This window comes from Mirounga angustirostris, unplaced genomic scaffold, assembly GCF_029215605.1.
Source record: "Mirounga angustirostris isolate CCGP_5_RB_7025 unplaced genomic scaffold, mMirAng1.0.hap1 SCAF_11, whole genome shotgun sequence".
Taxonomy (NCBI): Eukaryota; Metazoa; Chordata; class Mammalia; order Carnivora; family Phocidae; genus Mirounga; species Mirounga angustirostris.
Genome location: NW_026991719.1, coordinates 65,682,367 through 65,754,455, shown reverse-complemented (window position 1 = coordinate 65,754,455; position 72,089 = coordinate 65,682,367). Strand labels below are relative to the sequence as shown.

At 36.2% G+C, this 72,089-nt stretch overlaps 1 protein-coding gene across 1 annotated transcript; it reads left to right on the top strand.

Annotated features, from left to right (window-relative positions):
- Positions 1–29,008: 29,008 nt before the first annotated feature.
- Positions 29,009–46,191, top strand: HMGN5 (high mobility group nucleosome binding domain 5). The gene is made up of 6 exons (XM_045865228.3): positions 29,009–29,222; positions 31,197–31,226; positions 31,772–31,801; positions 32,311–32,364; positions 34,750–34,890; positions 44,787–46,191. The coding sequence occupies exons 1-6, from the start codon at positions 29,208–29,210 to the stop codon at positions 45,525–45,527; spliced, it is 1,011 nt and encodes a 336-aa protein (XP_045721184.2). The 5' UTR covers positions 29,009–29,207; the 3' UTR covers positions 45,528–46,191.
- The last annotated feature ends 25,898 nt before the right edge of the window (positions 46,192–72,089 follow it).

Here is a 72,089-nt window from a genome sequence, read left to right as displayed (position 1 = left end):
TATATATATGTGGTCAATTCTTTATGACAAAAGAAGCAAGAATACACAATGAGAAAAAAAGTCTCTTCAATAAGTGGTGTTGAAAACTGATGATTACTAGAGGGGAAGTGGGTGGGGGGAATGGGTTCAATAGGTGTTGGGGATTAAGGAGTGCACTTGTTGTGATGAGCACAAGGTGTTGTATGAAAGTGTTGAATCACTAAATTGTACACCTGAAAGTAATACTACAGTGTATGTTAACTAACTGGAATTTAAATTAAAACTAATGAAATAAATAAATAAGTAAAAGCATACACATAAAAAATAAATGGTATTAAGAAAACTGGGCAACTACATGCAAAAGAATGAAACTAGATCACTCTTAACACCAGATGCAAAAAATAACTTGAAATGGATTAATGACTTGAATGTAAGACCTGAAGCCATGAAACTCCTAGAAGAAAACATAGGCAAAAAGCTCCCTCAACATCAGTCTTAGTGACTTTTTTTTTTTTTATCAGACTCCAAAGGCCAGGGCAATAAAAACAAAAATAAACAAAGGGGACCACATCAAACTAAATAGCTTCTGCACGGCAAAGGGAACCATCAACAAAATGAGAACACAACCATCTAAATGGAAGATGATATTGCAAGACATAGATCCAAAAGGGGTTAATATCCAAAATATATAAATAACTCATACAACTCAATTATTTTAAAAAAATGTGATAAAAAATGGGCAGAGTGGGATGCCTGCATGGCTCAGTCAGTTAAGCAGCTGTCTTCGGCTCAGGTCATGATCTCAGGGTCCTGGGATCAAGTCCCACATTGGCTCCCTGTTCCACGGGGAGCTTGCTTCTCCCTCTCCCTGCTGCTCCCCCTGATTGTACTCTCTCACTCACTCATTCTCTCTCTAATAAATAAAATCTTTTTAAAAAATGGGCAGATGAAATGAATAGACATTTTTTTTCCAAATAAAACTCATAGATGTTCAACAGGCAGATGAAAAGATGCTCAATATCACTAATCATCAGGGTAATGCAAATCAAAAGCATAATGAGATATCATCTCACACCTGTCAGAATGGTTATTATCAAGAAGACAAGAAATAATAAGAGTTGGTAAGGATGTGGAGAAAAGGGAACCTTAGTGCACTATTGGTGGGAATGTAAATTAGTGCAATCCTTATGTAAAACAGGATAGAAGTTCCTCAAAAAATTAAAAATAGAAATACCATATGATCCAGCAATTCAACTTCTGAGTATCTATCCTAAGAAATGAACACTAATTCCAAAAGACATATGCACCCCTATGTTTATTGCAGCATTATTTACAATAGCCAAGATATGGAAACAACCTAAGTGTCCATCAGTAAAGAAATGGATAAAGAGGATGTGATATATATATACATCCATACTCTACTCATCCATAAAACACCTGAAATCTGTCATTTGCTACAATCCATGGATTTACCTTGAGGATATTATTCTAAGTGAATAATAAGTCAGATGAAGTTAGACACATACCTCATAATTTCACTTATAAGTGCAATCTAAAAACAAACAAACAAAACCCAGACTCAAAGATATAGACTGCAGAGTGCTGATTGCCAGAGGGGAAGGGGGGTTCAGTGAAGGGGATCAAAAGGTACTAACTTCTAGTTAAAAAATTAGTAAGTCATGAAGATATAATGTACAATACAGGGTATGCAATCAATATTTTATTAACTTTTTATGATGACAGATGGGAATTAGATGTATTGTGGTGATCAATGCACAATGTATACAAATGTTGAGTCAGTATGTGATACACATGAAACTAATAGAATATTGTATGTCAGTTATATTTCATAAAAATAAAAGAAAAATGGAATGCAAAATACAGATGGACTCATTTTTTAATCAAGGTATTTTCATTTTATTTTAGAATTTTCTAGTCTTAAATTCTTTTTTAAAGCATTGTTTTTTAAGATTTATTTATTTATTTATATATTTATTTATTTATTTATTATTTGTCAGAGAGAGAGAGAGCACAAGCAGGGGGAGAAGCAGGCTCCCCGCTGAGCAAGGAGCATGATGTGGGACTTGATCCCAGGACCCTAGGATCATGACCTAAGCCAAAGGCAGATGCTTAACCAACTGAGCCACCCAGGCATCCCTAGTCTTAAATTTCTAAGCACATAGCAGTGATGACCATCTTGGATCATACATTTAAAAGAGTGATTAGTGCAAACTGCTTAAATATATTCACTATAGAATAGATGCCTAAAGATTAAGAATCTTGCTGGAACTGAGATTCACTACATCCAGTTATAGAGAAGCAAATACTTACCTAATTAAATAATAATATTCACAAGATATGTTGAGTTGCAAAATAAGTTCATGTGTCCATAACACCAAACAATATTTTAAAATCTGGAAAGAATTTCCAGTTAGATGTTCTATTGTGATTCTAAGAATCTCTTATGAATTGGAGGCAATTTGTATAGATATTTCCAATATGTATAAAATGTAATATCTCAAGTACTTTTTTATTGACCCGATATAAAAATAATTTTATCCTCCCATGTCTTTGAATTTTTCAGATGTGAAGAGGTAGTAGAGAAAACATCTTTCTCTAATAAAACACAATAAATATTTGCATGGTATATATTTTCCCACACTTTTACTTTTGACACACTCATTGAATGCAGTGAAGTGAGCCTGTTGTTAATGGCATATAATTGGCTCATTTCTTTAACCCACTCTTCCAATATATCTTTTGAAATGTATTTTCCATTTATATTTAACATTCTGGATATGTTAGAGTTTAAGTCTGCCATTTTTTAATTTGTTTTCTGTTTGTTACTTCTGGGTGTCATTCCTCCGTCTCTCTCTCTCTCTTTTTTTAAAGATCTGAGTCATTTATTTGAGAGAGAGAGAGAGAGAGGGAGACCCCAGAGGGAGAAGCAGACTCCTTGCTGAGCAGAGAACCTGATGTGTCAATCTCAGGACCCTGAGATCATAACCTGAGCCAAAGGCAGACACTAAACCAACTGAGCCACCCAGGCGCCCTCTGTCTCTCTTTTTATGGCTTCCTGTTTATTAGTTGAACATTTTTCAGGATTTTAACATGACTTATTTATAGTGTTTTTGAGTATATCTTTGTATAGTTTTCATAGAGGTTCCTCTGGGTATTGCAATATACATATGTGACTTATCACAGTTTACTGATTTCAATTTTTACCATTTTGAAGTGTGAAAACAATATTTTCATTGAGGCACCTTTACTTTCCCCACTTTTTTTTCCAAGTTGCTTACTTTTATTTCAAGTTTTTATTTAAATTCCAGCTAGTTAACATACAGTATAATACTAGTTTCTGTTATAGAATTTAGAGATTCATCACTTACATAAAACACCCACTGCTATCCCAAGTGCCCTCCTTAATACCCATCACCTATTAAAATCCATCCCCCCATTCACCTCCCCTTCAGTAACCCTCAGTTTGTTCTCTATAGTTAAGATTCTGTTTAATGATTTGCCTCTCTCTTGTTTCTCCTGTGATCATCTGTTATGTTTCTTAAATTCCACATGAGTGAAATCATATGGTATTTGCCTTTCTCTGACTGACTTATTTCACTTAGCATAATACTCTTTAGCTCCATCAACATCATTGCAAATGGCAAGATTTCATTTTTTTTAGATTAAATTTTACTTAGCTAATGTTTAGTACAATACTGGTTTCTGTGATTTCATCACTTACATACAACAACCAATGTTCATCACAAGTGCCCTCTTTAATACCCATCATCCATCTACCCCATTGCCCACTCACCTCCCTCCATCAACCCTCAATTATTTCTCTACCATTAAGAGTATCTTATGGATTGTTTCCCCATCTCTTCTTTCCCCATTCTCCTTGTTCATCTGTTTGCCTTTTTAAATTCCACATATGAGTGAGATCATATGGAATTTGTCTATCTCTGGCTGACTTACTTCACTTAGCATAATACACTCTAGCCCCATTCATGTCATTGCAAATGTCAAGATTTCATTCTTTTTGATGGCTGAGTAATATTCCATTGCATATATATACCAACTCTTCTTTATCCATTCATTAGTCAATGGATATTTGGGCTCTCTCCATAGTTTGGCTATTACTGATAATGCTTCTATAAACATTAGCATGTATGTGCACCTTTGAATCTGTATTTTTGTAACGTTTTTGTAAATACCTAGTAGTGCAATTGCTGGGTAGTGGGGGAGTTTTATCTGTAACTTTTTGAGGAACCTCCATACTGTTTTCCAGAGTGGCTGCACCAGATTGCAGTCCCACCAACAGTGCAAGAGGGTCCCCCTTTCTCTGCATCCTCAGCAACACCTGTTGTTTCTTGTATTGTTACTTTTAGCCATTCTGACTGGTGTGAGGTGTTATCTCCTTGTGGTTTTGATTTGTATTTCCCTGATGTTGAGTGATGTTGAGCATCTTTTTATGTGTCTATTAACCATCTGAATGTCTTCTCTTGAAAAGTGTCTATTCATGTCTTCTGCCCATTTCTTAACTGACTTATTTGTTTCTTAGAGGTTGAGTTTGGTAAGTTCTGTATAGATTTTGGATACTAACCCTTTATGAGATATGTCATTTGCAAATAACTTGTTCCATTCTATAGGCTTCTTTTCGTTTTGTTGATTGTTTCCTTCACTGTACAGAAATATTTTATCTTGAAGTCCCAATAGTTCATTTTTGCTTTTGTTTCCCTTGCCTCCAGCAACATGTCAAGTAAGAAGTTGCTATGACTGAAGACAAAGTGGTTTCTCCCAGTGTTCTCTTCTAGGATTTTGATGGTTTCCTGTCTCACATTTAGGTCTTTCATCCATTTTGAGTTTATTTTTGTGTATGATGTAAGAAAGTGTTCCAGTTTCATTCTTCTGCATGTGGCTGTCCAGTTTTCCCAACACCATTTGTTGAAGAGATTGTCTTTTTTTTTCATTGGATAGTCTTTCCTGCTTTGTCAAAGAGTAGTTAACCATATAGTTGTGGGTCCATTTCTGGGTTTTCTATTTTGTTCCATTGATCTATGCATCTGTTTTTGTGCCACTACCAAACTATCTTTATCACTACATCTTTGTAACATACCATGAAATCTGGATTCCTGATGCCTCCAGATTTGTTTTTCTTTTTCAGGATTGCTTTGGCTACATGGGGTCTTTTGTGATTCCATACAAATTTTAGGGTTTCTTGTTCATCAAAATCCTGGTGGTATTTTTTTTTAAAGATTTTATTTATTTATTTGAGAGAGAGAGAATGAGAGAGAGCAAGCACATGAGAGGGGGGAGGGTCAGAGGGAAAAGCAGACACCCTGCCGAGCAGGGATCCCAATGCAGGACTCGATCCAGGGACTCCAGAATCATGACCTGAGCCGAAGGCAGTCGCTCAACCAACTGAGCCACCCAGGCGCCCTCCTGGTGGTATTTTGATAGGGATTGCCTTTAATGTGTAGATTACTTTGGGTAGTATATACATTTTAGCGATGATTTTCTATCAATTGATGAGCATGGGATGCTTTTCCATTTTTTTGTGTCCTCTTCAATTTCTTTCATAAGTTTTCTGTAGTTTTCAGAGTACAGATCTTTTACCTCTTTAGTTAGGGTTATTCCTATGTACCTTAATGGTTTGGGTCCAATTGCAAATGGGATAGATTCCTTCATTTCTTTTTCTGTTGCTTCATTATTGGTGTATAGAAATGCAACAGATTTCTGCACATTGATTTTATATCCTACAACTTTGCTGAATTCATGTATGAGTTCTAGCAAATTTTTGCTAGAGTCGTTCAGGTTTTCTACATAGAGTATCATGTTTTCTACAAATAGTGAAAGTTTGACTTCTTTTTTGCTGATTTGGGGGCCTTTTATTTCTCTTTGTTGTCTGATTGCTGAGGCTACGACTTCCATTACTATGTTAAATAGTAATGGTGAGAGTGGACATTCTTTTTCTGTTTCTGACCTTAGGGGGAAAGCTGTCAGTTTTTCCTCATTGAGGATATTAGCTGTGTGGCTTTCATTTATGGCCTTTACGATGTTGAGATATGTTCTACCTATCCCTACTTTCTTGAGGGTTTTTATCAAGAATGGACACTGTTTGCTCTGGGTAGCATAGACATTTTAACAATATTTATTCCTCCAATCCATGAGCATGGAATATTTTTCTATTTCTTTGTGTCTTCCTCAATTCTTTCATAAGTGTTCTGTAGGTTTTAGAGTACATATCGTTTACCTCTTTGGTTAGATTTATCCCTAGTTATCTTATGGTTTTGGGTGCAGTTGTAAATGGGATCAATTCCTTAATTTCTTTCTTCAGTTACATTGTTAGTGTATAGCAATGCAATAGATTTCTATGCATTGATTTTATATCCTGCCATGCAGCTGACTTCCTGTATGAGTTCTAGCAAATTTGGGCTGCAGTCTTTTGAGTTTTCTACATACAGTGTCATGTCACCTGCCAAGAGTGAGAGTTTGACTTCTTTTACTATGGCTTTTTTTTTTTTACATCCATTTGCATGATAGATGTTTCTGCATCCCCTCACTTTCAACCTGCAAGTGTCTTTAGGTCTATAATGAGTCTCTTATAGGCTACATATAGATCTTGTTTATTTATTCATTCTGATTCTCTATGTCTTTTGATTGAAGCATTTAGTTCTTTTACATTCAGAGTGATTATTGGTAGATATGAAATTATTGTCGTTGTGTTATCTGTAAAGTTGGTATTTCTGGTGATGTTCTCTGGTCCTTTTTATTCTCTGTTGCTTTTGGTCATTTTTCCCCACTCAGAGTCCCTTTTAATGTTTCCTGCATGGCTCCTTTATTTGTCATGAACTCCTTTAATGTTTTGTCTGGTGAGCTCTTTATCTCGCCTTCTATTATGAATGACAGCCTTGCTGGTTAAAGAATTCTTGCCTGCATATTTTTTCCCCAGTCAGCAAGTTGAGTATTTCCTTCCATCATTGTCTTCTGGTCTGCTTCATTTCTGTAGACAGATCTGCTGTGAACCTGACCTGTCTTCCCTTATATATTTTTTTAAGATCTTATTTATTTGTTTATGAGAGAGAGAGAGAGAGAGGGCACAGAAGCAGAGGGAGCAGCAGAGGCAGAGGGAGAAGCAGACTCTCCACTGAGCAGGGAGCCTGATCCAGGACTCGATCCCAGGACCCTGAGATCATAACCTGAGCTGAAGGCAGACATTAACCGACTGAGCTACCCAGGCTTCCCTACACTTGTAGTTTAAAGGCTTTTTTCCCTTGCTGCTTTTAGGATTCTTTCCTTGTCTGTGTATTTTGTGAATTTGAGTATGATGCATCTTGGAGATGGTCAGCTTTTGTGAATTTAATGGGAGTCCTCTGTGCTTCTTGGATATTCATGTCTGTATTCTTCTAGAGTTTAAGGAATTTTTCAGGTATAATTTGTTTGTTTCTTTTTTTTTAAGATTTTATTCATTTATTCATGAGAGATAGAGAGAGAGAAAGGCAGAGGGAGAAGCAGGCTCCCGGCGGAACAGGGAGCCCGATGCGGGACTTGATACCAGGACCCTGGGATCATGACCTGAGCTGAAGGCAGACGCTTAACCGACTGAGCCACCCAGGTGTCCCTATAATTTGTTTTAATAAATTTTCTCCTTTTTCTCTCTCTTCATCTTCTGGGAATTTTATGATATAAATGTTATTATGTTTTAATATGTTAGTGAGTTCTCTACATCTACCTTCCTAGTCCATTACCTTTCTTTCCCTCTTCTTTTCAGGTTCATTATCTTCCATAAGTTTATCTTCTCTATCACTGATTCAGTCCACTGCTTCGTCCTTTCATTATTATGGTCTCCATTTGGGATTGCATCTTGGTTAAAGCATTTTCACTTTTGGCCTGACTAGTTTTTCGTTCTTTTATCTCTGCAATAAGGGACTCTCTAGTGCCTTGTATGTTTTTTTCAAGCCCAGCTAGTATCCTTGTGATTGTTTTAAATTCTTGTTTAGTCATCTTACTTATAGCTACATTGATTAAATCTCTGGCCATAATTTCTTCCTGTTCTTTCTTTTGGAGTGAATTCCACCATCTTGTCATTTTGGAGAGAAAAAAGCAAAATAAAACAATAAATTTGAAAAATTGAAGAAAGAAAAAATTAAATAAAATTAAATGCATAAAGGTATCTAGATCCTAGGTCTGTTTTGGTCTGCTTGTTATGAGAGACTTGATAGAAAAAAAAAAAAAGGTAGAAAGAAAATAAAAGAAAAAGAAGAAAAAAATTGGAAATCTAAAATATATATATATAATAAAATAATTTTAAAAATTGCTCTTTCTGCATCCGAAAAACAAACATAAAAAAAAAAACAAGCAAAAATGAAGATAAAAGCAAACCAAGTCAACAGGATCTAATTGGTATATACTGAGTACTCCACTGAACAATAGTAGAAAACACATTTTTTCCAAGCACCCATTGAACATTCACCAAGATAAACTGTATCAGGGCCATCAGATAAATCTCAAAAAATGTGAAAGGATTGAAGTGATACAGATATGTTCTCTGATCATAATGAAATCAAATTAGAAATAAATAGGAAAAGAGGAAAATTTCAAAATACATGAAAATTAAACAACTCACTTTTTTACATAATCCAGTAGACAACTCTTTAGGGAGATGAAAAAATACATAGAACTAAGTGAAATAAAAATAAGCATATCAAAACATGAAGGATATATTGGGGCGCCTGGGTGGCTCAGTTGTCAAGCGTCTGCCTTCGGCTCAGGTCATGATCTCAGGGTCCTGGGATCGAGCCCTGCATCGGGATCCCTGCTCAGCGGAGAGCCTGCTTCTCCCTCTCCTATGCCCTCTGCTTGTGTTCCCTCTCTCGCTGTGTTTCTCTCTGTCAAATAAATAAATAAAATCTTCAAAAAAAAAAATGAAGGTTATACTTAAAGTAGTGCTGAGAGAAATTCATAATAGTAAATTCTTATAATAAGCAAGACATATTCAGGGTACTAAATGAGAAGAACATGCAGCCAAGAATACTTTATCCGGTAAGGTTGTCATTTAGAAAGGATGGAGAGATGCAGAGCTTCCACGACCAGCAGGAAGTGAAAGAATATGTGACCACTAAGCTGGCCCTGCAAGAAATATTAAGGGGGGGTTCTATAAAACGAGAAAGACCACAAGAGTGATATACAACAGAAATTTAAAGGGGCAATCTATAAAAACAACGTCTTCACAGGCAACATGATGACAATTAATTCATATCTTTCAATAATCACTCTCAACGTGAATGGCCTAAATGCTCCCATAAAACGGCACAGGGTTGCAGATTGGATAAAAAGACAGGACCCATCCATATGCTGCCTACAAGAGACTCATTTGGAACCTAAAGATACATCCAGACTGAAAATGAAGGGATGGAGATCCATCTTCCATGCCAGCGGACCTCAAAAGAAAGCTGGGGTAGCAATTCTTATACCAGACAAATTAGATTTTAAACTAAAGTCTGTAATTAGAGACACAGAAGGACACTATATCATTCTTAAAGGGTCTATCCAACAAGAAGATCTAACAAATGTAAATATCTATGCTCCCAACATGGGAGCAGCCATCTACATAAGCCAACTGTTAACCAAAATAAAGAGTCATATTGATAACAATACATTAATTGTAGGAGACCTTATACTCCACTCTCAACTATGGAGAGATCATCTAAGAAAATCAACAAGGAAACAAGAGCTTTGAATGATACACTGGAACAGATGGACCTCATAGATATTTACAGAACATTCCACCCAAAAACAACAGAACACTCATTCTTCTCAAGTGCACATGGAACTTTCTCCAGAATAGACCACATACTGGGTCACAAATCAGGTCTCAACCAATACCAAAAGATTGAGATTATTCTCTGCATATTCTCAGACCACAATGCTTTAAACCTTGAACTCAATCACAAGAAAAAATTTGGCAGAAATTCAAACACTTGGAAGCTAAAGATCACTCTGCTCAAGAATGTTTGGGTCAACCAGGAAATCAAAGAAGAACTTAAACATTTCATGTAAATCAATGAGAATGAAAACACATCAGTCCAAAACCAATGGGATACTGCAAAGGCAATCCTAAGGGGGAAATACATAGCCATCCAAGCCTCACTCAAAAAAATAGAAAAATCCCAAATTCACCAACTAAATCTACACCTTAAAGAACTAGAGAAAAACCAACAAACGATGCCTAAGCCACGCATTAGAAGAGAAATAATTAAGATTAGAGCAGAGATCAATGAATTAGAAACCATAAACACAGTAGATCAGATCAATGAAACTAGAAGTTGGTTCTTTGAAAGAATTAATAAGATCAATAAACCACTGGCCAGACTTATCCAAAAGAAAAGAGAAAGGATCCAAATTAATAAAACTATGAATGAGAGAGGAGAGATCATGACTAACACCAAGGAAATAGAAACAATTATTAGAAATTATTATCAACAACTATATGCCAATAAACTGAGCAATCTGGGTGAAATGGAGGCCTTCCTGGAAACCTATAAGCTGCCAAGACTGAAAGAGGAAGAAATTGACAACCTGAATAGGCCAATAACCAGTAACGAGATTGAAGCAGTGATCAAAAACCTCCCAAAAAACAAGAGTCCAGGGCCTGATGGATTCCCTGGAGAATTCTACCAAACATTCAAAGAGGAAATAATACCTATTCTTCTGAAGCTGTTTCAAAAAAGAGAAACAGAAGGAAAACTTCCAAACTAATTCTATGAGGCCAGCATTACCTTAATCCCCAAACCAGGCAAAGACCCCATCAAAAAGGAGAATTTCAGACCGATATCCTTGATGAATATGGATTCCAAAATCCTCAACAAAATCCTAGCTAACAGGATCCAACAATACATTAAAAGGATCATCCACCACGACCAAGTGGGATTTATCCCCGGGATGCAAGGGTGGTTCAACATTCACAAATCAATCAATGTGATAGAACACATTAATAAGAGGAGGGAGAAGAACCATATGGTCCTCTCAATTGATGCAGAAAAAGCATTTGACAAAATACAACATCCTTTCCTGTTTAAAACTCTTCAGAGTATAGGGATAGAGGGAACATTCCTCAAGTTCATAAAATCCATCTATGCAAAACCCACAGCGAATATCATCCTCAATGGGGAAAAGCTGAGAGCCTTTCCCTTAAGATCAGGAACACGTCAAGGATGCCCACTCTTGCCACTATTGTTCAACATAGTACTAGAAATCCTAGCAACAGCAATCAGACAACAAAAAGAAATAAAAGGTATTCAAACTGGCGAAGAAGAAGTCAAACTCTCTCTTTTCGCAGACGACATGATACTTTATGTGGAAGACCCAAAAGACTCCACCCCCAAATTACTAGAACTCATACAGCAATTCAGTAATGTGGCAGGATACAAAATCAATGCACAGAAATCAGTTGCTTTCTTATACACTAACAATGCAACTGTAGAAAGAGAAATTAGAGAATCTATTCCATTTACAATAGCACCAAAAGATAGTAAGATTCCTCAGAATAAACCTATCCAAAGAGGTAAAGGATCTATACTCTAGGAACTACAAAACACTCATGAAAGAAATTGAAGAAGACACAAAAAGATGGAAAAATATTCCATGCTCATGGATCAGAAGAATAAACATTGTTAAAATGTCTATGCTACCCAGAGCGATTTATACCTTCAATTCCATCCTAATCAAAATTCCAATGACATTTATCAAAGTGCTGGAACAAAGAACCCTAAAATTTGTATGGAATCAGAAAAGACCCCAAATCGACAAGGAAATGTTAAAAAAGAAAAACAAAGCTGGGGGCATCACGTTGCCCGATTTCAAGCTATATTACAAAGCTGTGATCACCAAGACAGCATGGTACTGGCACAAAAACAGACATATAGACCAATGGAACAGAACAGAGAACCCAGATATGGACCCTCAACTCTATGGTCAAATAATCTTTGACAAAGCAGGAAAAAACATGCAATGGAAAAAAGACAGTCTCTTCAATAAATGGTGCTGGTAAAATTGCACAGCCACATGCAGAAGAATGAAACTCGACCATTCTCTAACACCATACACAAAGATAAACTCAAAGTGGATGAAAGACCTCAATGTGAGACAAGAATCCATCAAAATCCTAGAGGAGAACTTAGGCAGTAATCTCTTTGACCTTGGCCACAGCCACTTCTTTCAAGATACATCTCCAAAAGCTAGTGAAACAAAAGCAAAAATGAACTTTTGGGACTTCATCAAGAGAAAAAGCTTCTGCACAGCAAAGGAAACAGTCAACAAAACAAAGAGGCAACCCACAGAATGGAAGAAGATATTTACAAAGGACACTACAGATAAAGGGCTGGTATCCAAGATCTATAAAGAACTTCTCAAACTCATACCCAAAAAACAAATAATCAAGTCAAAAAGTGGGCAGAAGATATGAAAAGACACTTCTCTGAAGAAGACATACAAATGGCTAACAGACACATGAAAAAAATGTTCAATATCACTAACCATCAGGGAAATTCAAATCAAAACCACAATGAGATACCACCTGACACCATTTAGAATGGCTAAAATTAACAAGGCAGGAAACAACAAGTGTTGGCGAAGATGTGGAGAAAGGGGAACCCTCTTACACTGTTGGTGGAAGTGCAAGTTGGTACAGCCACTTTGGAAAACAGTATGGAGGTTCCTCACAAAGTTAAAAATAGAGCTACCTTATGATTCAGCAATTGCACTACTAGGTATTTACCCCAAAGATTCAGATGTAGTGAAAAGAAAGGGCACTTGTTCATAACAGCAATGTCCACAGTAGCCAAACTATGGAAGGAGCCAAAATGCCCTTCAACAGATGAATGGATAAAGAAGATGTGGTTCATATATACAATGGAATATTATTCAGGCATCAGAAAGGGTGAATACCCACCATGTGCATCGACATAGATGGAACTGGAGGAGATTATGGTGAAATAAGTCAAGCTGAGAAAGATAATTATCATATGGTTTCACTCATATGTGGAACATAAGGAATAGTGCAGAGGACCACAGGGGAAGAGAGGGAAAACTGAATGAGAGAATATCAGAGAGGGAGGCAAACCATGAGAGACTCTGGACTCTGGGAAACAAACTGAGGGTTACAGAAGGGAGGGGGGTGGGGGGATGGGGTAACCTGGGTGATGGGTATTAAGGAGGGCATGAACACTGGGTATTATATGCAACTAATGAATCATTAAACACTACATCAAAAACTAATGATGTACTGTATGGTGGCTAATTGAACATATTAAAAAAAGAAAATAAGAAAGAAAGAAACAAACCCCAACGGATGCTAGATCCTGTTTCTGCTAGAGCTGAAGCTTTGCAAGACCCTATGATCAGTAGATGGTGTGGGTGGGGATTTGTGCTGGTCTTCTGGGGCAGTAGCCTTCTGCTCTGATTCTCAGGTGAAATTGCCCTAGTATAGGTGAGCAGGTAGGTCTCAGGGGGGCAAAGTTTGGTAGACAGGCTCTGTTCTCCATTTGGTGGCGCTGTTTAGTTTACCGATGTGGTTTAAGCTGGTGGGCATAAGGAGAAAATGGCTAAAATGGCTTTTCCCCATTCTCTCTTCTCCCAGTAGAAAATGTGCACCACCCGTCTTCAGGAAGCCCTCAGAAACGCGCAAACAGGAACCCTACCTGTGTCGCTGGTTTCCATCAGATCCCCACCTTTACCCTGTGTCCAAGCTGTCCACCTGCCAAAGGGTGCAGTACTCCTGTGTTTTATCTCAGGCATGACTGGGTTTCAAAACCCCACACTTCAGAGACCCCCGTGGCACTGAACCACACTGATAGAGGTTCTCCCTGCATTGTGTTCAGTGCTGTCTTGTCACAGAAGACAGATGTGTGACTGTGTAGCGGTTTGGAGTTTATGGTAAATTGCAACACATAGCCAGCACCAGGGTTTGCAGCCCTCCACTGGTGTCTTTGTTCCTATACTGGTTAGTGGGACAGCTTGATGGTGCCAGCAGGATCCTCTGCCCATGGAAAGGCCATATCACCTCTACCAAATGCACTCCAAGCAGGGGAACTGTTTGTCTCTCAATGTGACCCTTTGGATCCTTAGGCTGCTCACTGCCGGGGCTCAGCTCTGCTTTCCCACTGGAGCACTGCTCAGCTCCCTAGGCATGAACCTTGCAATTTAGCAGACCTCTGAAACTTTGAACCTTCAGAATCTGTGCTCCACAGTTTATAGAAAACTGGTGGTATTGTAACCCTCTCCTTTTTCCTGGTCAATGATTTTGGGAAATAGTTTTCTTGTGCAGTCCCTGGGTGTGTTTTCACTCCCCCCCCCTCCCTGCACTTTATCTCTCTCTCTTCCTTCTCTTTTGGAACTCCCTCTTTGGACAAATGCCTCCTTCCCCTGGGCAGTGCCCACAGCTCTTTTCTCCCACAAACTCTCTGCAGTTCTTTCCTTCCATGGGCCGTTTTTCTGGTTTGTAGACATGCAGCTTTGTTTTCTTAAAGTTATGGTTGATTTCTTGGGTATTCAGAATGATTTGTTATTTATCTAGCTGTGTTCAAGGGAAGAGGCAAGCTTAGGGTTGCCCAACTCCTCTGCCATCTTACCTATCTCCCAAGATTTCATTCTTTTTTATGAATGAGTAATATTCCATATATATACCACATCTTCCTTATCCATTAATCAGTCTATGGACATTTGAGCTCTTTCCATAATTTGACTATTACTGATAATGCTGCTATAAACATTGCAGTTCATGTATCCCTTTAAATCAATATATTTTTTTTTATCCTTTGGGTAAATATCTAGTAGTGCAATTGCTGGGTCATAGGATAATTCTATTTTTAACTTTTTGAGGAGACTCCATATTGTTTTCCAGAGTGGCTTCAACAGTTTGCATTCCCAAGAAAACTGCATCCTTGACAACACCTGTTGTTTTTTGTGTTGTTAATTTAAGCCATTCTAACTGGAATGAGGTGTTTTCTCATTGTAGTTTTGATTTGTATCCCCTGATGACGAGTGATGTTGAACATCTTTTCATGTGTCGGTTAGCCATTTGTATGTCTTCTTTGGAAAAATGTCTATTCATGTCTTCTGCTCAATTTTTAAGTGGATTATTCATTTTTGGGTGTTGAGTTTTATAAATTCTTTATATATTTTGGATACTAACCCTTTATCAAGTATGTCATTTGCAAATATCTTCTCCCTTTCATTAAGTGGCCTTTTAGTTTTGTTGTTTCCTTCATTGTGCAGAAGCTTTTTATCTTAATGAAGTCCCTGTAGGTTATTTTTGCTTTTGGTTCCCTTGCCTCAAGAGACATATCTAGTAAGAAGTTGGTATGGCCCATGTCAAAGAGGTTACTGCCTGTGTTCTCCTCTAGGATTTTGATGGTTTCCTGTTTCACATTTAGGTCTTTCATCCATTTTCTCCATTTTTTAAATGTCATTGTCTTGAATATTTGATTCTGTAATAATTTTTGTTCTGATCATATAATATGATGTATAAAACACATGAAGAGAAGGAAAGAATAATCTATTGTATGTACCTATACTTCTTTATTAACAGCTTTATTAAGATATCAATCAGATACCATATAATTCCCTGATTCAAAGTGTACAATTCAATATTTTTTGTATAACAGGATTGTGCAACAATCATCAAATCAATTTTAGAATACATTGTTCCCTCTAGAAGAAAACCCTGTGCCCATTAGCAGTCATTGTTCATTCCCCAAAACTCTGTCACCCCTGCCAGGCCCAGACAACCCCCAGTATATTCAATATTGCAATGGTTTCTTAGATATGCCAGCAAGAGAACAAACAAGCAAAGAAAAACAGATAAATTTGACTTCATCAAAATTAAAATATTTTAAGCTGCAAAAAATGTCATCAAGAAAGTGAATATATAACTGAAACAATGAAAAAAATATTTGCAAATCATACATCTTATAAGGGACTTTTATTCAGAATATGTAAAGGACTCTTTTTTTTTTGTAAAGGACTCTTAAAGATCAATAATAATACAATAAATGACCCAGTTTAAGAATGGGCAAAGGATCTAATATGACTCTGCAATTCCACTCCTAGACATATATCAAAGAGAAATAGAAACATACATCCACACAGAAACTTGTACACAAATGTTCATAACAGCATTATTAATTATAAGCAACAAATAAAAAAAACTAAAATGTCCCCCAACTGATAAACGGGTAAGTACAACATGGTATATTCATACAATGAAATATTGCTCAGCAATAAAAAGGAATGAAGTAGTGGGCACCTGGGTGGCTCAGATTGTTAAGCATCTGCCTTTGGCTCAGGTCATGATCCCAGGGTCCTGGGATCGAGTGCCACATTGGGCTCCCTGCTCCTTGGGAGCCTGCTTCTCCCTCTGCTTCTCTCTCTCTCTCTCTGTCTCTCATGAATAAATAAATAAAATCTTAAAAAAAAAAGGAATGAAGTAGTGATTCATGCTACAACATGGATGAACTTTGAAAACATTATATTAAGTGAAAGCCAGTAACAAAAAGACTACATATGATATAATTTTATTTATGTGGAATGTCCAGACAAGGCAAATCTATAGAGACAGAAAATGAATAAACTGGTGATTTCTTGGGGATAGCCAGGCTGGAAGAATTTGGGGGGAATGAACAGTGACTGCTAATGGGTACAGAGTTTTCTTCTAGAGAGAAAAATTATTCTGAAATTGATTGTGATGATTATTGCACAATCCTGTTATACTGAAATAAATTGAATTGTATACTTTGAATTGGTGAACTACATGGTATCTGAATAATATCTTACTAAAGTTGTTAAAAAAGAAATATGGGTATATACAATAGATTATCCTTTTCTTCATGAAATGTACACATCATATTTTATGAGTAGAAAAAAATTATCACCATCAAATATTCAAGACAATGGCATTTAAAAAGTGAAGGAAGGTAAAGGGGCCTCAATGGAAATATTGTTTCCACTATTCAAAGTCGACTTGAATGAAGTTGCAAATTTTTGACAAGAGTGTAAGAGATAAAACAATAATGCTTTTGGAAGAAAACATAAAAGTAAATATTCATGACCTTATTTTGTCTCTTACATTCAGGTATGTGATCCATTTTGAGTTGATTTTTGTGTACGATGTGGAGTCCAACTTCATTTTTTCACGTGTGTATATCCCCTCTTTCCAGTGCCATTTGTTGAAAAGTTTTTTTTTTTTCTCTTTCAGTCATTTCTTTTTATTTACAGTTTATGTTCAATGCAAATCAATCCTGTAACATGAGACGTTACTATGAATCAAAGCATAAGTACAAAGACACAATATATAATCCAAAATAGATGTATAGTATTCGGGTATGAAACAAAAAGGAATGTTCATTCACAGACACAATGGCTTGAGATGTGCTGGATATGGTTGTTCTGGTATAGGTTCCTAAAGATGAGAAAAAATGACTGGTTATCAAGACTACTGTGGCCGTATTAGATATTGGAATATCTAAGCATCAGTGTGTGTGATCATGTGAACCAAAAACCTTGGAATGTTTATTTAAAAACAACAACAACAACAACAAAACTTTCTGTGCATTGAGGCAGTTATGAAAAGATTTACTTTCCAGAATCAAGCCCACTTTAGGCTTAGGACCATGTTCTAACTATCTAAAAATATTGACTAACAGAAAGTGTTCCAAAGGTGGCTATTCTGATTGAGAATTAAAAAAAATATTTACATGTATGGTGATTAACATAACATAATAAACAAACAAACAAACAAAAAATGTTTACAGAAAAATTAAAGTTTTTCTGAATTTAATGTAAGTAAGTTTCCAGCTTTCCCTTCCCAAATACTTGATTTACAATTTTGGCTCCTGTATGCATTTTGCCTTTTTAATTTCAAGATTTGTAAACTTCACCTTCAAAACAGATCATTCAACAAGGGCGTCTGGGTGGCTCAGCCCATTAAACATCTGCCTTTGGCTCAGGTCATGATCTCATGGTCCTGGGATCAAGCCTGGCATCAGGCTCCCTGCTGAGCAAGGAGTCTGTTTCTCCTTCTCTCTCTACCCCTTCCCCCCACCCCCCACCCCCGCTCATGATCTCTCACTTTCTCTCTCTCTCTCTCAAATAAATAAAATCTTTTTAAAAAAGTATTCAATATATGCAGAAATGAAAATTATTTTGAAAATAGTTGAGGTCAATGTACTTCTACTCCTTGGGATCAGTTTAGCGAAATGAATCTGGCACTCTTGTTGAATAGGTACAGGTGATAAGTATATAAGCAAAATTTATTCATTATGCTTCAATATGAGGTAGATTCCAATCCATGTCAATTACTATATAAAAAATCAAATGCAATGTTCAATCCAAAGCCTCAGAAGAAAAAGTTCAGTTTCCAAGTAACAGTGATAGCTTAACAATGTAAAACCTTATCTAGAGTACATAGGTATTAAATTAGTACTGCTGAAACAATGCATTGAGGATTTACAGTAACACCTGGAAGTTCCTTCTAATGTACATATAAATGGAATCATGGAAGATTTTTGTATTACCTAACTGTTTCATCGCCTTAAAGATTTAATGAACCAAATGAAAACTGATTCTGTTCACATCCCATCCTCTATATCTAAGTAAGATAAAAACCTATTCTCTCTCACTACATCAAAAACTAATGATGTATTGTATGGTGACTAACATAACATAATAAAATAAAATTTAATATATGTGCTGCCGAAGTGAGCACATAATAAAACAAAATTAAAAAAAAAACCTATTCTCATTTGCAAGGTAGAATTTTACATGTCAATACTTCTTTTTTTTATTCTTATGTTAATCCCCATACATTACATCATTAGTTTTAGATGAAGTGTTCCATGATTCATTGTTTGTGCACAACACCCAGTGCTCCATGCAGAACGTGCCCTCCTCAATACCCACCACCAGGCTAACCCATCCTCCTACCCCCCTCCCCTCTAGAACCCCGTTTGTTTTTCAGAGTCCACCGTCTCTCATGGTTCATCTACCCCTCCGATTTCCCCCGCTTCACTCTTCCCCTCCTGCTACCCTCTTCTTCTTCTTCTTTTTTTTTTTTCTTAACATATATTGCATTATTTGTTTCAGAGGTACAGATCTGAGATTCAACAGTCTTGCACAATTCACAGCGCTTACCTGAGCACATACCCTCCCCAGTGTCTATCATCCAGTCACCCCATCCCTCCCACCCCACCCCCCACTCCAACAACACTCAGTTTGATTCCTGCGATTAAGAATTCCTCATATCAGTGAGATCATATGATACATGTCTTTCTCTTTTTTACTTATTTCACTCAACATAATACCCTCCAGTTCCATCCACGTCGTTGCAAATGGCAAGATCTCATTCCTTTTGATGGCTGCATAATATTCCATTGTATATATATACCACATCTTCTTTATCCATTCATCTGTCGATGGACATCTTGGCTCTTTCCACAGTTTGGCTATTGTGGACATTGCTGCTATAAACATCAGGGTGCATGTACCCCTTCGGATCCCTACTTTTGTATCTCTGGGGTAAATACCCAGTAGTGCAATTGCTGGATCATATGGTAGCTCTATTTTCAACTTTTTGAGGAACCTCCATACAGTTTTCCAGAGTGGCTTCACCAGCTTGCATTCCCACCAACAGTGTAGGAGGGTTCCCCTTTCTCCGCATTCCCGCCAACATCTGTCGTTTCCTGACTTGTCAATACTTCTTAAGCCACATTTAAAGAAATCATCTCTTAATTAATCTTGGATGTTGTGTCTTCATCTTATACAGGAAACTCCAGTAGATTTAATAGACATTCACTGTCTAGTCAAACTCTTCACATGTTCTTCAAACCAATCAAATATGGGTTCCTCAACATTTTTTTGTGTCAATAAAATAAGATGTGGAATTAGCAGATTCAATGGAAACCTGTTTTTTAACTTGTCACATTGGATGTCTAGATGCCATTTCAATTGGGTTTAGAAGATGGGGAAGTATAGATGTTTCTTGGTCTGAATCTCTAAACAGTAGAGATGTAAAAGGGAGAATGAAATCACAAAGAGAATGGCTGTTGACTACAGAGCACCGCCAGTTGCCATGGGGCTTGGTGGCATTAGCTGGATTTGGGGCAGTGGAAGTATTCTGGGAGGAGTTACTTGAAATTGTTACAACAGTTGTTTGATTTGAATAAATCTGTGTGGGTAGGAGCAGCACCAGAAGCCACAGCCTCAGTCTGAGCCTGGCCACCATTCCTCTGCCCATGTCTGGTCCCTCCGCATTGGTGCTCAGCAGGTCTCACTGAATGTGGGGTGAATGGAGAACTGCTGGTTTGTGGCAGACACAGGCAAGGTGGGCCAAAAAAACCTTTTATTCTACTGAATCTTCTTTGCATCCTTGTCAAAAATCAGTTAATCACGTATGATAATGATTACTTTCTAGATTCTCAATTTGATTCTATTGATCTATATGTTTACCCTTATGCCATTGTCTTAATTAATGCTGCTTGGTAATAAGTTTTGAAATTGGGAACTGTAAGTCCCCCAACTTTATTATTCTTTTCTAAGTTTACTTTGGCTATTCTAAGTCCCTTTAGTTTTCACATGAATTTAAGGATTGTGTTAAATATGCAGATCAGTTGCAGGGTCGGGGGTTTAGGGGAAATTGGGAAGTGACTGCTATTGGGTACAGTGTTCTTTTGGGGTGATTTAAATACCTTAAAATTGACTGTAGTGGTGGTTTCACAATCAGTTAATTTCCAAAATACATTGAATTGTACACTTTAAGTGGGTGAATTTTATGGTATATGAATTGTATCTCAATAAGCTGTTTAATGAAAGAAAAAATAAGTCTAGTTATAAAATTTGGTCATAACAAATTTAAAATATTAAGGAAGCCAAATATAAATCCAAAACTCACTGCAACATCCTAGTTCAATATGAAATCTAATAATATTGTTCCAACTGAATGTGAAGGTCCTAAACTGCCTGTAATCAATGCTTGTAACCAAAAAGCACAATAACACAATTGAGAAATGGCATTACAACACATAACATGATTTCTAACAGGTTAAGTTTAATATTTAGACAGCCGCTATGTCTATATTAGACAAATTTTATAATATGCTTAAACACTGTGGCTTTTTTTAGTGTCACTCTTGTTTGACAGATATAAATCTATTCATAGATTCATCATTAATAGATTCATTCATTTCTTTGGTACTCATTGAAAACCACCAGGTATTTTCATGCTCATTATAATAAAAAATCCTAATGGAAATCCAATTTACTAAAGTCAAACCCTTTTATAATTAAAATTCTAATTGACATATTGAAGTGAATTGACAACAAAAACAATAAACAGAATTATTAAATTCAAAAGATAGTGGTTTTAATATTTATGTCAGTGAAATTATGTGGTATACACATAATGATATACATGCCACATGTTTGCCAGTCTCATCTAGCCCATATTTTATGCAAGAAGGCTGAATTACTCCACAGATTAGCTCATTGATCCACAACTGCCCCTTCTTACCTAAATGGTAGATGGTCAATATCAGAGTTTCTAGTTTGGCTGGACACTTATATAGTCCTTCTCAATTCCAGCACAGTTCCATTGCTTGGATTTACCTGGCTGTACTCAAGGTAGAGTCCTACTTCTCTCTAGTCAAGCAAGAAAAAAGAAATGCTATCCATTCAGCACTGCCTGAGAAATACATGGCTCAAATTGTCATTAGAATGCCCAGTTATATTAAAAACCCAGACAGTTGCATTGAGCCCTGGGAACAAAGCCAGTGTCTCTAACAGAGGAATGTTTTTCAAAGTGCAGACAAACTACTATAGGTGGTCCATAAGATAAGCTAAGATGTTACATTGGCAAGTATTCTAATAGTTATGTATTTGTTTTTATGTATACTATGAAAAATAATTAGCACAAGAACTGTATTTTAACAATTACTTCTTTAGGATGAGTAACAAAAATAGAATTATTAATAATTCCTTACTTGGAATGTCCATCTCTCCTCTATTCTCTTTACATCCTTAGTAAAGCCTTTCCTCACCACCCCACTTTTAAACAGTATTAGTTGCTTCTTATTCTGATTTCCATATTATTTTGCACATATCTCAGTTATATCACATCTCAAATTACATTGTAATTTTTGTAGGGACACCTATTTCTCTACTAGATTATGAATTCCTCAGAAACCAGAGTCAAATATTTGTATCCTCAGTGCCTAATGCAGTGGCTGGGCCCTGACAAGTGTTCAGTGAATATTTGTGGAATAAATGAATGTGAATTATAGCTGTGGTCAGAATAATTGCATTCTACTAGCATTGATTTGGTAGCTACTTCACAGTTGGAGGCAAGATGGCATTATGTTCAAGGAAGAACTGAAAATTTAAAACTGCAAAAATAGGAAAGCAAACATAATTAATTCTTTATCTAATTAATTGTATTAGCAAAAATTTGTATGTTGAGATTTTGGTAAGGAATTTCTGAACTAAGATTTAAAAGCAGAAACAATTGATAAAATAAAAATTAAAAGAACTGAAATGTAATTAAAGGAGCATAGGCTCTGGAATCAAACTCATCTGAGTTTGAATTCTGGGTCAACAATTATTAGCTATATCACTTGTAAAATGATCACCAAAAATAATTCACTTAAAACCTAAATAATTCCAGACATGCAGTAAACTACCAATAAATGGTAGCTATTATAACTAATTTAATCTACAGAAAAACAGGAAATATTTTACTAATAATCACCAAAGAGTGACTCTGTGAACGTCAGACCCAAGAGAAAAATATAAAGAGGTCCAGTTCCCCTTCTTTTCTCCTTCCCATTCTCACCCCACTCCCCCTCACGATAGCATTGTGATCATTACCTTTCCAACTTATGCCAAGAACCAATCTAAAGCACAGCTGTTCTCTCTCCCTGAAGTTCCTGGTATAGATCTTTCCTATACAAGAAAATAAATCATTTTCTAATTCACACTTTTTCTGGTGGCAGGGAGATAATTGTTTATAATTAAAAAGCTTTTTCATCCAATTTCTCCTGGGTTAGACTAAATCACAATACCATCAAGCCAGGAAATTAATTAGGCAGAGGAGGTGACAATGAGTCAGTGTACTTTGTTGGAAAATTACAGGCCAAAAATTAAAATAGGAGACTTAATTTCTATTCTCAACTTTGCTAATAACTTACTTAGAAATGTTAGGTGAGTTGTTTTATTGCTCTAGGCCTCAACTTCCTTACTTGTAGATGATAAATTCTATGCTGAGACAACTGGCTCATAGTTTGGAAAACAATATCCCCACTCACTCCTTAGAATATAAAGTCCAGAGGACTGCACAAATATTTAACTATAAAAAGTGAAACTACATAATTTCTAGAGAGAAGTGTTAATGGATGTGTTTATAATTTTGGAATGGGGAAGTTCTTCTTCTTTTTTTTTTAAGATTTTATTTATTTATTTGAGAGAGAGAGAATGAGAGACAGAGAGCATGAGAGGGAGGAGGGTCAGAGGGAGAAGCAGACTCCCTGCCAAGCAGGGAGCCCAATGCAGGACTCAATCCAGGGACTCCAGGATCATGACCTGAGCCGAAGGCAGTCGCTTAACCAACTGAGCCACCCAGGCGCCCTGGGGAAGTTCTTCTAAAAGAAAACACAACCAAGAAGTCATAAATAAAAAGTGATACAGCTACATAAAAATTTAAATGCTCTTCTGGAAAAACACACTTCTATAAAAAGCTCAAAAGATGAAAGAAATATCATATAGAAAAATAAAGGTTATGGTCAAATAATTCACAGGAAAAAATACAAATAGCTATCAGACATATAAAATGTTGTTCAACTTCCTCATAATTAAAGACACACAAATCAAAAAGAGATATTTTAATCTATCCAACTGGTAAAAATTAATACATTTTAAAATACTAAATGCTGGCCAAGGTAAAGGAAGTAGGCATGCTTCTGTGTTGGTAAGAGTATAAAGTGGTGCTGCTCTCCAGTGCTAGTTCTTGCTATCTCTGAAGGATGCTCCAATCCTTCTCAGATACCCCTCTTACAGTATTCCTACTATCTGATTTGAAATCCTTCAGATACATTTTAATCTGGACACTATGTGCAAATAGGTACACTGGTCTTGCTAACCCATTCCCCCATCACCTCCTCTGCCTTAAGGAAAATTCAAAGTCTTCTTTGGCTCTTTTCCTCTCTTCTACTCTTTGGGATCCCTTTCTCTCTGATAAGGAGATAGAAAAAGCCTGAAGCATTAAAATAATTTAAAATATAAAAAGCCAAAATATAATTGTTTTGAAGTAAAGATGCCATTGTCTTAGTGTGCCGTAAATATTCACACAACTTGTAGAATTGTCCCAGTCTACATCCTAGTAGTTAGGATGGTTATTAGTCCATTAGCCATGGACTAATATGTATCCTTCTATAAGATAAGGCTGATGGTAAAATATTAGAAAAAAATAAGATTTAAATCTCTTATATTTCATGAAAAACACAAATTCATAGATAAAATTTAGTAAATTTAAAGGAACTAGACGTTTGTATGACCTAAATGAGAAACTTTGAAACTCTTTTCAGGTAAATGAGGATACATACTAGAAGTTGAAAATTTTCAAATAACTTTAGCCAACCAGAAAAGTTTTCCAGTAAAATTATAGATGAGCTAAAAGTTATTCCAAACAATGCCTCAGATCAATCTTCGAAAAGACTCAAAAATAAGTGCATTAATATATTTGGATCACTCTAGACTTACTGTTTATTTTTTCCACTGAAAATACCAACCAACAATATATTTAAAACACAAAAATTTAATATATACTAGAAGTCTTACATCATTATTTGCTAGCAACAGTAGGTATTTTCTGATTTTTTTCCAGTTTTTTCTAAATATAATGGAAACAATAATGGTAATGGATGAAGCCAAAATGAAAGATAATTTAACAGAGCAAAGAAAATATTTTTTACTAATGAATCAGTATTTTTGAGATCCCATTGCATGTAAAGTGGTGTATAAGAAATACTTTTAATTATGTGGGCGCCTGGGTGGCTCAGTTGGTTAAGCGACTGCCTTCGGCTCAGATCATGATCCTGGAGTCCCGGGATCGAGTCCCACATCGGGCTCCCTGCTCAGCAGGGGGTCTGCTTCTCCCTCTGACCCTCTTCCCTCTCTTGCTATCCGTCTCTCATTCTCTCTCTCTCAAATAAATAAATAAAATCTTTAAAAAAAAAGATATGTATTATTACAACATTCTAAACTACAAATAAACAGAACATTTGAAGACCTCTTTTATATTAACTAACACCCCTTTTCTCATAAACACATAATCTTAATATTTTCTTTTGGATTCCCTGTGTCAAACAGTTAATGTTGGTGTCTTTCCTCTGTGATTTTTCATATCTTCCTATGTCATTTCCCAGTGGTTGCCCAGTGGACATGCTACAGTTCCTGTAAATTTTGAGAGTGGTAATAAGTATACTTAATACTCAGAGGAAATTAGAGAGTCCAGTGGAGAGTTGTCTGACAATGAACCTTTATAGTCATTAATAAACAATTTTAAAAGAGAAATAAGTCAACTTAATTTTAGAAAAAAAATGAGTCAATAAAAAGTCTCAATTTGACAAGTATTTTGTTTAAAGATTTATTTATTTATTTTAGAGAGAGTGAGAGAGCACACGTGTGCATGTGTGCGCAAGTGAGCAGTGGGAGAGACAGAGAGAGAGGGAGACAGATTCCTCGCTGAGTGAGGAGCCTGACAAGGGACCCCATCCCAGGACTCCAAGTCCATGACAAGAGCTGGCTACCTAACAGACTGAACCACCCAGGCACCCCACAATTTGACAGTTATACAAAGATTAAAGCTCAACTTAAGAAACAATTTATCAGGGATGCCTGGGTGGCTCAGTCAGTTAAGTGCCTGCCTTTGGTTATGATCCCAGGGTCCTGTGATCAAGTCCCACATCAGGCTCCTTGCTGAGTGAGAAGCCTGCTGCTGCACCTGCTTGTATGTTCTCTCTCTCTCTGACAAATAGATAAGTAAAATCTTTTTTAAAAAAAAGAATTTATCAATCTTTAGAAAAATAGTTTTTAAAGTTAGTAAATTCATAGAAAGTATGTAGAATTTGATGTGCTGAGAAAATATTTAGGCAAGAGGAAATAAGTATATAAAATTTTAAATCAATGTGAAATTGTAGGACTGAATGGTTGGAGAGAAACTGTAAAATATCAGGTTTGCCTGTGTCATATGAGTAGTACAATTTAAATTCTATAGCATACTAAGAAAGTAGGATCTTTTAGGGTTGAAATGATTGGAGAAGGCTTTTGTCAAAGAGGTGATATTAGACTTGGTTATGAACAGTTTGGTAGACATTTGATAGGCGAAGATATAAGAGAATGGGGCTGTAGTCAGAGGTAATAATATAGCAAATGCAGAGTCTAGGGCAGGTTTGCACCACTCATATGATATAAGCAATCCTGATTTATAAATATGTATGCAACTGTTTGCTCTATCCTACAAAATTATAAAAAGCCTTAAGGGCAGAAACCATGTATTATAAATTTGCATGCCACAGGGTTTTGCATTTTTACAGGTTAGTCTACAAAACCAAATATATGCTAGATACGAATTTGGTGAGTATATGTGTTCCAGTGTTGACACATTTTTTTCATTCTCTTCATATTTTTTTTTCTTATCCTTATGAGGCAATCCTCATCTTGAACCCAGTTTTTATGTTTGCATTCTAACTCTTGGAAAATAAAATGATTGAAACATATCTAGGCTTACCCGATAATGCTTTCACTTTATGTTATAAGGGCAAAAACAGGCATCTAGAGCATCTAGGGATGATCCCAACAACTGTGGGCAAAGGAAGCAATTTAAATGTCTTTTTTAATTTACCTACTTGAATCAGAATACAATGAGATTAGAAAAGGGAAGTTGAGCTGTAGTCAAACAGTCTTATACTACCTAATCTGTTTAATTCCACAATGTAGGTGTCTGGGGAAGAATGGGCAAAAATAAAAATGATGGGTTCCTCTGTTAGGCTGTATTTTAGTTTGAAGGGATGCTTTAGCATTATGTAAAAGCTATGACTATTTAGTTTTTAAACTGGCAATTCCAATTTTTTAGTCCATATGAACACAGATGAAATTTTTCCTTTGAGTAACTGTTCAAAATATTAATTTCATTTTGTTTTTTTTTTATTTTTTTTAAGATTTATTTATTTGACAGAGAGAGAGAGAGCACTCAAGCAGAGGGAAGGGCAGAGGGAGAGGAAGAGGGAAAGCATCCCAAGCGGACTCCCCACTGACTGCGGAGCCTGGCACTGGGCTCCATCTCACCACCCTGAGATCATGACCTGAGCAGAAAGCAAGAGTTGTAGTCTCAACTGACCAATCCATCCAGGCAATTAATATTAATATCCTTTTTAAAGTAACCTTCTAGAATAGGGATTTGGGCTGTTGTTGGAGCACTTTTAAACCCAATTAGCTGTTACAACAACCAAAGCAAGGTACTCTGAGAAATGCTTTGCAACCTGGATCCTCCATAATTATTCCCAAGTACATTATTTACCAATTCCCACCCCCACTCCCACCAATTTAGGTCTCAGGAACTAACTTTGGAAGGCAGATAAAAGCCTCTTTTATTTTTTTTCTATTTTTTAAAAGATTTTATTTATTTATTTGAGAGAATGTGAGAGAGAGAGAGAGACAGAGAGAGAGAACATGCACAGGAGCAGGGCAGAGGGAGAAGGAGTGGGAGAAGCAGACTCCCCTGCTGAGCAGGGAGACCAGCGCAGAGCTCCATCCCAGGAGGAAAGCAGACTTAACTGACTGAGCCACCCAGGCTCCCTTAGAATACTCTTTTAGAGTAGAGATCCACCTAAGGATGGGTTAAACTATGGTGAGGTTAAAAAGGCACTCTCCTAAGGAGTGCATAAAATATGAGAACCCCAAAACTCAGTAATGAAGTTAAATATTTAATGTACTATTTTAAATATCTAAATTAATGTAAAAAAGTCTATGATGAACAAAATATCAAAATTAAAACAAAAACAAAAACAAAAATAAAAACAAAACAAAAAACCGACAGGATCCTACCTTGCACTTGCATGACTCACCTCAATCGCCTCACCCTAATCTGAGTTTTTGGTTCAACCTTAAATTGAGTGCCTTATTAACATAACATAATAAAAATAATTGAGTGCCTTAACTGACTGATCATAGCCAGGCTCTGAGTCCTAAACACTTTTTCGTGTGGCCTCTTTCTGGGACCCTTCACTAAATGCCACCTTTGGATTCAAAACCTATCGTATCAACACTTTTCCTCTGGATAGACCTTTGGTATTACAAACTTCACTCGAGGTCCCATTCTTGGTGCACTCTTGCCAAGTGGGATAACTGTTTATCAGGTGTCTGCACCTTCAGGCTCTTCTGCTCTTCCAGCTCCCAGTTTTTTTTCGATTCTCCACCTGCAGGAGACACACCATTTTGGCACCCTCCTCTGCCAGGACTGCAACACTACTTTGGCGGGAAGTTCCCACAACCAGAGAAAGAGCTCCAGCCTTTTCTACTTTCTGAGTGAATGCTCCCCTCAGTTCATTTTCATCCTCCTGCCAGAGGTAGAATGTAAAGACTGGAGCCTAGACTCAACCTGGTCTCAAAAACACTTTCACCCTGGAAATAAGTAAAAGTGGAGGTTTTGGAGATTGTGGAGGAAAGCAACTGCAGTGACTTTCGCCTGCCATTACAACATAAAAGAAAAAAAAAAATCAAGACAACTCTGGCTTTCCCGTTGGTCTTAAGCTTGAACATTTTACATTTTACATTTTACATTTATCCACCACACAAGCGGTCTGAAACGCCAGCATTAAGAGGGCTTCTGGCAAGTCCGTGGGCCACGCCCCTTGGGCAGATCAGTTTCCTTTATTGGTCTGACAGCCTGTCACTCAAATCTGGCTCCCACTCCTGCTAACCATTCACGTAGTTTGGTTGCGTCTTGGTGTATTTAATGTTGCCAATAACGGGGGATTTTTTTTTTTTCTTTTTTTTTTTTTCCGAGCCGAGTACAGGTCGTGCTGCAATTAGTTCATTGAAAACTCAGTTGCTCTCTGAGCGCTTGGACAGAGACTGCTTTCGGCTTTTTTTCTGCTGATTGTTAAGATCTCCTATAGAGAGCTGCAACAATGCCCAAAAGAAAGGTAAGCGAAATGGGAAGATAGAAAGGGGATTAGCGACTGAAATACATATTTCCTAATCCGCAGAGATTGTTTTTAAAAAGCATTTTCGCTTCTAGTTAGATTTTGTGATGTACTGAATGGAAGAGGAAGGAAGGGCAAAGAAAGATCGGTGTAAGATTTAGGATGGTCTTGCATGCAACTAGTAGTTCCCTTTCGGCTTGTTTTGTTTAAGGGAAATAAATCGTTTAAGAGGTGTCTCCATGCTGAATTATAAACAGCCATAGCGCTGTGCTGTCGCTTCCTACCCCACCCCCCTTCCTCCGCTTACCCTATTGGAGAACACTTCTCTCAACCGCACTTCCAGGCACCAGTTTCCTCTTCAGCCTCGGGCTTTTCTCCAGGAACCGTCCCGTTTGGGGTAACTTAAGCCACGGCTTTCTCCCGTATTCGCCTTTGTTCTTCCCGTTTTCTTTTTCCTTTTTTTTTTCCCCTTCCCTCCTCCACTTCTTGTCATGCCAGATGGCTATGCAATGGTAATCCTGTGCCATTAGGCGGCGCAGACTTCAAACTGCCCTAGAGAAGGGAGAGATTCACCTCTGCAATTAGCAACTTTAGGGCTAAGACATCTGGGGTTCACCAAACTCTGTGCGTAAAGGTGGAGAGATGGCAAGAGAACTGAGTAAGATAAACTATTACTGATGTTGGGGTAGCATGGATTTGTTCCCTTTTAGACATGCAGAATTGATCTGAGCTATTCCAGGGCTACAGGTATTCTGCAAACCCTCACTTCAAAATTTGTGACTCCTCTCTTGAACAGGAGATAAATTCACGCCAGGTGTTTGTTTGACTTTGTTTGTTGTTGTTTTGGGGGGGGAGGGTCCCTTAGAAGTGAAATCAAATGCTGTTTCATTGCTTGACAAAATTGTAAAACACTGCGCTGATGTAAAGCTTTGTGACTGTTTTGATATTATTCTTATTTATCCGTCTACCATCCCTATTTCTAGAACATAGGAGTAAGACCGAAATTCCCCCATGCTCTGGGGCTGTGAGTATGAATCATGTAATAGCTTGATAATTCCCAGGCTGAAGGGCTGCTCAGATACAGAAAGCAATGGTTTTTGATAACCATCCCCCTTCCTGAGATTCCCGCCGCTGAGCTTTTCTAGGTTTGTGCAATGGGTCGTGCTATTTTACGGAGCTGAGAGCAACCTTATAGCAGGTAGTGGCGGGAAGTTTTAAAATCAGTGGCCGGCTCCTCAGAATAACGCATTGACATTGCAAAGGTTCCTTCCAAAAAAAAAAAAGAAAAAGAAAGAAAGAGAGAGGGAGGCAGACAAAAGAAAGAGAGAGAGAGCGAGAAGAAAGAAAGAAGAAAGAAAGAAAGAAGAAAGAAAAAGAAAGAAAGAAAAAGAAAGAAAGAAAGAAAGAAAGAAAGAAAGAAAGAAAGAAAGAAAGAAAGAAAGGAAGGAAGAAGAGAGAAGAGAAAAAAAGCATTGAAGCATTGTTGGGGTTGTAGTTCTTGTATGAAAAACTTGGAAAGAATTGTCCAGTCAGTAGAGAGAATCCAATAAGTACAATTGCATATAAAACATAAGGCAAAACAGGGAAATTGCATGAAGTTCCGCCTTCATTCTGCTGGCCTCCACACTTTTTTTTTTTTTTTTTTTTTTTTGGCTTTAACACTGGCTACAGCAGGTGGATTTTAAAATTTAAAAGGTTTGTTTTTAGGAGATGCAATTTACACAAAAGGATGGAATTGACTATCAGTTGTGTAAATTTATGTCTTGAGAATGGATTTGCATCTTGGTGCACATTTGCACGTTAGTGGACAGCAGTATGTAGCATGCTACTAGGAAATAACACGTGGCTACTTGAGCCAGAATCCAGGAAAAAAATCATAAGTGCTTATGTTACAACTGTAATCCATGCAATATTTTCTGATCTATGTGTTTATATCAATGATCTTATTCCTGTGTGGTTTTCTCGTTTGTATAGGCTGCCGGTCAAGGTGATATGAGGCAGGAGGTGAGGTTTTTTTTGTTGTTTTCTTTTTTAGTCTTAGAATCTGTCTGAAAAAATCCACTTGCTTTATGAATTTGAGACACATAAACAGCTAAAAAATTGACGCTGGTTTGTATATTTGTACCATATAAGAACCAATATGGTATGCCTGTGAGCTCTTTCAGAACTATAGCAGGTATTGAAAATTCCAAACTTCTTGGAATTTAGGACCTTATGCTTAAGATATGGAGAGAGCTTCTTCGTTTTGAAAAAAAAAAAATTGCTTTGTCAGTTTGCAAGAAGGGGCTATATTTTTATTTCCTTGTTATTAGCCATTGTGTTCATTGAAGTTTAATTTGGGATTTTTTTTTTTCCTTATCTATGTAAAGGGTCCAGGGGAGGGAAAATAAAAATTTATATTTCTACTACATTTTCTACTCAAGTTCAAAACTTCTTCTGTAAAAACAATGTTCATGTAGTGTTATACTAAATATTTTCACAATATAATAAATCTAGTTTTGTATATCCATAATTCTATTAACTAATTATTATTGTTTTTTTACTTATAGCCGAAGAGAAGATCAGCCAGGCTGTCTGCTGTAAGCGGTCATTTAAAAAAAGCTTCTCATGCATTGTAAAATATTAAAATTCAGGGAATTCTGGACAATACTAGTTATTTTATACAAGATTTATTTTGGATGTATTTTTTTTTAAAGATTTTATTTATTTTGACAGAGAGAGACACAGCGAGAGAGGGAACACAAGCAGAGGGAGGGGGAGAGGGAGGAGCAGGCTCTCCGCTGAGCAGGGAGCCCCATGAGGGGCTCGACCCCATGACCATGACCTGAGCCGAAGGCAGAAGCTTAACGACTGAGCCACCCAGGCACCCCTCTTTTGGATGTCTTAGTAAAAAACTTTTACACCAAGGAAATGTTTGATTTTTTTGTTTTTTTTTTCCTAATGCTAAATAAATATTATTTCCTCAATAAATCGTTTCCTAAATAAACACCCATTTATTTAAATTAAAAGGTTGGATTTCATTATTAGTGATCTTTCTTCAATTATGATTTCCTGCCCCCCCCCCCATGACTTGTGTTTTTTGATGCAGATGCCTGTGCCCATTACACCAGAGTTGAAGCCCAAAAGAACATCAACTCCAAAGGTAAATATTCAACATGCAATGCTGAGAGAAGATTGCTTTACTTCAGAAATAATTTTTTTGGAAAGACATGCAGCTGATCATTTTGCTTTCTTCATTTCCTGTTTAGTTAGTAATATATTACATTATACCATATGGTACATGTAGGCTTTTTGAGTAAGGATATTTGTTCATGCTCTGTGTTTTGGCATTTTCATTAGGAAGAAACAAAACAAAATTTTAGTTGGGTAGACCTATAAAATGTACATGCCTTTGACATCATATAGTCACAACACCAATATTCCTGGGAAAACAAAAGGTGTAAACTGTAGTAACCAAAGTAATAATAGGAGTAACTAACATTTGATAATACTTTACAGTTTGCACAGTTTGCAGTGTTTTCACATACATTATTTATTTTTTTAAAGATTTTATTTATTTATTTGACAGAGAGAGAGACACAGCGAGAGAGGGAACACAAGCAGGGGCAGAGGGAGAGGGAGAAGCAGGCTTCCCGCAGAGCAGGGAGCCAGATGTGGGGCTCGATCCCAGGACCCTGGGATCATGACCTGAGCTGAAGGCAGATGCTTAACGACTGAGCCACCCAGGCGCCCCTCACATACATTATTTTTAAATGAACACAATTGATTTCACATAGAATTATATACTCTGATGTTGTGGCTAACAACATGAAAAATAGAAATAGCCTCAATATTAACTTCACTTTCCCCCCTATATTTATATTTATTTATTTATGTGTAATTATGTGTAAATATAATACAATTAATTTTTAAAATTGCTTTATTGAGGTATGGATAATATTTTAAAGATTGGTTAAATTCCTAAAATCATAAAAGGTTAAAGCTAGGAGGAACATTAAAATCATCAAATCCCATCATTTTGTGATTGGAGAAACTGTAAATTATAGTCATATTTATAAAATGCTTTGAATTCCTTCATTAAAAAACTGCTAAAACTAGGGCAAGTGAAGTTTTAGCAACAATGAGTGACGACAGAAGAGAAAGGTTTTTAATTTTTTTTCTCTATTTCACATTTCAAGGTCACTATTCTGTAAAATTAGGTACCCAATTTATAGGTTATTAAGATAGTTGGGGCACCTGGGTGGCTCAGTGGGTTAAGTGTCTGCCTTAGGCTAAGGTCATGATCTCAGGGTCCTAGAATCGAGCCCTGCATCTGGCTCCCCGCTCAGTGGGGGAATCTGCTTCTCCCTCTCCCTCTGCCCCTTCCCCCCCACTCATACTCTCTCTCTCTCTCAAATAAATAAATACAATCTTTTAAAAAAAGATCTTAAACACTTTATTTCCTTTAAAAATAGAAGATAATGCTACGATAAAACAAATACTATATAATAATGGACTTTAAAATGCATTAACTTACTTGGCTCTCAGTTTCTTATGTGTTAAAATAGTAATAATATACCTATATTGTATTTTATAGTTTCTAAAGCAATTTTACATATATTTCATCATTTGCTCCTTATAACATCCCTATGAGGTAGGTGTTATTACACTTTTTTACATATAAAAGACATGCACAAAGAGATTTATACTTTTGCTCAAGATCACATCAAGTAAGTAGCAGATCCAGAATTCAAACACAGGTTTTCTGGCCCTTAATCCAGTGCTCTTTACACACATAGGCAAAGAGCTTTCTTGGTCATTATTCAAGTCATTTCAAACTTGTAGATACATATATTGAGTCACCTCTGTCCCCAGGTTATCTCTTTCAAATATATCTAAAGCGATGCTCTTGCTAACATAGTATTTCTCTTAATTATAACCACTGGAAGCTTTGCTATCAACAAAACCCTGTTGCTAATTATTAGACATGACAGATAAACTCCCCCTCTAGTCAAAAAGAGTTAATTTGTCAAAGTCTAATCTGATGCAATTAGCTCTGAGTGGACACTGGTCAGTATCCTAACTTGTTGCTTCTCTCTAAAAGAAAGTTTATTTGATTTATATCAAACCCATTATTCATTTTTTTTAAAGATTTTATTTATTTATTTGAGAGAGAGAGCACAAGCAGGGGGAGGGGAGGATGGGGGGGGAGGGGGAGAGGGACAAGCAGACTCTGTGCTGAGTGTGGAGCCCTACACAGGGCTCAATCCCAGGACCCTAAGATCATGACCTGAGCTGAAACCAAGAGTCCCACACTTAACTGACTGAGCCACCCAGGTGTCCCAGAATATTATTCATTTTTAATGCTGCTTTAGGTTTAGGATGAAACTAAAAGTGTCAAGTGATATTTTTGTTGATATTAAGTTTATATGGATATTTTAAAGCTTTCTGTAAATCATTACAGCAGCTGGTAAAGTAACTTGGGCCATTTAATTAACACATCAGTTAAGTTGTATATTTATTTTTATTACTCTGTGTTGCTGGACAGAAACTGAAGACAAAAAATGCTTTGATGGAAAAAAATACAGATGCAGGTGTCAAAGCAATAGCTGAAAACAAGCAAGAAGAAGTTATTAAAGGAGAATGTAATGATGAAAATGCTGAAAATGGAGAAGCCAAAATTATGGAGGTATTTTACAATATTAACAGATCTGTCCATTTGAAATTTTAACAATGGGTGCTGCTAAAAGAAATCTTATTTGCCTTGTACTTTAAAAGTTGAGAAACATTAAATGAGTAGTGGTTCTATAGTGTCTTAGTCCATTCCAGCTGCTATAACAAATACCACAGACTAGGTGACTTATAAACAACAGAAATTTATTTCTTACAGTTCTGGAGGCTGGGAAGTCCAAGATCAAAACACATATTTTGGTGTCTCGTGAGGACCTACTTTCTGTTTTTTACACAGCAGCCTTCTTGCTGTGTCCTGACATGATGGAAGGGGAGAGAGAACTCTCTGGGGTCTCTTTTGTAAGGGCACTAATCTCATCCATGAGGGCTCTACCTTCATGACCTAATCACCTCCCATAGGTCTTATCTCCAAATACTATCACATTGGGGATTAAGTTTCATCATATAAATTATAGGGGACACAAATATTCAGTTTATGGGATATAATATAATGGTATCTAAAGGGAAAATAAGAAACTGAATTTAAAATACATGAATTTACAGGTATGGGTAGTGGGAGTAGTGGATTAGCAATGCTATTAAGAGAATTAAGATAATAATGCCAGGGATCATGACTTATATTAAATACAGAGCAATCCTCTACTACTTTTGCCGGCACATGGGCTGTTTGTAAATCCCTTTCCAAGATCATATGATTCTTTTTCCCCTGCAGACTGCAAAAAAAATCATTATGTAAATGTTTCTTATGGGTCTCTATTTGCATATTTAATACATATCTTATTTTTAGGTATTGTAGCAAAACAATGAAAATGAGATATAGTACCCAATTTACAAATCAAAGCTGTGCATTTAGGGAAATTTTTTTTCTAAGCGATCCTGTGTTATAAGGTAAAACAATTTTCATTTTTACTTTATTTGTTTATTTTTTAATTTAAATTGGTTAATATGCAGTGTAATAGTATTTCAGGTGTAGAATTTAGTGATTCATCACTTACATACAACAGCCAGTGCTCATCACAACCAGTGTCCTCCTTCATACCCATCACCCATTTAACTGACCCCTCAACTACCTCCCCTCCAGCAAACATCAGTTTGTTCTCTATAGTTAACAGTCTGTTTTCTGGTTTTCCTCTCATTCTTTTTTTTCCCCCATATTCATCTCTTTTGTTTCTTAAATTCCACATATGAGTGAAATCATATAGTACTTGTCTTTTTGTCACTGACCTATTTCACTTAGCATAAGACTCTCTAGCTCCATCCACATCATTGCAAATGGCAAGATTTCATTCCTTTTGATGGCTGAGTAATACTTCATTGTGTATATATATACCACATCTTCTTTATCCATTCATCAGTCCATGGACATTGGGCTCTTTCCATAATTTCGCTATTCTTGATAATGTTGCTATAAACATCAGGGTGAATGTGACCCTTTGAATCAGTATTTTTGTTTCCTTTGGATAAATACCTAGTAGTGCAATTGCTGGGTCATAAGTTAGTTCTACTTTTAACTTTTTGAGGAAACTCTGAAAGGTTTTCCACAGTGGCTACACCAGTTTGCTTTCCCACCAACAGTGTAAGAGGGTTCCCCTTTCTCTGCATCCATGCCAACACCTGTTGATTCCTGTTTGTTAAATTTAGCCATTCTGACAGGGATGAAGTGATATCTCATTGTAGTTTTGATTTGTATTTCCCTGATAATTAAGTGATGTTGAGCAACTTTTCATGTGTCTTTAGCCATCTGTATATCTTTTTTTTTTTAAGATTTTATTTATTTATTTGACAGAGAAAGACACAGCGAGAGAGGGAACACAAACGGGGAGTGGGAGAGGGAGAAGCAGACTCCCCGCTGAGCAGGGAGCCCAATGCGGGACTCGATCCAGGGACTCCAGGATCATGACCTGAGCCGAAGGCAGTCGCTTAACCAACTGAGCCACCCAGGCGCCCCATCTGTATATCTTCTTTAGAAAAATGTCTATTCATATCTTTTGCCCATTTCTTAACTGGATTATTTGTTTTTTAGGTGTTGAGTTTCATAACTTCTTCATATATTTTGGATACTAACCCTTTATCACATACATCAATTGCAAATATCTTCTCCCATTTTGTAGGTTGCCTTTTAGTTTTGTTGATTGTTTCCTTTGCTGTGCAGAAGCTTTTCATCTTGATGAGGTCCTAATAGTTCATTTTTGCTTTTGGTTCCCCTGCCTTGGGAAACATATCTAGTAAGAAGTTGCTTTGGCTGATGTCAAAGAGGTTATAGCCTGTGTTCTACTCTAGGATTCTGATGTTTTCCTGTCTCACATTTAGGTCTTTCATCATTTTGAGTTTATTTTTGTGTCCAGTGTAAGAAAGTGGTCCAGTTTCATTCTTCTGCATGTAGCTGTCAAGTTTTCACAACACCATTGTTGAAGAGACTGTCTTTTAGGATATCCTCTCCTGCTTTATTGAAAATTAGTTGACCATATAGTTGTGGGTCCATTTCTGGGTTTTCTATTCTGTTCCATTGATCTATTTGTCTGTTTTTGTTCCAGTACCACACTGTTGATCACTACAGCTTTGTAATATAACTTCAAGTCTGGAATTGTGATGCTTCCAGCTTTGCTTTCTTTTGCAAGGTTGCTTTGGCTATTTGGGATTTTTGTGGTTCCATACAAAATTTAGGATTGTTTGTTCTAGCTCTTTGAAAAATACTGCTGATATTTTGATAGGGATTACATTAAATGTGTAGTAAGCTTTGGGTAGTATAGATATTTTAACAGTATTTTTTCTTCCAATCCATGAGCATGGAATTGATTTTCATTTCTTTGTACCATATTCAGTTTCTTTCATCAGTGTTTTATAGTTTTCAGAGCACGGATCTTTTACCTTTTTGGCTAGGTTTATTCCTAGGTATCTTATGGTTTCTTGTTCAATTGTAGATGGGATTGATTCCTTCATTTCTTTTTCTGCTCCTTCATTATTGGTGTATAGAAATGCAACAGAGTTCTGTACATTGATTTTATATCCTGTGACTTTACTGAGTTCCTTTATCAATTCTAGAAGTTTTTGGGTGGAGTATTTTGGGTTTTCTCTATATATTATTATCTCATCTGCAAATAGGGAAAGTTTGACTACTTCCTTGCTGATTTGGGTGCATTTATTTCTTCGTGTTGTCTCATTGCTGAGGCTAAGACTTCCAGTACTATGGTAAATAGCAATGATGAGAGTGGGCATCCCTGTCTCGTTTCTGACTGTAGAGGAAGAACTCTCAGTTTTTCTCCATTGAGGATGATATTAGCTGTGGGTTTTTCATATATGGAGTGTGTGATGTTGAGGTATGTTCCCTCTGCCCCTACTTTGTTGAGTTTTTTTTTTTTTTTTTTTTTTTTTTTACAAAATGAGTGTTGTACTTTGTCAAATACTTTTGTTTTTTTTGCATCTACTGAGAGGATGATATGGTTCTTATCTTTTCTTTTATTAATGTGGTATATCACATTGATTTATTTGCAAATATTGAATCACCCTTCCAACCTAGGAATAAATCCCACTTGATCATGGTGAATGACTTTATCAATGTATTGTTGGATTAGGCTTGCTGGTATTTTATTGAGAATTTTTGCATCCATGTTCAACAGGGATATTGGCCTGTAGTTCTTTTTTTAGTGGAGTCTTTATCTGGTTTTGGTATCCGTGTAATACAGGCCTCATAGATGAATTTGGAAGTTTTTCTTCCATTTCTATTTTCTGAAATAGTTTGAGAAGAATAGGTATTAACTCTTCTTTAAATGTTTGGTAAAATTCACCTGTGAAGACATTTTGCCCTTGAAATTTTGTTTTTTGAGAAATTTTTCATTACTGATCCAATTTCTTGGCTGGCTATGGTTCTGTTCAAATTTCCTATTTCTTCCTGTTTCAGTTTTGGTAGTTTGTATGTTTCTAGGAATTTATCCATATCTTCTAGATTGTCCAATTTTGCGGCATATAATTTTTCATAATATTCTCTTAAAATCATTTGTATTTCTGTGGTATTGATTCTTATTTCTCCTCTCTTATTTGGGTCCTTTCTCTTTTCTTTTGGATAAGTCTGTCTAGGGGTTTATCAATTTTACTAATTTTTCAAAGAACTTGGTTTCATTGATCTGTTCTACTGGGTGTTGTTGTTGTTTCTATATCATTTATTTCTGCTGTAATATATATTTTTAAAGATTTTATTTATTTATTTGACAGAGAGAGACACAGCGAGAGAGGGAACACAAGCAGGGGAGTGGGAGAGGGAGAAGCAGGCTCCCCGCAGAGCAGGGAGCCCGATGCGGGACTCAATCCCAGGACCATGGGATCATGACCCGAGCTGAAGGCAGTCGCTTAACCAACTGAGCCACCCAGGTGCCCTCTGCTGTAATATTTATTAATTCCCTTCTTTTCCTGGATTTAGGCTTCATTTGCTACTCTTTTTCTAACTTCTTTGGGTGTGAGTTTAGGTTGCATATTTGAGATTTTTCTTGCTTCTTAAGATAGGTCTATATTGCTATTGCTTCCCTCTTAGGACCACTTTTGCTGCATCACAAAGGTTTGGACTATGATGTTTTCATTTTAATTTGTTTCCATATATTTTATTATTTTCTCTTGATATCCTGGTTGCCCCATTCATTGTTTAGTAGGATGTTCTTTAATTTCCATGTATTTGTGGTCTTTCCAAATTTTTTTTTCCTTGTGCTTGACTTCAAGGTTCATAGCGTTTTTGTCTGAAAATATGCATGGTACGATCTCAATCTTTCTGTATTTCTTGAAGCTTGATTTGTGACCTGGTATGTAATCTATTGAGGAGAATGTCCCATGTTCACGTGAAAAGAATGTGTATTCTGCTGCTTTAGGATGAAATGCTCTGAATATATCTGTTAAGTCCATCGGGTTCAGTGTGTTATGCAAAGCCATTGTTTTCTTGTTGATTTTCTGCTTAGATGATCTTTCCATTGATATAATGGGGTGTTAAAGTCCCTTACTATTATTGTATTATTATCAATGAGTTCTTTTTATGTTTGTTATTAACTGTTTTATATATTTGGGTTCCCTCATGTTGGGTGCATAAATATTTACAATTGTTAGATCTTCTTGTTAGATATACTCCTTTATTATGATATAGTGTCCTTCTTCATCTCTTATTACAGTCTTTGGTGTAAGATCTAGTTTGTCTGATATAAGTATGGCTACTCCAGCTTTCTTTTAATGTACATTAGCATGATAAATAGTTCATCACCCACTCACTTTCAATCTGGAGGTGTTTTGTGGTCTATAATGAGCTTCTTATAAGCAGCATATTGATGGGTCTTGTTTGTTTTTGTTTTTATCCATTCTGATACCCTATGTCTTTTGATTGGAGCATGTAGTCCATTTACATTCAGAGTAGTTATTGAAAGATATGAATTTAGTGCCATTGTATTACCTGTAAAGTTGCTGTTCCTGTAGATTGTCTCTGTTCTTTTCTAGTCTTTGTTACTTTTGGTCTCTTTCTGCTCAAAAGGTCCCCTTTAATATTTCTTGTAGGGCTGGTTTAGTGTTCATGAATTCCTTTAGTTTTTGTTTGTCTTGGAAACTATTTATCTCTCCTATTCTGAATGACAGCCTTGCTGTATAAAGTATTCTTGGCTGCATTTTTCCCATTTAGCACACTGAATTTATCATGCCAGTCCTGCTGGCCTGCCAAGTCTCTTTGGACAGTGCTGCTACTAGCCTTAAGTCTACCGTTGTAGGTTAAGGACTTCTAGTCTTGAGCTGCTTTCAGAATTCTCTTTATCTTTGTATTTTTCAAGTTGCACTGTGATATGTAATGGAGTTGACCTTTTTTTTTTTTTTTTTTAATTTTGAGGGGAGTTCTCTGTGCTTCTTGGACATGAATGCCTGTTTCCTTCCCCAGATTAGGGATGTTCTCAGGTATAATTTGTTCAAATAAATCTTCAGCTCCTTTTTCCTGCTCTTCTTCTTCTGGGACTCCTATAATACGGATATTATTTTGCTTTGGGGTTATTGTTGAGTTCCCTAAGTCTACCTTAGTGATCTAATAGTTTTCTTTCCCTCTTCTTTTCAGCTTCCTTATTTTCCATAATTTTATCTTCTATATCACTGAATCTCTCTTCTGATTCATCCATGCTCATTTCTAAGGCCTCCAGTTGGGACTGCATTTTGATTATAGCATTTAATTTCGGCCTAACTACATTTCAGTTCTTTTATCTCTACAGTAAGGGAGTCTCTAATGTCTTCTATTCTTTCAAGCCCAGCTATTATCCTTATAATTTTTGTTTTAAACTCTATTTCAGACATCTTATTTATATCTGTATTGATTAAACCCCAGCTGTGAGTACTACCTCCTGTTCTTTTTTTTTTCTTTTTTTTTTTTTTTGGTGAATTTGTCCATCTCATCATTTTGTCCAGAAAAAAAAAGAAGAAAGAAGAAGAAAGAAAAAAATAACAATAACTACAATAGCAATACAACAAATACAAAACAAAACAAAAAGAACTAAATCCTGGTTGTGTTTTGGTCTACTTGTTAAAAGAAACTAGATCCCAAGATAAGAACAAAAGAAAAAAATATATATGTATATGTTAAAATAAATTTCAATGAAAAGAAACACAAAACAAAATATACATATATATATTAAAATAAATTTCAATGAAAAGAAACAAAGAGCAAAACATATATATGTATAAATATATATAGTATATATAAAAATAAAATTTTAAGAAGAATAAAAGAAAAGTTGAAAAAATAAGAAAATAAATGAAAAAAATAATGATAAATAAAAATAAAAGTACAAAGGAAGCTAGATACTATTTCCCCTAGAGCTGAAGCTTTGCAGCACTCTATGATCAATAAACTTGGTGTGAGCAAATTGCTTGTGCTGGTCTTCTGGAAGAGGGGCCTGTTGCACTGATTCTCATGTGGACTTGCCCTAGTGAATATGTGCCTCCAGTGCACAGGGAGGCAGTACTTAGTGTAAGTGGCTCTGGACTGTTTTGGTGGCACTGTTTTGCTCCCTGAAGTCTTTCAGCACTGAGGGGTGGAATGAATAGGGCGGTGCCCTGTTCTCTAGCCATGGAGCTGAAAATTTGCACCCCCAGCTCTTCAGTGAGCCCTCATTGAAGAGCAATCAATCATCTCTCCCTGGTTTCTGTCAGAACCTTGTGTTCACCCTGCCTATGTCCAAGCTTTTTTTTTATCTCAGGCATGTGAATGAGTTTCAAAACTCTAACTTTGAGGGACTCCCATAGCATGGACCCCTGCTCTCCCCCCTGGGTAAGGTCTTGCCAAACTTCTGCCTTTTGCTGGACTTGTCCTGGGAAAGTGGTCCCACAACTGCACAGTGGTTCAAAGTTTATGGCAACACAGAGCAGAAAGCTGGCACCTAGACTCATTGTTCTCAGCCAGCTTCCCTGCTCCTATGCCTGGGAACAGAGCAGCACTTAGGCACCACCCATTATTCACGGGACCCAGGGGATTCACAGACCATGGTGTCACACCTGGAATTCTGCCCCGCTCTTCCACCTGAGCACCTTTAAGCCAGACACGTCCTCCACTATAGCAGACTTCTAAACATTCTGATTTTGCACTCTGCTGCTTATAATACAATGCGGGTAGGCTCCTTAAGCAGGTTCCCTCCCCTCTCTTGTATCAGCAGCTATATCACACCAGATTCAAGTCCCTGCACCTCCTACCTTCTAAAAAGTGGTCACTTTTCTACTTGTAGACTTGCAGTATTTGTTCTCTCAGACCTCTGATTGATTTCTCCAGTGTTCAGAATGATTTGATAACTATCTAGCCTTATTCAAGGGATGAGACCAACTTAGGGTCCCCCTACTCCTCTGCCATCTTAACTCCTTCCTCTGTCTTGCTGCTTTTAGATTTTTTTTTTCTTTATCACTGTATTTTGCAAATTTAACTACAATATTTCTTGGTGTTGGCCTCCTTTTTTTTTTTTACTCTTGATGGGAGTTCTCTGTGTGTCCTGTATTTGGATGTCTGCTTCCTTCCCCAAATTAGGGAAGTTTTCAGCTATAATTTCCTCAAATAAACATCCTGCCCCCTTTTCTCTCTCTTGTCCTTCTGGGATTCATATGACATGAATATTATTTTGTTTGATGGAGTCAATGTGTTCCTTAAGTCTACTCTCATGTTCCAAAATTTTTCTTTCTCTTTTCTGTTCAGCTTCATTATTTTCTACAATTCTATTTTTTGTATCACTTTTTGTTCTGTTTCTTCTATCCTTGTGATCATTACATATAGTTAGTTTCAAATCTCAGTTATTGCATTTTTCATTTCAGCCTGATTGTTTTTTAGCTCTTTTATCTCTCTGGTAATGGTCTCCCTGATGTCTTCCATGCTTTTTTCAAGCCCAGCTAGTATCCTTATGATTGTTGCTTTAAATTCTGAATCAGGCATATTACTTACATTTGTTTCTGTTAGATCCCTGGCTGTGACCTTTTCTTGTTCTTTCTTTTGGAGTGAATTCCTCTCTTGGCATTTTGTCTAGGTCTCTGTCTTCTTCTCTGTGTTAGGAAAGCCTGTTGTGTTTCCTTTTCCTGACAGTAATAGCTTTATGAAGAAGAGGTCATATAGTATCCAGGGCCTGGCCCTTCCAGAATTTTCTCTTGTATGTGCTGTGTGCACTCTGCTGCTGTGTTTTGACTGCTCTATCCCCAGGTCAGTAGTCTGCAGAGGTTCTCCTTGCCTGCAGTGGGCAGTGTTTGGACCTTGGCCAGAGTGTGGTGAGTTTTTACTAGGTATGCTCTGGTCTGCTTGCTAAAAGAGACTTGATACTAATTCCATAAGAGCTGAAGTTTTGCAGAAGTCTATGGTCAGTAGATGGGGTGCATGCAGGGGTTTGTGCTGGTCTTCTGGGGGAGGGAGACCACTGTGCTGGTCCTTAGGCATACTTCCCTGAGAAAATCGGTACCAGCAGAGTACAGGGGGGCAGATCTTGGTGTAAGCAGGTTAGGAAGCCAGTGTTGGAGTTGTGCTGTTTCCTAAGATTGGTTTATGCTTAGGGACAAAGGAGGGAAATGGTGACATCCTGCTCCTCTGTCCCTGGGTACCTCTAAAACTCCAGTCTTTGAGCCCCATTGGTTGCAAAAGGTCACAAAAATCAGCCCTTCTCATTTTCCCAGCCAATGGCTTTGGGGAAGTGTTCTCCTTCTGTGTCTTGCTGTGCACACCACTCTCTCTCACCTTTCTCTATGACCAGGGCTCCCTTCCCTCCATAGCACCTACTATCCATTTCTCCCCCAAACCATGTGTTCATAAATCCTGGCTTTTTAATTTGGCTTCTCCTCTGCTTCTATTTGTGCAGTTTGTTTTATCAGTCCTCAAGTAGATTTCTTGGGTATTTAGAATGATTTGATAGTCATCTAGCTGTGTTTGAGGGACAAGGCAAACCTAAGGTCCTCCTAGTACATGGCCATCTTAGGTCTTCCCCCACAGTCTACCCAATAAAAGACTTTTCAAGTAACTTTTTTCAAAGAAAACCTAAATCTCACTATTATAGAAACAAAATATTATTTCCTCAAGGAATGCATTTTGTTTACTCATTGAGAATTGCTGACATAGAATATATGCCATCTTTTCTGTATTTACTCTGTTTCCCATATTTGTAATGAAAATTCTGTATATGAATACATTTTCCTGAATTCATTGTTCCAAATATCTATTTATACATGTTTGTGTGGAGATATTTTAGTTAATCCTATTTCTTAGAATGTTTTCCTTATCTTGTGATATTTAGGAGGTGTTTTTCACAGGAAAATTACTTTCTTGTAAATGAAGTATCATTCTTTTCTAAAATAGATATAATTCTGTCTAAATACTTAAGGAAAATAGTTCAAATTTTCAAATATAGTCTTTTTTAATTTTCTCTGTACATATAGGCACCAGCTCCTGAAAAAGAACTTGAGGAAATGAAAGAAGAAAAAAATGAAGATGTTGAAGAAGTGGGAATAGAAAAGAAGGAAGTAGTGACAGCAGCAGGAGAAGATGAAAAAGATCAGGAAGGAGATGGAGAAGACCAAAACAAAAAAGAGGAGAAAAGAGAAGATGGGAAAGAGAACAAAGATGGAAAAGGAAAAGGAGATAGAAAAGAAGATGAAGATGGAAAAGAAAAAGAAGATGGAAAGGAAGAAGAAGAGAAAAAAGAAAAAGGAGATGAAAAAAAGAATGAAGATGGAAAAGGGAAGGGAAAAAATAGCAAAGAGGAAGAAGAAGAAAAGGAGAAAGAGAAAGGAGATGAAAAAGAGTGTGAAGATGGAAAGGGGAAAGGAGAAGATGTCAAAGAATTTGAAGATGAAAAAGACACAGGAGAAGAAAAACAGGAAGAAGACAGAAAAGAGAATGAAGATGGAAAAGAGGATGAAGATGGGAAAGAGGAGAAAGGTGGAAATGAGGAGGAAGCTGGAAATAGGCAGGAAGGTGGAAATGAGAAAGGAGAAGAAGATGGAAAAGAGGGCAAACATGGAAAAGAGGAAGATGGAACAGAAGAAAATGGAAAGGGAGATGGGAAAGTTGGAGGAAAGAGAAAGGAAAATAAGAGGAAGGCTGAAGTGGGAAAAGAAGTAGCTGAAAAAGGAGAGGTCAAAAACGAAAAAAAAGAAGAATCTCAGAGTATTGTTTAAAGCTGCCCTATATAGTTTCATAATTGGTAATATGTGCCTCCATGTTGTAATGTTAATAGAGATAAATATTTTTATCAAATATTTTATAAACACAGCTTTTCTTTAGAATCAGTTTAACTTCAGAACATCTTCATACTGATTATTAGTCACAAAGTAGCTAACATGAAACCTTTATACATTTTGTGATCATAATAGAATATATAAAAATATGCTTTCAACTTTGTCAGTGAATTTCCTTTTGTGTAACTTATGTGTTAAATCTTTGAATTTTAATTTTACTCCTATATGTGATAATTTCACAAAGTGGGGAGATCCAGAAAAGTTTCTTCCAAAATTCTTGTGGTTCTCTAGGTTGCTTTTATAAAAAAGGTTAACTATTTTCTGTAATGCAAAGAGTTAGAATTCTTTCTCAGATATAACTTTATTATCAGCTTGTGAAGAAATAAAATTGCAATTCCATTTTTTAAAGATTTACAATTTTTTTTCAGAAGGGCAGTTCTGATTATATGTGTATCCATAAAATTTTACTAGATTGATCTTAATAAAAATTCTCTTCAAAAATAATTGTAGTTTTTTATATCTCTAAAAATATAGTTAGTGAAATATTATAGTGCTTGATTTTTTCTATTGTGATGTTCACAAAAGCGTTAATTTTTTTTTGCACTGAAATAAAATTAACATAAAATTTACCATTTTAACCATCTCCAATTCAGTGTTTTTTTAGTGCATTCACAATATTGTGCAACTTCCACCACTATCTAATTCCAGAACATTTTCATCCAAATAAAAAACAAAATACCAATTAGCAATCTCTCCATTCCCAATCCTCTCCTCACCTGTCCCTGTTAACCGCTAATTTAGTTTGTCTCTATAGATTTGCCTATTCTAGATATTTCATATAAAAGGAATCATGCAATATGTGGCCTTTGTGTCTGGCTTCTTTCACTTAGCATAATGTTTTCAGGTTCATCCACATTAGCATGTATCATTACTTCATTTCTTTTCATGGCAGAATAATATTATATTCCATTGATATGCTACATTGTTTCTTGAACATTTGAGTTGTTTCCATATTTTTGTCAATTATAAATAATGCTGCTATGAATATCCATGTAGAAGTTTTTGTGCGCATATATGTTTTCATTTCTCCTAGGTATATATCTAGGAGTAGAACCACTGGATTATATAGCAATGGTATGTTTAACTTTTTGAGGGACTTTTGGACTGTTTTCCAAAGTGGCTTCAGCATCACATACTCTCACCAGCAATGTATGAGGGTTCTAATATTGCCACATCCTTGTCAAAACTTCTTATTGTCTATATTTTATTATAACCATCTTAGTGCGGTTATTTAGGGGTGGTTAAAATCATGGTGATTTTGATTTGAATTTCCATAATGATATTAAACATCTTCTTATGTGCTTATCAGCCATTTGTTATCTTTGGAGAAATGTCTAACAAATCCTTTGCCCATTGTTCTCTTGGGTTGTCTTTTTAGTATTGTGTTGTAAGATGTGTACATATTTTACCTACAAGTGTCATATCAGTTATAATCACTTGCAAATTTTTCCCCATTCTATGGGTTGTCTTTTCACTTTCTTGAGAGTGTCCTTTGATGCACATAAGTTTTAAATTCTGATTTAAGTCTAATGTATTTTTCTTTTGTTGCTTGTGTTTTTGGTGGCATATCTAAGAATCTGGTACCAAAACCCAGGTCACAAAGATATACACCCATACATCTGAAGAGTTTTATAGCTTTATCTCTTACATTTAAATATCTGATTCATTTACATGTGACCATCCATTTGTCCAAGCACCATTTCTTGAAAACACTATTTCTCCATTGAATGGTCTTGGCACTCTTAAAAAATCAATGTACCACAGATGTATGGATTAATTTCTGGACTCTCAATTCTATACCATTGATCTATATGTCTACATGTCAGTACCATACCTTTGATTACTGTAGCATTGTAATAATTTTTGACATCAGAGAGTATTTGTCCTTTAACTTTGTTCTTGGTTGTTCAGGATCCCTTATAATTCCATATAAGCTTTAGGATCATCTTGTTCACTTCTACAAAAGAAAAGGCAGCTGAAGTTTGGATAAGGATCACAATAAATATGCAAATAAATTTGGGGTATATTGCCATACTAACAAAATTGTCTTTCAATACATTAACATGGGATGTCCTTTCATTTATTTAGGTATCTTTCATTTCAGCAATATTTTGTAGTTCTTAGAACGTACAAGTCTTGCACTTCTTTGATTACATTTATTCTGAAGTATTTTATTTTTGATGCTGTAAATGGATTTTTATTTCCATTTTGGATTATTCATTGTTAGTGCATAGAAATACAACTGAATTTTGAATATTAATCTTGTATCCTGTAATTTTGCTGAACTCATTTATTAGATTTAGTAAATATTTTAGATTTTTTTTTTTAATTTATTTATCTCAGAGAGAATGGGAGACAGAGAGCATGAGAGGGGGAGGATCAGAGGGAGAAGCAGACTCCCCGCTGAGCAGGGAGCCTGATGTGGGACTCGATCCCGGGACTCCAGGATCATGACCTGAGCCGAAGGCAGTTGCTTAACCAACTGAGCCACCCAGGCGCCCCAGATTTAGTAAATATTTTGAGGAATTATTCAGAGATTTCTATTTATAAGAACATGTCATCTGCAAATAGAGGTCATTTTACTTCTTTCCAACGTAGGTATCTTTTTCTTTTTTCTTGCTTAATTTCCTTGGTTTTCAAAAGGCTTCACACATATTAAGAATAAAAAAGGAAATAAACAAATTCAGAAGTTCAGCTTCCGAAGCTTAGACCTCTGTCTCTACCTCTTTCACAGGGCTGACGAGCCCTGCACCATTTCATACCCTGTCTCAAAATTTACTACAATGCTACAGTAATCAAAATTGACCTAAAAGGCTGGTTAAATATCTAGGCACCTCATCTACTTCCTAGTCATATTCCACAACCAGAGAAAATGTACTGTCATAACATCCAATACAGAAACTGGTCTTTTAAATGCCTTGGTCCCCTTCATCGCTAAGGCTAAAATAAAAGTAACAATGCTGGTTTTCTCTTTAAAAACACATTCCATGTGGGGTGCCTGGGTAGCTCAGTCATTAAGCATCTGTCTTTGGCTCAGGTCATGATCCCAGGGTCCTGGGATCAAGCCCCGCATTGGGTTCCCTGCTCCGCGGGAAGCCTGCTTCTTCCTCTCCCACTCCCTCTGCTTGTGTACCTTCTCTCGCTGTGTCTCTTTCTGTCAGATAAATAAAATCTTTTAAAAAAATAAAATAAAAAATAAAAACACATTCCAGGTGAAGGGCAGAAATCTGGTAATGAGTAATCTTAATCTTGGGAAATTTTACCCTCTACATAAAGAAGGTAGCCATCTTCACCTTACAACATTATTTTTAATGATATAATAAAGCATTCATATAACAAGAATGCCATAGTATACTACAGGAGGATCATTCCTTTACACTATGATACTAAAGTAAACACTTCACCCTGTCTTGTATGTTTTATATTGCTTTATTTCTTGATGTTTTAATTGGACCCCACTTTCCCTTTACTATTAAAACTTTGTTTCACACAATTTCTCTTCTACCAGTTTCAAAAATAGTAAAATGTGAAGGGAAAAGTGAAGTACAGGAGTATTAATTTAAAGAGACAGCATACCATCCCTGTAAGTGAAAGTGGATATAAATTATAAATCTACTATAGCAGAACAATACTTAATGAAGTTGTGGAGAAATAGACAAAGGTATAAAAAATTCTTCAGGGAACACCACAGAGAAAAATTGTTTAAGAAGTGCACTTTGGGGGCACCTGGGTGGCTCAGTCGTTAAGCGTCTGCCTTCAGCTCAGGTCATGATCCCAGGGTCCTGGGATCGAGCCCCGCATTGGGCTCCCTGCTCGGCGGGAAGCCTGCTTCTCCCTCTCCCACTACCCCTGCTTGTGTTCTCTCTCTCGCTGTGTCTCTCTCTGTCAAATAAATAAAAATAAAATCTAAAAAAAAAAAAAAAAGAAGTGCACTTTGGAGGCACCTCAGTGGCTCAGTCAGTTAAGTGTTCCACCCTTGATTTCAGCTCAGGTCATGATCTCACAAGCCTGTGAGATAAGCCCCACATCAAGCTCTGCACTGGGCATGGAGCCTGCTTAAGATTCTTTCCCACTGTCCCTCCCCACTTTCTCTCTCTCTCTCTCTCTCTCTAAAAAAAAACAAAAAAAACAAGTGCACTTGGAGTTTCCATAATAATATGAAAGACCTTTTGTTAACTATCTCATTGACAACACATTTTTTGTAATATACTGATTTATTACAAGAATTGATTTTCTGAGTATATAGTGAAGTTTTAATAAATTTTATTATGACTTTAAAGGGTTTGCCCCATTAATAAGCATGATTTGGGCTAGTGATCGCATGTCTCAAAATAAAAATGTTTAATATGAATAATCTTTGAAATCATATTCTAATTATACGGTAAGGTGTAATTCAGTTTTTGATGTAGAAAAAAAAAGAATAAGAAAAAGAATAAGTACACACAATTCTTAAGGGTGTATCTGCTACATAAAGCAAAGCCTGCCCTTAGTGTTTGCCCTTAATAACAGTTAAAATGTTTCATGCTGAACATTATTACTCTTTATAAAAATCCCATGTTTTGGACTGTATCAACAAAGGGAGACATAGAACTAGTGCATATCAAATCTGGAGTCTACTCATAAACCATAATATAATAAGGATTATTGATGACCTAATAAGATCACACAGATAAATCTTGAAACCACCTTTTTTTTGGTCCTAAAATAATTATTTTTCTTCAAGGTGTTATCACAGCAATTTTCCAAAATTAAAAAAAAAAAAAACTGTTGGAACAAGTTGGTTAACATGTAAAGAACAGAGAGAAAGTCCACCAAATCAGCTGTAATTTAGAAACTCCTGTGCTGAAATTCATGACAGTAGGTAAATTACTTATGTAAAGGTACTTTTCCAGAACACAGAAAAGTTTTTAATGTAATATTTATACAATAGATATAATTTTTAATCTGAAAATACATGGATTTAAGACTATCACCCACTTTTAATAATGCTCATTTGTGTCCCATGAATACAATAGTCTTTCAGATTATATTGACTTCCTTAAATTGGAAAATAGTAAGTAGACAAAAGTCTAATTTTATGTGGAGTAACAATCATTTTCTCTTACCTATTATCTCTAACTAGAATTGTTCATTCTGATTGTTTATTACAGATTTTAAAAATCTTATATTTTATTTCACTTTAGAGAGAGAGAGAGTGGGGGGAGGGGCAGAGGGAGGGAATCTTTAAGCAGACTGCCCACTCGATCCCACTACCCATGGGATCATGATCTGAACCAAAACCAAGAGTCAGATGTTTAAGTGACTGAGCCACCCAGGCACCCCTTAAAAATCTTTTTTTTAATTTTTTCTCATGAACCTTTTTTTTATATATATTTATATAAAGTATCACATAATAGTGTAGTTCAGAGTGGTTTTCCTGTATTTGAAAGAGTCAAACATTAAATCCAGAAAAATTAAATATTCTTTAAGAAACAAAACTATGGTTTAGTATAAGTTACCTGATGACATATGCATTTAATCCTTTAGCAACTATATTATGCAGTCCAGGCTTTCTGGATTTCAGTAAATAATATGAATGAAGTCCAGTGTTTAAAGAAATTGAGTTACAGGTTATATAATAGGGAAGGGGGTGTGTGTGTGTCTGTGTGTGTGTGTGTGTCTAGAGTAGAGAGAAAGGAGTAATTACAAAGTGAAATTGTTGGTTTTGAAATATTTTAGTATTAATAGTTTAAAAGGCAAGTTTTTCATATAGATTAGGATTTCTGACCAAAGATTAAATAATTTCTTCACATATTTCACACATATAAAAGTGTTAACTATGTGCCAGGCACTTTCTTAAACATTTTATATATATTACACATATATGTGAAAAACACATTTACATATAATAAACCTATGAGGCACATACTATTATTATTCTCATTTTGAAGATAAGGAAACAAAGGCACAAGTCCAGTAGTTTAGTTTCCTTGTAGAAAATTCATAATTTGGGGCATTTGAACTAGGTTATGCTGTCTCTCAAATAGGCTTAACCCACAAGCTAATTTTGACCAATAAGATTTTTGTATTTTTTTGCAAAAATAATCTTAGAAATCCAAGGAGAAATGACAAGTACTAACCAGTGTTGCAATTTAGACTCTTTTTTTTTTAAGTAGGCTCCACAGCCAGTGTGGAACCCAATGTGGGGCATGAACTCACAAACCTGAGATCAAGACCTGAGCTAACATCGAGTTGGACACTTAACCGACTGAGCCACCCAGATACCCCACAATTTGGATTCTTTAATTCATTTAATCAATAAATATTTATTGAGTACATACTATGTGTCAACTAGGTACTGAGGTTACATCTGTGAAGAAAATAGAGATCTTCTTTGCTGTCATAAATCTTTTAGTGCAGAGGAAACTGGCACATTTTAATCACATAAATAATTAGATGATTACAACTTTTTAATGTTATAGAAGAATAGTAAGGTAGCTAAAAAACAGTATGACAGAGACAGAAGAATAGTAAGATAGCTAATGACAGAAGCTAGCACTTGTAGGAGGTTAGAGGTGTTAATTTTCATGTAGTATAGTGTCTAATCCATTCACCCAGACCTATAGGTTAATTGAACTCAGCTGGGAAGTTCTCACTTGAGGTTTTCTGGGCCTGGAAAACTATGTATACTTCTGTTGCATTTTGTTGGTCAAAAGAAGCCAAAAGTCAGCCCAAATCCGAGAGGAGAAAAATAAATAAGGACACAAATATAGGGAGGCATGGTCTATTGGGGAGCCATATTTAGAGATTAGCTACTATGACTCTCAATTTTCTTGTTATTTGTTTCCAGAATCCCTACTACATCAAAGTTGAATCTTCCAGGTTAATCTCCAATTGTAAAAAATCTTTTTCTCCTATTTTGCTTCTGTCTGTCTTTTTTCATCATTCTGGGATTGTTCTTATATTATATTTAATATGTCTAATGAATTTTATATTCTTTTTAAATTTTAATTTCCATGAGCTCTTTTTGTTCTATCTTTTCTTTTTTTCATAGCAGGCTGTGCTTGTTTCTTAATGTAACATTTTTCTCTCTTCTCTTGTCCAGTATCAATTTTACAACAATTTACTGCTGTTTTTTGCTTGGTTTGTTTTTTCTTCTATTCCCTGGATTGTTATATTTCCTCCAAGGTCCTCCCATCCCCACCCCACCCCCATTTTGGTTTGTTTTGATAACTGCACTTAATGTTAGAGTTTTTCCTCAAATGTCTGATGATTTAAGACATTTTACATTTATATTTAAGAATGAGACACTAAAAAGCTAATTGGGACTACTACTACTATGTTGAAAAACAGTGGTGACAGAGAACATCCCTGTTGTGTTCCTGACCATAGGGGAAAAGATCTGTTTTTCCTCATTGAGAATGATATTCCCTGTGGGCTTTTCATATATGGCTTTTATGATATTGAGGTATGCTCCCTCTATCCCTACATTGTGAAGAGTTTTAATCAAGAAAGGATGCTGTACTTTGTCAAATGCTTTTTTCTGCATCAATTGAGAAGATCATATGGTTCTTGCCCTTTCTTTTATTAAAGTGATGTATCACATTGATTGATTTGCAGATGTTGAACCACCCTTGCAGCCCAGAAATAAATCCCACTTGGTCATGATGAATAATCCTTTTAATGTACTGTTGAATCCTATTCGCTAGTATCTTGGTGAGAATTTTGGCATCCATGTTCATCAGGGATACTGGTCTGTAATTCTCTCTTTTGGTGGGGTCTTTGTCTGGTTTTGGAATCAAGGTAATGCTGGCCTCATAGAATGAGTTTGGAAGTTTTCCTTCCATTTCTATTTTGTGAAACAGCTTCAGGAAAATAGGTATTAATTCTTCTTTAAATGTTTGGTACAATTACCCTGTGAAGTCATCCAGCCCTGGAGTCTTGTTTGCTGGGAAATTTTTGAATACTGCTTTAATTTTCTTTCTGTTATGAGTCTGTTCAGGGCCCTAGCCTCAGCAATCAGAAAACAAAAAGAAATAAAGGGCATTCAAATTCACAAAGAAGAGGTCAAATTCTTGCTCTTTGCAGATGACATGATACTTTATGTGGAAAACCCAAAAGACTCCACCTCCAAATTACTAGAACTCATACAGGAATTCAGTAAAGTTGTAGAATATAAAATCAATGCACAGAAATCAGTTGCATTTCTATACATTAACAATTTGACAGAAGAAAGAGAAATTAAGGAATCAATCCCATTTACAATTGCACCAAAAACCATAAAATACCTAGGAATAAACCTAACCAAAGAAGTAAAGGATCTGTACTCTAAATACTATAAAACACTTATGAAAAAAATGGAGGAAGACAAAAAGAGATGGAAAAATATTCCATGCTCATGGATTGGAAGAATAAATATTATTAAAATGTCTATGCTACCCAGAGCAAACTACAAATTCAATGCAATCCCTATCAAAATACCATGACCATTTTTCACAGAGCTGGAACAAATAATCCTAAAATTTGTATGGAACCAGACAAGACCCCAAATAGCCACATGAGTTTTGAAAAAGAAAACCAAAGCTGGTGGAATCAAAATGTTGGAATTCAAGCCATATTACAAAACTATAATCACCAAGACAGTATGGTATTAGAACAAAAATAGACAAAAGATTAATGGAACAGAATGAGTAACCCAGAAATGGACCCTCAATTCTATGGTCAACTAATCTTCAACAAAGCAGGAAAGAATATCCAATGGAAAGAAGACAGTCTCTTCAACAAATGGTGTTGGGAAAATTGGACAGGCACATGTAAAAGAATGAAACTGGACCATTTTCTTACACCATACACAAAGATAAACTCAAAATGGATGAAACAACTAAATGTGAGACAGGAATCCATAAAAATCCTAGAGGAGAGCACAGGCTGCAACCTCTTCGACCTTGGCCACAGCAACTTCTTGCTAGACATGTATCCAAAGGCAAGGGAAACAAAAGCAAAAATGACCCATTGGGACTTCATCAAGATAAAAAGCTTCTGCACAGCAAAGGAAACAATCAATAAAACTAAATGGCAACCTTCAGAATAGGAGAAGATATTTGCAAATGACATATGATAAAGGGCTAGTATCCAAGATCTATAAAGAACTTCTCAAACTCAACACCCATAAAAACAAATAATCCAGTCAAGAAATGAACAGAAGACATGAACAGACATTTCTCCAAAGAAGACATACAAATAGCCAACAGACTCATGAGAAAATGCTCCACATCACTTGGCTTCAGGGAAATACAAATGAAAACCACAATGAGATACCCCCTCACACCAGTCAGAATGGCTAAAATTAATAGGTCAGGAAACAACAAATGTTGGCAAGGATGCAGAGAAAGGGGAACCTTCTTATACTGTTGGTGGGAATGCAAGCTGGTACAGCCACTCTGGAAAACAATATGGAGATTCCTCAAGAAGTTAAAAATAGAGCTACCCAGGACCCAGCAATGCATTACTAGATATTTACGCCAAAGTTACAAATGTAATGATCCAATGGGCACATGCCGCCCAACATTTATAGCAGTAATGTCCACAATTGCTAAACTCTGGAAAGAGTCAAGATGTCCATTGACAGATGAATGGATAAAGATGTGAGATATATATACAATGGAATATTATTCAGCTATCAGAAAAGGTGAATACTTACCATTTACATAGACATGGATGGAACTGGAGAATATTATGCTGAGCAAAATAAGTCAATCAAAGAAAGACAATTATTATGTGATTTCACTCATATGTGGAATATAAGAAACAGTGCAGAGGATCACAGGGGAAGGGAGGGAAAACTGAATGGGAGAAAGTCAAAGAGTGAGACAAACTATGAGAGAGTCTTAACTATAGGAAACAAACTGAGGGTTGTTGGAGGGGGTTGGGCTGGGAAAGGGGTAATTGGTTTATGGGTTTTAAGGAGGGCACGTGATGTAATGAACATTGAGTGTTATACGCAACTGATGAATTATTGAATTCTACATCTGAAACTAATGATGTACTATATGTTGGCTAATTGAATTTAAATTAAAAAAATGAAAAAAAGGCTAATTGGGTGGAGTTTGTGAACTAATGGCATCATGGAATGATGTCTAGGAATGCAGCAATTTAATGAGCAGTATCTCCCAATGTCAATCTCTGTGAGTCTTTTCTCTCTAGTTATTAAGTTTCTCTAGAAAAGAACCATTTAAATTCCTTTCTGGATATATAACCTTGACTACAGATATTCTGAGAACCCAAGATACAAGAGGAGCTGTGAGCCTCTATATTATTCAGGGTTCTCTAGAGAGACAGAGACAATAGGAGACAGATAATAGGCAGACACATAGATGATGATAGATAGATGATAGATAGATAGATGATAGATAGATAGATAGATGATAGATAGTAAGAAATTCACTTACATGACTATGGAAACCGGCAAGTCTAAATCTGTAGTATGTGCCATTAGGCTTAAAATCTAGGAGAGCCAACACTGAAGTTCCAATCTGAAGGCCAGCAGCCTATAGAACCAGGAAAGCCAATGGTGCAGATGTAGGCAGTCAGCTACAGAATTACTTCTTTTTCAAGATCAGTCTTTTTGTTATATTCAGGCCTCCAACTAATTGTATTAGGACAACCAACATTATAGAGGGCAATCTGCTTACTCAAAGTTCATGAGTTTCAATGTTAAGCTCATCCCAAAATATTCTCAAAGTTGACACATATAATTAACCATTATAGTTTCATTGATTAGTATGTACACTTTCAATTAATTTACTGTGATGTTTTCAAAAGGCACCTGACATCTGTCTTTACTTGTGCCTGGTATCACTGAATCCAGTGCCTTTTTATTTCATAGTCTCTAGTAACTAAAATTCTAGCCTATGGATGCTTTGACCAATAGCATGCAGCAGAAGTGACACTGTGATTTCTGGGCCTAAATTTTATGATGGGGTTTCTCAAATTTGACATTATTGACATTTGAGATTGACTAACGCTTTGCTGTATGAAGCTATCCTGTATATTATAAAACGTTTAGTAGCATTCCTGGTTTCTACTAGCAGGGTGCCAACTGCCGCCTCCCTCCACTTGTGAAAGCTAAAATGTCTTCAGACATAGCTAAATATCCCCAGGGGTAGGGGCAAAATAATGCTCAATTGAGAACTACCAATTGGTGGGTTCTGTTTCCTAAATCTTGGAACACTCACTTTTGGAATGTGTGCTTGAGAGAAACCCAACCTCCATGGGAAAAGTCTGACACCCTGAGATAACCATGCTACAAGGAAGCCTATGAATGGAGAGAAATGACCAAATGATCCTCAATTGTTTCAGCCATCCCAGCTGAGGTGCCAGACACATAAATGAAGAAACCACCTTCAATAGTCAGCCAGTAAAATTTTCAGATCACTCTACTTTCGGCTACCATTCGACTACAGTCATATCAGGGACTCCAAATGAGAAGTGCTCAGACCAATCCCTATAAATTCACAAAATCTTGAAAGATAATAATAAATTTTTATTTTAAGCCATTAAGTTTTGGCACTATTTGTTACAAAATAGGAAGTAAATGAAACATAAGTTATCAAATAAGTAATGCAAGAACATTTTTAGGACTAAAGTACCTGAAATTATGGATAAAAAGATCTATCAAAAAGGACTAGTATCCCAAATTTATAAAGAACTTAACAAACTCAACACCCCCGCTAAAAAAAAGAACCCACTCAAGAAATGGGCAGAATACATAAACAGACATTTTTCCAGAGGAGATATACAAATGACTAACAGACACATGAGAAAATACTCAACATCACTCATCATCAGGGAAATACAAATCAAAACCACAATGAGATACCACTTCACACCAGTCAGAATGGCTAAAATGAACAACTCAGGAAACAGATGTTGCTGAGGATATGGAGAAAGGGAAACACTCTTACATTGTTGGTGGGGATGCAAACTGTTGCAGCCACTCTGGAAAACAGTATGGAGGTCCCTCAAAAAGTTAAAAATAGAACTACCCTATGACCCCTCAATTGCACTACTAGGTATTTATCCAAAGAATACAAAAGTAGTGATTTGAAGGGGCACATGCCCCCAATATTTATAGCGGCAATGTCCACAATAGCCAAACTAAGGAAAGAGCTCAGATGTCCATCGACAGATGAATGGATAAAGAAGATGTGGTATGTATATACACTGGAATATTACCCAGCCATCAAAAAGAATGAAGTCTTGCCATTTGCAATGATGTGGATGGAACTAGAAGGTATTATGCTAAGTGAAATAAGTCAAGCAGAGAAAGACAAATACCATATGATTTCACTCACATGTGGAATTTAAGAAACAGAATAGATGAACATAGGGGAAGGGAAGGAAAAATAATATAAACACAGAGAGGGAGGCAAACCATAAGAGACTCTTAACTATAGGGAACAAACAGGGTTGCTGGAGGAAATGTGAGAGGGGGATGAGGTAATTGGGTTATGGACATTAAGGAGGGTGCTTGATGTAATGAGCACTGGGTGTTATATGCAACTGATGAATCACTAAATTCTACCCCTGAAACTAATAATACACTATATGTTAATGAAATTGAATTTAAATCAAAAATTAAAAAAAAAAAAAGACCAAGTGCCCAGCACAATAAATTAAAAAGAAAACTGTCAAGGGATATTATCTGGAAGTTTTGTAACTTTATGGATTAAAAGAATAACCTAAAAGCTAACAATTTTATTCTCTCTCCCTCTCTCCTACCCCCCCCACTGTGTGAGTGTACACACACACACACATACACACACACACAAACACACACCACTGAAATCAGTTGGCATTACAAAGGAGAAGAAATAAGAATGACAAAGGAGTTCTCAACAACACTGGAAGCTTGAAGACTATGAATCATGACTTCATAATTATTAATTTACAACCTAGAATTCTATATCTAGACAATAATCAATCAAATATGGGAGGAAAATAAAAACATTTTTATACATAAAAAGTCTCAAAATGTTATTTCCTATGCACTCGATGAAGAAGATAATATAGGGAAATTAATTATGTCATTTGGAGATTTTATTTTTTAGAAATAAACTTGGAGTCTTTCACTTTATATCTATGGAAATTATTTTATATTACCTTTGTCTTAGAAAGAATTAGGATGCTTGCCAGGCCAAATGAAACATATGGGAGCAGGTTCCATGATGAGAGTCAAAGAATCTCCTAGGTTTGGACTGCCTGAGATAATCTGAGTTCTTAGGTTGCTTCTATACCCATTTCTTTTTTTTTTTTAAGATTTTATTTATTTGACAGAGAGAGACACAGCAAGAGAGGGAACACAGCAGGGGGAGTGGGAGAGGGAGAAGCAGGCTTCCCGTGGAGCAGGGAGCCTGATGCAGGGCTTGATCCCAGGACGCTGGGATCATGACCCGAGCAGAAGGCAGACGCTTAAGGACTGAGCCACCCAGGTGCCCCTATACCCATTTCTTAAGATCACAAGAAAATACCTCTTGGCAACCATATTCATGTTCCATCTTTTTTTTTCCCCATATCAAAATATAAAGAATACACTTGCCCCCTACAATCAGGGAGGAAAACTAGCCTGAATACAAGGCCTAAGAGAATAACAAAGAAATAGAGCTGAAGACTTTTTTTTTTAAGATTTTATTTCTTTATTTGATAGAGAGAGCGAGCACATAAGCAGGGTGAGCAACAGAGGGAGAGGGAGAAGGAGAAGCAGACTCCCCACTGAGCACGAAGCCTGATATGGGGCTGGATCCCAGGACCCTGGGATCATGACCTGAGCTGAAGGCAGACGCTTAACCGACTGAGCCACCCAGACTCCCCAGAGCTGAAGAATTTATCAGAGAATACCAGAAGCATTTATGCATCTGGACTTCAGGCCATGTTAGATTAATATTGATAACCTGAGGCACCATTATGAAAGATAATTGGATATCTAATATAAAATTATGTGTTTACAAGTAACTAAATTTACTTCAGATTCACAAAGAATTTTTATATGAAGACAAAATCTTTAACTACCCAGTCAAATGAAGAAAAGGACTGGGGACATGGGAAAATAGTAGCTGAGAGGAAAAGATAGCTCTGGAATGATTCTAACCACAGTCACTTCACATTGATAATTATAGCAATAACACCAATATCATTAATATAATAAAAAAGATATACCAGAAAATTAATTGTTCTCAAGAGATTATTCATTCTGATGTAGCCATATCACTCTCAATACTTGTTTGCCTAAGGAGTATGTCATAAAAAATGGAGAATGAAGAATTTAAGTGTTCAATGAAAACTTTAAGGTCATAAGGTCTCATTGAGGATTTTTTCAGAATCTCTTTTTTTTAGTTTTTATTTAAATTCCAGTTAGTTTACATAGAGTATAATGTTAGTTTCAAGTGTACAATATAGTGATTCAGCACTTCCATACAACACCTGGTGCTCATCACAAGTGCACTCCTTAATCCCCATCACCTATTTAACCTATGCCTCCATCCACCAAACCCCTGCTAACCATCAATTTTTTTCCCCATAGTTAAGAGTCTGTTTCTTGGTTTGCCTTTCTATTTCTTTTTTTCTCACTTTACTTGTTTGTTTTGTTTCTTAAATTCCACATAAGAGTGAAATCATATGGTATCTTTCTTTTTCTGACTGACTTATTTTGCTTAGCATAATACTCTCTAGTTCCATCCATCTCTTTACAAAGGAGAGATTTTATTATTTTTCATGGCTGAGGAATATACTATTGTGTATATATACTACATCTTCCTTATTTATTCATCTGTCAGTGGGCACTTGGGCTGTTTCCATAATTTAGCTATTATAGATTATACTGCTATAAACATACCACTGAGAAAATGTTAGAAGGTATTACTCAAAATGGAAGATAGATCATTTTACATAAAACCACAAATGGTAAATATGAAAACAAATTAAAGTTTTTTTTTTAATGCATGTGGACATTTATTTGGCACTTTCTTTTTTTTTAATTTAAATTAATTTTATTATGTTATGTTACTCTTGTTCATTGTTTCCTTCACTGTTCAGAAGCTTTTTATTTTGGTGAAGTCCCAATAGATTTATTTTATTGCCCTTGCCTCAAGAGACATATCTATAAAAATGCTGCTACAGCCAATATCAGAAACATTACTCCTTCTGCTTTCTTCTAGGATTTTGATGGATTCCTATCTCACATTTAGGTACTTAATCCATTCATATTTTCATGTATGGTGTAAGAAAGTGTTCCACTTTCATTCTTTTACGTGTAGCTGACCCATTTTCTTAACACCATTTGTTGAAGAGACTTTCTTTTTCCCATTGGATATTATTTCCTGTTTTGTCAAAGATTAATTGATCATATAATTGTAGGTTTATTTATGGGCTTTCTATCTGTTCCATTGATCTTTGTATCTATTTTTGTGTCAGTACCATAATGTTTTTATGACTACAGCTTTGTAATATAACTTGAAGTCTGGAATTGTGATACCTCCAACTTTGTTTTTCTTTTTCGAAATTGCTTTGGCTATTTGGGATCTTTTAGGTTCCATATAAATTTTAGGATTGTTTGTTCTAGTTCTGTGAAAAATGTTTTTGGTATTTTGATAGGGATTGCATTAAATGGGTAGATTGGTTTGGGTAGTATAGACACTTTAACAATATTTGTTTTTCCAATCCATGAACATGGGCTATCTTTCCATTTTTTTGTGTCATCTTCAATTTCTTTCATCAGTGTTTTATAGTTTATAGACTATGGGTCTTTCACCTCTTTGGTTAGGTTTATTCCTAGGTATCTTGTTTTTTTTGGTGGAATTATAAATGGAATTATTTTCTTAATTTCTCTTTTTGAGGTTTCATTATTAACATATAGGAATGCAACAGATATCTGCACATTGATTTTTTATCCTGCTACTTTACTGAATTCATTTGTCAATTCTAGTAGTTTTTTTGGTGGTATCTTTTGGGTTTTCTATATATAGTGTCATGTCACCTGCAAATACTGAAAGTTCTGCTTCTTCCTTACTTATTTGGATGCCTTTTGTTTCTTTTTGTTGTCTGATTGCTGTGGCTAGGACTTCCAGTATTATGTTAAATAAAAGTGATAAGAGTGGAAATCCTTGTCTTGTTCCTGACCTTAATGCTTTCTATTTTTTTAAGATTATTTATTTATATTTGAAAGAGAATGAGAGAGTAAGAGAGCACAAGCAGGGGGAGTGGCAGAGGGAGAGGGAGAAGCAGGCTCTCCACTAAGCAGGGAGCCTGATGTGCAGTGCTCAATCCCAGGACTCCAGGATTATGACCTGAGCTGAAGGCAGAATTTTAACCAACTGAGCCACCCAGGCACCCGAACCCCTTCTAATTATTGAAAGATTTTGAGAGAATTGGTACAAATTCTTTAAATATTCATTAGAATTTACCATTGAAGTTGTCCGTTTCTGGATTTTTATGTTTTGGGAGGTTTTTGATTATTGATTCAATATACTTACAAGGATTTGTTCAGTTCAGATTTTCTATTTCTTCATGATTCAATTTTTGTAGATTGTGTGTTTCTACAAATTTACCTATTTGTTCTAAGTTGTACAATCTGTAGGTGTATAGTTGTCCATAATAGTTTTTTTATGCTCCTTTGTACATCTGTAGTATGTTATAATGTCTGCTTTTTCATTTCTGATTCTATTTATTTGAGTCCTCTCTTTTTCTTTCTAGGTGAGTCTGTCTCACTAAATGTTTATCAATTTTGTCAATCTTTAACAAAAGCAACCCTTGGTTTCATTGATCTTTTCTATTGTCTTTTTAGTCTCTATTTAATTTATGTCCACTCTGATCTTTGATATTTCCTTCCTTTTACTAACTTTGGCCTTTGTTATTCTTCTCATTTTTTGAGGTGTAAAATTAGGCTGTTTATTTGAGATCTCTTTGTTTCTTTCTTTTTTTTTTTCTGGTTCAGTTATTTATTTAATTTTTTTACTTTTTTTAAAAAAATTGAGTATAGTTGACACACAATGCTATATTAGTCTTATGTGTACAACTCAGTGATTTGTCAAGTTTATACATTCACCACAAGTGTAGCTAACATCCATCCTATTACATCGCTATTATAATAACATTGACTGTATTCCTTATGTTGTGCCTTTTATTTCTGTGACTTATTCATTCAAGAGCTTGAAGCCTGTATATCCCTCTCCCTCTCCCTTTCACCCATTTCACATCTGGGCATTTATTGCTATCAAGTTCCCTCTTAGAACTGCTTTTAAAGCGTCCCATAAATTTCGGTATGTTCTATTTCCATTTTCATTTCTCTCAACACATTTTTTAAATTTCCTTTATATTTTTTTTCTTCAACCTATTGGTTGTTCAGTAGGATGTTGTTTAATTTCTACATATTCATGAATTTTCCAGTTTTCCTCTTGTAATTGATTTCTAATTGGTTAAAAAAAATGTTTGATATAATTTCAATCTTCTTAAATGTATTAGGACTTGTTTTGTGACCTAACATATGATCTATTTTGGAGAATGTCCCATGTGCACTTGAGAAAAATATATATTCTCTTGATTTTGGAAGGAATGATCTGTCTGTGTTGTCTGTTAAGTCCAAATGGTCTAAGGTATTTTAAAGCTTATGCTTCTTTATTAATTTACTGCATGGATGATTATCTATTGAGGAAAGTGGGATATTAAATTTGCTTACTATTATATAGCTATTCATTTCTCCTTTTAGGTTTGTTAATATTTGCTTCATATATTTAGTTCCTCCTGTATTGGCTACATGCATATTTACAAATGTTAGATCTTCTCCTAAAAACAACACTTGTATCATTACATATTGATCTTTATTGTCTCCTATTACAGTCTTTCTCTTAATGTCTATTGTTTCCGATATAAGTATATCTGCCCTAGGTTTCTTTTGGTTTCCATTGGCATGGGATATCTTTTTCCATTCCCTTTCTTTCAGTCTGTGTGTGTCTTTACATCTGAAGTGAGACTCTTGTAGGCAGCATATAGATAGACCTTGTTTTTGTTGTTGCTGTTGTTGCTTTTGTTTTGAATCCATGTAGCCATTCTGTCTTTTGATTGGAGGATTTGGTCCATATACATTTAAAGTAATTATTATAGGTATGGAGCTATTGTCATTTTGTAAATTATTTTATGGATGTTTTGTAACTCTTTTTTTTTTTTTCTTTCTTCTCTTGCTCTCTTCCTTTGTGATTTGATGATTTTATGTAGTGGTATGCTTAGATTATTTTATATTTTGTGTATCTACTATAGGTTTTTCATTTATGGTTACCATGAGGCTTATAAAAATCAACTTAAATTCATAAGTCTATTTAAGTTCATAACATCTTAAGTTTGAATACATTATAAAGCTCTACATTTTTACTCCCCCCCAAAGTTTTATATTTTATGTCAAAATTTACATCTTTTATTTTGTATGTTCCCTAACAATTTAATGTATAGTTATTTTACTACTTGTATATTTTAATATTCATACTAGATTTATAAGTGTTGAACCCACTACCTTTACAACATTAGATTATTCTGACTTTTACATATATTTACCTTACCAGTGATATTTATACATTCATAGGTTTCTCCTGTTAGTAATTAGCACCTTCTCATTTCAGTTTAAGAAATACCATTACTATTTCTTGTAAGACCAGTCTAGTGATGAACCACTTTAGCTTTTGCTTGCCCTAAAATTCTTCATCTCTTATTCAATTCTGAAGGAAAACTTTGTCAGTTAGAGTACTCTAAGTAAGCAGTTTTGTTTTTGTTGTTTTTGTTTTTGTTTTCTTTCAGTACTTTTAATATATGGCACCACCCCCTTCTGGCCTACAAAGTTGGTGCAGAAAAATCTACTGATAGTCTTATGGGGGTCCCCTTGTATGGAACACCTTGTATTCTCTTGGAGCTTTTAAGATTCTCTTCATGACTTTAAATTTTGGCATTTTGATTATGTGTCTTAGTGTGAGTCTCTTTGGGTTCATCTTATTTGAAACTTATTGGGCACCTGGATTTTCTTTCCCAGGTTAGGGGAGTTTGGGGCCATTATTTATTTATTTTTTTGCAGGGGTGCCATTTTTTTAAAAGATTTTATTTATTTATTTGGCAGAGAGAGACACAGCGAGAGAGGGAACACAAGCAGGGGGAGTGGGAGAGGGAGAAGCAGGCTTCCCACTGAGCAGGGAGCCCGATGCGGAACTCGATCCCAGGACCCTGGGATCATGACCTGAGCCGAAGGCAGACGCTTAATGACTGAGCCACCCAGGTGCCCCGGGGTGCCATTTTTTTAAAAAATAACTTTCTTGCCCCCTTCTCCCTCTTCTATTCTGAGACCTCTGTGATGTGAGGGTTTGCTTGATGTTTATTCATAAGTCCCTTAAGCTTCTTTATTCTTTTTAATTATTTTTTTTTCTTTTTGCTGCTACAATTGGAGGAGTTTCACTGCCCTTTCTTTGAGTTCACTGACATTTTCTTCCACTTCATCTAGTCTGATATTGAACCCCTCTGTTATATTTTTCAGTTCAATTATCATACTTTTCAGCTCTGTGATTTCTATTTGGTACTTTTCTCTCTTTTTTAAAATTCTCACTTTGTTCATCCATTCTTTTTCTGACTTTATAACATCTTTATGAGCATTATTTTAAATTCTTTATCAAGTAAATTGTGTATTTCCATTTCATTAAGATCTTTTTTGATGTTCTATTTTCTTCTTTTGTTTGGAACATATTTTATTATTTATTTATTTTCTTTGACTCTCTGTGTTGGTTTTTATGTATTAAATGAAGCAGTTCACCTCTTCCAGTCTTGAAGGAGAGGCCTTGTGTAGGATATGAAACTTACTGTTCAACCCTGTCCTTGCTCTTGTTTGCCTCTCAGGCCTTTGTGTTTGTCCAAACAGCCTAATCTATTTTTATTGGCTCCTAGCAGTTGAGGGTGTGCCAAGACTTGTCAGTATCCAAAAGGAAGGATCTCAGTCAGCATCTAGATTCAGAATGATTGGAAATCAGCCCTCAAGCAGGAGCTTTTGTTTAAATATAATTGAATACCTAACACTGTGTAAATTAGTGTACAGTGTGGGTCGTCTGGGTGGCTCAGTCAGTTAAGCATCTGCCTTTGGCTCAGGTCATGATTCCAGGGTCCTGGGGTTGAATCCCACATTAGGCTCCTTGCTCGGTGGGGAGCCTACTTCTCCCTCTGCCTGCCATTCCCCTTGCTTGTGCTCTCTCTCTCTTTCTCTCTCTCAAATAAACAAATAAAATCTTTTAAAAATAAAAAAATAAAGGTGTACAGTGTGTTACTTTGAAACATTTATATATTGTAATATTATTGGCAATGTAGTGATATTTATCACATTACATATATAGTATAATATTTTTTCTATATTCATTATGTTGTGCATTAGATATCCATGGTTAATTTACTACCCATTAAAAATTTGTACCCATAACCACCAATATTTTACCCCCCAATCCTTTGGTAACCATTTTATTCTGTTTTTAAACAAGTATAATTATTTTTAGTTTCCACATATATGTGATATCATACAATACCTATCTTTCTCTATCTGACTTATTTTGCTTAGCATAATGTGCTCAAGGTTCATCCATGTTGTTGCATATAGCAGGATATCCTCCTTTCTCAGAGCTGAATAATACTTTATTGTGTATATGTACCACATCTTTTTTATCTGTTCATATGTTGATGGGCATTTGGGTTGTTTCTGTGTCCTGGTTATTGTGAGTAATGCTGCAATAAACATGGGAGTGCATATAGCTTGTCAAAATTCTGTTTTGGGGGCGCTTGGGTGGCTCAGTCATTAAACGTCTGCCTTTGGCTCAGGTCGTGAACCCAGGGTCCTGGGATCGAGCCCCACATTGGGCTCCCTGCTCTGTGGGGAAGCCTGCTTCTCCCTCTCCTACTCCCCTTGCTTGTGTTCCCTCTCTCGCTATGTCTCTCTCTGTCAAATAAATAAATAAAATCTTTAAAAAAAATTCTGTTTTTATTTCCTTTGGGTATACACCCAAAAGTAGATTTGTTGTGTCATATCATGAATATATCTTTAATTTTTTGAGGAAACGCCATATTGTTTTTCATAGTGGTTGGACCATTTTAAATACCACCAATAGGATACAAGGGTTCCCTTTTTAATATATTCACACTAGCACCTCTTATCTCTTATCATCTTGGTGATATTCATTCTAAAAGATGTGAAGTAACATTTCATTATTGGTTTGCTTTACATGTCCCTGATGATAGGTGATGTTGAGCATCTTTTTATATACCCATTGGCTATGTTGATGTCATTTTTGGAAAAATGCTTATTTTAATTCATCTGCCCATTTTTTAATTGGATTGTTTGGTTTTTGTTGTTTGTATTAAGTTGACTGAGTTCTTTATGTGTTTTGGATATTAACCCCTTATCTAAAATATGATTTGTAATTTTTTTCTTATTCTGAAAGTTGTTAGCTGTTAATTGTTCCTTTTACTATGCAGAAGCTTTTGAGTTTGATATAGTCCCAGTTGTTGATTTTTCCTTTTATTGTTTCTGCTCTTGGAACCATGTTCAAAAACTTACTGCCAAGACAAATATAAATGAGCTTCTTACCTATGTTTTCTTCTAGAAGTTTTATGCTACCAGGTCTTAAGTTTTTCATCCATTTTGAGTTAATTTTTGTGAGGGGTATAAGATAGGGATCAAATAAGATAAGGATCAAATTGCATTGTTCTCCAAGTGTTTCTTCAGTTTTCCCAAAGCCATTTGTTGAAGAGTTTATCCATTCCTCACTGGTGTTCTTGGCTCCCTTGTTAAATATAGTTTGACCATATATACTAAGATTTAATTATGGGTTCTCTATTGTATTCCATTAGCCACATGTCTTTTTTGGTACTTCTACTACACTGTTTTTATTACTATGACTTTGTAATATAGTTTGAAATCCAGAAGTGTGAAACCTGCAGCTTTGTTTTATTTTGTCTAGATTTTTTTTTTTTATTTTGAGCATAGTTGACAATGTTACATCACTTTCAGGTGTACAACATAGTGATTCAACAAGTTTATACATGATGCATTGCTCACCACAAGTGTAGCTAACATCTGTCACTATACAAAAGTACTGCAACATCACTGATTGTATTCCTATTCTGTGCCTTTTATTCCCATGACTTATTCATTCCATAAATGGAAACCTGTATCTCCCACTCCCCTTCACCTATTTTGCCCAAACCCCCAACATCTCCAGCAACCATCAGTTTGCTTTCTATATTTATAGGTCTAATTTTGCTTCTTGTTTGTGGGGGTTTTTTTAGATTCCACGTGGGGTTTTTTTTTAGATTCCATATATGAGTGAAATCATATGGCATTTTACTTTTTCAGTCTGATGTATTTCACTTAGTATAATACCTTCTAGGCCCATTTATGTTGTCACAAATGGCATGATCTCATCCTTTTTAATGGTTGTGTAATATTTTATTTTATATATATACCACATCTTCCTGAACCATTTGTCTATCAGTGGACAGGAAAGTTGTTTACATGTCTTGAATATTGTATATAATCCTGCAAAAAACATAGGAGTTCATATATCTTTTCAAATTAGTATTTTCATTTTCTTTCAGTAAATACCCAGTAGTGGAATTACTAGATCATATGATTTTTAATTTTTGTTTTTTTAAGAAAACTTGATAATGTTTTCCACAATGGTTGTAGCAATTTACATTCCCACCAACAGTGTGCAAGAGTTCCATTTTCTCCACATCCTCACCAATACTTGTTATGTCTTGTCTTTTTGGGGTTTTGTTTGTTTTTGTTTTCTTAGTTCAAGTATAATTAACATACAGGGTTATATTACTTTTAGCTGTACAATATAATGATTCAACAATTCCACACATTTATCAGTACTCATCAACATAAATGTATTCTTAAACTCCTTTATCTATTTCATCTATCCCTCCAGCCATTGCCCCTGGTTTTCTCTTTGTCTCTTTTCATATTTGTTTGTTCATTTGTTTTGTACTTTAAATTCCACATATAAGTGAAATTATATGGCATTTGTCTTTCTCTGACTGACTGATTTCACTTAGCATGACATCAACCAAGTCGATTCATATTGTTACAAATCACAAGATTTTATTTTTTTATGGCAGAGTAATATATATATAATTTTATTTATCCATTCATCTATAAATATACACTTGGGTTGCATTGCTTCCATATCTTGACTATTGTAAATAATGCTGCAGGGCGCCTGGGTGGCTCAGATAGTTAAGCTTCTGCCTTCAGCTCAGGTCTTGATCCCAGGGTCCTGGGGTCGAGTCCCACATCAGGCTCCCCGCTCGGTGGGGAGCCTGCTTCGCCCTCTGACCCTCGCCCCTCTCATGCTGTTTCTCTCTCGCTCTCTAAAAAATAAATAAAATCTTTAAAAAAATAAATAAAATAATGCTGCAATAAACACAAGGGTGCATATATATATTTGAAGTAGTGTTTTAGTTTACTTTGGGTAAATACCCAGGAGTGGAATTATTGGATAACATAATAATTCTATTTTTAATATTTTGAGGAACGTCCATACTGTTTTCCTCAGTGGCTGTCTCAGCTTGCATTCCCACCAGGAGTGCATAAAGATTCATTTTCTCCACACTTTTGCCAACACTTGTTTTCTCTTGTGTGTGCCTGTGTGTGTGTATTATTTTAAGCCATTCTGACATGTATAAAGTAACATTACATTGTGGTTTTAATTTTCATTTCTGTGATGATCAGTAATGTTGGATCTTTTCATGTGTCTGTTGGTGAACTATATGTTTTCTTTGGAAATAGTCTATTCAAGACCTCTTCCCAGGAGGAGCAGATGACAGAGGAGTAGAAGACCTAAATTTCATCTGGTCCCAGGAATTCAGCTAGATAGGTATCAAACCATTTGGAACACCTACGAAATCAACAGGAGATCGAAGAAAAGAAAAGCAGCAACTCTCTGAACAGAAAAGTGACCACTTTCTGGAAGGTAGGATGTGCAGAGAGGTGAATCCAAGGCAATATACAGGAGTATAGACTGTGGGGGGAGGGAGCCTCCGCCAGCCAGCTACCGGCAAGTGGTAGAGCAGCAGAACACAAAATCAGGACTTTTAGAAGTCAGCTCCACTGAGGAACATTGCTCCAATGGCTAAGCAGGGGGTGGAACCCTCGCTGGAACAGTGTGGTCTCAGGACACTCAGGGTCACAGAAAGACTGGGGGTGCCTGAGGGTGGCAGAGCTCCCAGATATTGGAGCAGGGAAGCCAGCTGCAAAGACGGAGCCAAGGAGTGTGTTATCAGCTCAGGGTTGCCATAAACTGTGATCTGCAGCACAGTCAGTCCACTGCTCTTCCAGCAGGGACCCAACAAGTGGCCGATCCGGGGAGACTCCCCTTCCTCCCCCTGGAGAAGCAGCACGGGAGTGCGCCACAGGAATCTGCTGGGTTTGGAGACTCCAAATTGGATTGGGTACCAGAGATAGCGATGCTCGGTCACAGGCCAGATGAGCACGGAGGACAGACAGAGACCAGGGAGACAGGAGTGATTGACTGCTTTTCTCTGGGGGCACACTGAGGAGTGGGGCCCCAGGTTCTTGGCTCCCCCAGGGTGGAGATTGAGAGGCCACCATTTTCTTTCTCATCCTCCAAAGCTGTACGGAAAGCTTGCAGGGAACAAAAGCTCCTGAGAACAAACCCGAGCAGGTTACTTAGCCCAGCCCCCAGCAAGGGTGGTGCAATTCTGCCTCAGGCAAAGACATTTGAGAACCACGGCAACAGGCCCCTCTCTGAGAGGATCAGCAAGAACAGCCAGCCAAGACCAAGTTTACCATTCAAAGAGAATGGCAGAACTCCAGCACTAGGGGGATACAGCATATGAATTAATGGCTTTTTCCCCCATGATTCTTTAGTCTTTCAAAGTTAATATTTTTAATTTTCTTATTTTCCTTTTTTATTTTTTTTCAATTTCTCTTATTCCTTTTTTCAACCAATATCTTATCAACCTCTTTTTAAAAAATCTTTTTTATTTTTCATTTTTGGAGTCATATTCTACCCCTTCATCGTAGTTAAACTGATTTTCAGTATATATATAAGTTGTTCTCCCTTTCTTTAAAATTTTGGGATACAGTTTCTTCTAACAGACCAAAATATATCCTAAATCTCTAGTGTATGGCCTTGTTCTACTCTCCTGCCTGATCACATTCTCTCCACACTTTTTAAATTTCTCTTCTTCCTTTTTTCAACCAACTTCTTATATAATCCATTCCTCTTATAAAATTTTTATAATATTCATCTCTACCGTCATATTTCATTCCTTCATTGTATTTACCCTTATTTTTGTACATATATAAGTTTTTCTTTCTTTAAAATTTTGGGAGGCAGTTTCTTCTAACAGACCAAAATACATCCAAAACATAGTGGGTGGCACTAATCTGTCCACCAGCCTGATCATATTTGATCATATTCTTTTTTTTTCTTTTTCTATTTTTTTTCTCTTCTTTCTTTTCCTTTCTTTTACCCTGGTTTCAGGTCTCTTCGGATTTGTTTAGTGTATATTTTTCTGGGGTCCTTTTTACATTATTACCATTTTGTTCCCTCATTCATCTATTCTTCTCTGAATAAAATGAAATGATGGAAAAACTCACCTCAAAAAAAAGAACAAGAGGCAGTACTGACTGCCAGGGACCTAATCAATACAGGCATTAGTAAGATGTCGGAACTAGAGTTCAGAATGACGATTATAAACATAATAGCTGGGTTTGAAAAAAAGCATGGAAGATACTAGAGAAACCCTTTCTGGAGAAATAAAAGAACTAAAATCTAACCAAGCTGAAATGAAAAAGGCTATTAATGAGGTACAATCAAAAATGGAGGCTCTAACAGCTAGGATAAATGAAGCAGAAGACAGAATTAGTGATATAGAAGACCAGATGATGGAGAATAAAGAGGCTGAGAAAAAGATAGATAAACAACTACTGGATCACAAGGCCCAAATTCGACAGATAAGTGATACCATAAAATGAAACAATATTAGAATAATTGAGATCCCAGGAGAGAGAAGGAAAGATGGCAGAGGAGTAGGGGACCTTATTTCAACTGGCTCCCGGAATTGAGTTGGATATCTACCAGACTACTCTGAGCACCCATAAAACAAGCCTGAGATATAAGAAGATCTGGATCTCTACAAAAAGAATATCGCAGGCGGTTGGTTTTGAGGTATGAAGCGGGGAGCAGTGATTCTGCGACAGATAACAGAAGATAAACAGAAGCGGGAGGGTGCCTGGCAGTGGGGATCCTACACCGCTGGTGAGTGACAGCTTCCCACGCTGAGGACGGGGCATGGACTCACAGACCGCTAGTGGCGGGGAAAGGACTTTAAGGCAGCCCCCGGGGCAGAAACCCAGGGCAGAGGGGTTGC

What these genes read in the sequence shown, in the direction of transcription:
- HMGN5 (XM_045865228.3), top strand. An exon ending in AAGGTGATATGAGGCAGGAG is followed by an intron (nt 31,227 to 31,771) that starts GTGAGGTTTTTT and finishes TTTTACTTATAG; the next exon opens with CCGAAGAGAAGATCAGCCAG. An exon ending in AAAGAACATCAACTCCAAAG is followed by an intron (nt 32,365 to 34,749) that starts GTAAATATTCAA and finishes GTTGCTGGACAG; the next exon opens with AAACTGAAGACAAAAAATGC.